The sequence below is a fragment of the Atractosteus spatula genome, chromosome 2 (assembly GCF_055471065.1).
Source record: "Atractosteus spatula isolate fAtrSpa1 chromosome 2, fAtrSpa1.hap1, whole genome shotgun sequence".
Taxonomy (NCBI): Eukaryota; Metazoa; Chordata; class Actinopteri; order Semionotiformes; family Lepisosteidae; genus Atractosteus; species Atractosteus spatula.
The window spans coordinates 14,115,155-14,187,243 of NC_142707.1; the positions used below are offsets into that span (position 1 = coordinate 14,115,155).

The 72,089-nt window shown below is 36.7% G+C and overlaps 1 protein-coding gene across 2 annotated transcripts; it reads right to left on the bottom strand.

The window, feature by feature from the left end:
* Nucleotides 1-456: 456 nt before the first annotated feature.
* LOC148839345 (leucine-rich repeat transmembrane neuronal protein 4-like) lies at nucleotides 457-39,370 on the bottom strand. 2 transcript variants are annotated; one of them, XM_088904730.1, is made up of 4 exons: nucleotides 39,148-39,370; nucleotides 24,373-25,955; nucleotides 3,782-3,964; nucleotides 457-3,474 (listed from the first exon to the last, which is right to left on the bottom strand). In XM_088904730.1, exons 1-3 carry the CDS (start codon nucleotides 39,149-39,151, stop codon nucleotides 3,899-3,901), a joined length of 1,653 nt encoding a protein of 550 aa, XP_088760856.1. In that variant the 5' UTR covers nucleotides 39,152-39,370; the 3' UTR covers nucleotides 457-3,474; nucleotides 3,782-3,898. The 2 variants fall into 2 exon arrangements, 1 of the variants encoding a protein (XP_088760856.1); XR_016086031.1 differs by lacking the exon at nucleotides 24,373-25,955.
* Nucleotides 39,371-72,089: the final 32,719 nt, after the last annotated feature.

Genomic DNA, 72,089 nt, shown 5'->3' on the forward strand with positions numbered 1-72,089 from the left:
AATTGAGTTTGGTATGTTTGGTTTACATTGCTACTCTGCAGAAAACAGTCTCACCACTTGGATGGAAATCTGCAAGATACGAAGAAATGGGTTGCAAACAAAATGTTCATCTTCCAACAGAGAGGAATGAGAAGAAATCACTACATGAGCTAACAATACATTTAAAATGAAGTCGAGTTTAATATTCCCATTCCATCAATTCCATGAATTAAATAATTCCATGATTCCATGAATTGGACAATCCGCATGATGCATAATCTAACACTTGAGATCAGGACTATAACATCTTGATGGTTTCAGTCTTACTGGTACCACAATGATTCTAGTGTTTTGCAGTGTAATCCTTTAGATAGCATCCTTGACATGTTAAATTATCTGCCACCATTTTGAAATTTAGTCAGTGTTATTCATATAATTCTGTAATGAAACATATACAGTATATGAACTGCAACGCAATTCAATAATTATCCATTTATTTGGCTGATATGTACCCAATGTGTTTTACATTTTGTACCCGTGTCTTACATTTTGTACCCATATATTTATAAACAGTTCTGTATTTTCATTAAGCAACATGAATAAATTACCATGCTATAGCACAGAACAGCAGTCCCACACCCAGAATTTGAATCCACAACCTTCCCGTTACAATGTCGCTGATCTAATCACTACTTCATATTCCAGACTAGCTTTCGTTGCATCCTCAGAAATATATATATATTCACAATTTGCACATCCCTAACCATTACTAGGATTAATATGTTTGCCAATGGAAATCAAAACCCAAGAGTTCACTCTTTGTACCTTACTATTGACATGTTTGGGGAGAACATAAACAAAGTCAGAAGTCTGCCAGCCCTTTGGTCAGCACAAATCAATTTCAGTCTCAGTCATATATTTCACAGAAGTTTCATGTTACCTGGCCTTTTCAAATCCTTCTCTGCTTGATATTTGCCAAACTACCAAAATACTTAGGAAAGCTCTGCATAGGTGACTGTTCTGGTGAACAACCAACATAGAACACTCTGTTGAGTGGGTATGTGGGCTCTGCTGTGGGAATTACCCACTATATTTGAATTATAGATCTTCCATCTTGCCTTTAAGCATGTTAAGCAAAAATATTTTAATATCACTTCCTTTTAAATAATGCATATGGAAAGAACAGACACATCACCATTTTCTGTAGAGGAATCTGAATCAAACAGGTGCATTATTAATTCAAATGATGCTTGTTCCACATGCCATCATTGCAAAAGGCTTTTACTCTGAATATAAATCATGTTCTATGGACTACAGATCACTAGTTGTAGCTGGGCTGTAACATTTGCTGACTGTGACTGGCATTCCGCAGGAGAACAAAATTAGTTGAGCTGAGACTGAAGCTGGCAAGGCTTTCCTTGTGACTGAAGGTTGACTGCAGTGTTAATAATAGAGAGCTTTGTCAGTGTTCCATCTGCTTGAGGTCATCAGTTGGTGCTATTGTTGCACATTGGAAGATGCATATAGGTTATCTATATTTCTTCTGGGGAGGCATGAGAGTTGTAACAATGGGCTATGTGTTAATACGCCATGAATTTAATTTGTTACAGAACTTACTGAACTAAAAAGGAGACATTTCTCTAGAACACAAAACCAACCATCAGGCGCAGGGTTTGTAATTTGTAATTAATAGATGGACTGTATGTGGCCTCCAGATAAAAAAATAATATTGTGTTAAATTACCTAAAAATATAAAAATGAAGGTCCTGGATTAATAGATGTTTATTGCTGTAATTTAATTATACAGTATGTACTGCATATAATATTATTTTAAATTCTGTATGTAGTACTCATTGATCTGTGAAGTGAGACAGCTCATGTTATGCATAATTTGGATGTATTCCTCATTGTTTCTGAAAAGAATGGTGGGAAAAAGTCAGAAAATGTAATCACATGCTTCAGAACGTTTTCATTCTGGAAGAATACCTTATTAAAAACAATAAATTATCAATTCATATTTTATATAATCATTTTGTATTTGCATCCATTGCTTTTTAGAATTTTTGTTCTACAAACACAACTGTTTTCATAACCATTGATACATTTTATTTAAAAATATCCACAACTTGATTAGGAGTATGAAAAACGGTCATTACCATTTAACGTTCTTAGTCTTGAAAGCAATATTTATGAGCAGGCTTGTAGCTCACAATACGTTTATGAAATGATGTAAGTGAGAATACCACCCCAGGCTGAGGCACTTTCTGACTTCACTTACAGAAAAATGGAAGGATAGTAAAACAGATTGCTTCTTTTAAATGTAGAGCTTTCCAGGGCTTGAGATCCATTAAAAATCATTCGCAGAGAAGATCAAGAGGTGAGTGTGGTCTTCCATCTTATAATAAACCCAACATTACAGTTTGACGTTAGTGCACAACACAAAACAACACCACACACCTTGGTGCATGTGAATATTGTACAAGCTCAACAAAAAGCTGGGTAAGGTGCCAAATATAATCTCTTTTGCACATGGTCTCTTCACGCACTTAAGCCCCTCTGACTCAACCACATTTTCATAAATTCTGAGAACCTTATAAAAATATAAAATCTCTGATGAAAGTAGCCTGTTCCCTGGCTAGTTAATGTTTCTGCATGGCTATTAAACTGATAATTACATTAAAGCAGCAGTAACCTTCCCCAATTTGCATCTTATCTTATCTAAGCCTAAAATATAAAATATGATTAAGTATAACCAAATACTCGTCTGATATTGACATTTTTTTATCCATATGTGAAATCTTTAATGCCAGTTGCAAAATGCTTTATTGGATACAGAAAAAAACAGTTCTGATGTTCTGCTCCTCTGGTGCCATTGTTCTGTCATCCTAATCACGGCAGTAGGAATCCATAGAGATCTGCAGAACAAATTCTAATATGTGAATGCAAAAATAAGCATAAGGAAGGCGGTTGGCATTTGGCGATGAGACAAAACCACAGCCATCAGTTCCTTAGTGGGTTGTCACTTTTTGGAGTCACTGTGATGGTTCCTTGCATCGTGGTGATCTATCTTGCTAATGAATCATCTAGAGGTGAAATTAAATAATCTTCGTCTTCCCTGTCTTCTGCTGCATCCACAAGTTGGAATCTCTCAGTGAAGGATGTCTACACGTCCAAAGCCTTTCAGCAAATCACTGTAGGTTCAGCATACAACATGATGTACTTGGAACTTCCTCCTGGACTTGTGGGAAATATTTAATGCACTTAAACCAGATGATGAACTACATCTAGGTGATTCATCCTGTATCTTGTATAATTAATTAAATTGAGATCCACTGCAAGCTTTGCATTTCTTGTGACAGCTGGTGCAAAATCTCAACATCCTATCACCTCCTGTGTTGGGATTCCTGTGACCAGTGCTCATGGTTCATTTAGTAAGCACCAGGTGAAAGAGGACTTGGAATTTTCATGGCTTTCCTGAGTCCTTAGGCGTGACACCTGGAACGCAAGGAAAAAATAGGTAGTTCACACCAACTTGAGCTAAAACCAAGGATTTATTGTACTTCAGCAGTCATGGGAAACCAGAGAACATGCGTCTGCATGAATGGAGGATACTAGAATTGATATTAAACTTTTTGAGCTGCCATTGTGTAAATAGTCTTTTGTTCTTTAATGAGTGGTTATCCTCAAACACGTGCACGGAAAATCAACATGACAACCTTTTGCCAATCAAGCAGGTAGACCAGAGCCTCAAATAAATGGTCCATGTTTGAATCTCTAGTCTTGAGTCTGTTGGCTTCCATACCTTCACCACAAAGAGCTCAGAGATCGGTGAGTGCCAGCACAGAAGGTAATGGGATACTGGAGGTGTATGTGTGAATCTTGGATTGCTGTCAACCTTGCTGGTAAACTGTCATCCCTCTCAATGTAATGTGGGTATGTCTCCAAACCAAGCTCCTGGTAGCGGCCTGGGATAAGAATATTCATTCTGAAGGAGGAAGAAAAAAAAGAAAAAATCATGGTGAGAATAACATTTATTTTGTTTAAGTTGATGGTCTGACAGTTATACCAACAATCATATATTGTTAACTGAGTTAATTGCAGCTACCTAACATTTGGCATTACTGCTATGTGTCTTGAAAACAAAGAAAACACTATGCATAAATATAAATATTACCTTGTGTGAACTTATATGCAGTTCACTGCAGTCTTATTTCACTGTAATTATCGTTAGATACAATTTATTAAGTACAATTGTCCTGAATGCACATTTTAGTCAAGATGTAAGGCAAAGGTTCTCCCATTAAAGTTAGAGGAGGCTGAATAAAAGGAAACAGAATAAGGACACTGTGATGTTTCAATGTGCATTTAGTTCATTTGTATGTTAATTAAATTTGGGCAGATGCAATTTCAAAAAAATGTTTCATTCTGTTAAAACCACCTTGGTCAGACAGTCACTTTGAAAAAAAAAACACAATTTTGCCATACAGGCTGTTTGTTGTTGTTCGACTCAAGCTCATTAGTACTCATAACTGTTTTTGTTCTTTTATCAATGTGTATTATCTTATCATCAGGGCAATTGGTCTTCAGCTCAGTCAGAAAGTAAATATAAGCCATGTAACGTCATACATCCCAAATATCATAAGTGATAGTCAGACTACCGAGTATATTCATGACCCTATAATGGATAAAATGGTTAGAAAATGGATGGGTGCATGGTATTTGAATGTTTTAAACACTGAAAATTGATAAAATGAGGTGAAGATGGTGAGTTCAACTCCACATACCATAACACGCAAAGGGTTAAAAGGATTACCTTGCTTACTGTGTACACTATGTTTCAAAACTTTGATTGTTTAAGATGTGTGCTCTTTCCATATAACCAAATACATGTAGATCTCTTAAGTTTAATAGTTCATATTTTGTATTTCCTTTACTGCATGGTTATAATGTATTTAGTGCATTAGAGTTCCAGTACCCACAGCAGGTCCAAACCTCAATTATGACAAGTTTAATCTGTTTGCCAGGATGTGAATGTTAAGTGCAATGGGAAATTTTTCAGTGTTTCCCACACATATTGTAGCCTAATATATAAATATCCATAAGACTCATCTGGAGTTCTTACTACAACATCAGCTTGCATTGTGTTTTGCCTTTTATAGAAAGCAAAAATGGATGGACTCCAAGTTTACATGTCTGTTTGGCTCCCTTTTAGATTATCTGCAGCTGGGAAGTAAAGTGCTCTGGAAAGACATGAATTTACTTTTTGCATACTGGACTCTTCCTGCACCAAAATGACAATGAAGTGAAAGCAGACTCAGGACATACCCTAGGAGACACTACTTAACAAAAATATATACAGTACATGGATAGAACAACCTAAAAAGTGGCCATTATACTTCTGTACATGTAACCTTCAAAAGAACAAAACAGCATAAATAGGTTCTGGTATCTATGATGCTATGGCATCCTCATGATCAAGATGGGCTCAATAATCTCCTCTTTGCTGTATGCATTTTTTGATGTTTAAAACAATTCAGAGGACTAGTCCCTTGATTCCTGAATTAAGAATTTAAAATCCTAAAAGGTGCGAACAAAGCCAACCTTGTGCACTTCTTCCGAATCAACAGTTAAATATGAACCAGAGGACACATGTGGGAACTACGACAAAGTCCATTTAACACTGAGCACAGAGTGCACTTTTTTACACAAGGGGTTGTGGGAGGGTGGGAGGAGCTATCCAGTGTTATGTTATCTAAGCTAATACCCTGACTTTTTTCAAGAAACATGTGGCTGACATTCTATGTTAGCTACTAATTATCAAATGGCCTAGAAGAACAAAATGGGTGTCGATGGTAAATTTTAGGTTTTAATGATGCAGGTTCACACGTCACTTTCACAGGAATTTAACATAAAGGTAAAAGTGAATGTCTAAGGGTTAATACATTTTATTAAATATATAAATACTGTATCTCATTGAAATGCTCAGCAACTAAATAGAGATTTGTGAGAAATTAAGAGTGTGCCAATTACTGTTAATTGTAATACATGCAAGATGTATGAAGATACTGTTTTCTTTTTTTCTGTTAGTTCTTCAGATTCCAATTAGTACCTCTGATATCTGTAAGATGCATACTTGTCTTCTCAGCTGTGGGTATTTTAAGCTCCTTAAATTAAACCCCTTACTGAGAGTGCTTTTGTTTTATTTCTTGCAGAAAGGTACTGGGATCTGTGTCTAAACTATAATTATTTCCAGCACTGCTGTCTGATTTGTATTTTTTAATGAAATATCTATAAGCTAGGGATCTATTTTACTAGAGGGTACAGTCACTGCTGGTGTGAGTTTCTGAATGGATGCACACTGAACAGAAGAGCTGACCTAGAAGGAAAAGGAAAGTTTTTTTACAGCAAACTCAATTTACTCTCCATTTCAGCTTCATTTTATTCATTTTTCTTTTTTCTTATTTTACAACTACAGAGGGCAGTGACATTTAAGCTCCATGATTCTTCAATATGGTGGAAAACTTAGAGCACCTGTCTCATATAAAACCTACTGCGCTGTGGTGATGTTTCCTAATCCGTTTCCTATAGTCCATTTGAATGACTGAAATCATAGGACTATTGTTGGATTTTTAATCGCATTAAAACAAGTCGCACATTAACCTTCACTGATTAAATTTCCATTTAAATTTCATTTATCATTTCAGAGTGCTTTTCTTGATTAATCCTAAAGTTTTTTCTTTCATTTACTTCATACAAATTTCAATGCGTTTCAAAAACTATATCACAAGCATTCAGTGTGTCCAGAGGTTCAGAAGCAAACATTGTGGTATTAATAATTGTACTGTCACAGGCTTACATTGATGAGCATTGGATAACTGCTAGCATGAACTGCAATATCACTCATCAGGTTTTTGTATAAAAAATATAAATACAATTAAATTTATTTTCTCCTAAACACATTGTACAGAATGTACATTAAAGTGTAGCGGTCACAGATTTTTGGTGGGTGAAGAATGAAAACAAAAATAGAATAACACATCATAATACTAATACAACCAAATAGTATATCAGATATATTTCAAATAAACACAGAAAATATATTATCTTGTGTGAGTAAATGGTGTTTTAATATTAAAAGGCCTTTTATAGTAGTCGAGATAAACACTACTCTAGGTAAGACTGGATGAGAGAGTTTATTTTAGGGCTAGCAATTTGTTGTGATTCCTAAAGGAATTTCTGCAGTACTTTAAAGCTCTCACTGTGATATTAGTACAAACCCCTTTTTAAAATAAATTCCCCCCTGGCAGCATTTTTTAATGACTTATTGAAATGGTCATTGCTAGAGTAGATTCAATTTCAGATAAATGTAGTGATTTTTTTCTTTTATTAGGAAAATAATCCGTTTGTGCATTGGCAACTGATTAAGTCAAGATGTAGATGAAGAACACTTTTTGGAAATGAATTTCAGGACTTCAAAACAAGCTTATACAGTATGTACAGTAAATGCTTTGTTATGTTATATTGTATAATTCAATGTTAATATTTATTATAAAGGTACAAAGTACTTACACTAAATGCCCTTCTTAATTTGTACACTTATGTTCTTATGTCTCAGTATGACAGGTTTTCAGGGCTCCTGGACTGACTTGCCCCCAATTCCGCATATAATGCATTCCTTTAAGAATTGTTGACCTGGCAATGTTGTATTTAAGCACAAGGCTCTCTCTCATATTGCCATGGGAGCTAGTTTCAGTACATTAAACACTAATTCTACTTTTGTGGAACCTGGTAATTTTATTCTCTCTGCTAAATCTGGCATGTTGCCTATAAGTACATGCAATGCACACTCTTTCAACTTCTGTATTACAGTATGCAGTATCATTTCCCCAAGACTAAAGAGCAAAACATTCTGCTTTGACAAAGAAAGACACTACTATGACATACTATACCAGGAGGACTCATCCATATGCCACTGCACCATGGATAAACAGTAATATCTTGCCTGTGGGCAAAAAATCTGAATGTACTGTATTTGTCTATATGACATTGTTTGTTCAGACAGTACTAGAATATACTGCGCCAATTCTGATATCTGTTGAATCATTCATTGTGAATATACATTAAAAAATAAAGGGTAACAGACAAGAGTTGAACTAATTTCCAAATTTTAAAACTCCTACTTTTACTATTGTACTTTTAGTGCTAAGATAGGTCCTAAACTACTGTTAATATGACTGTGGACACTACAGATGCTAATGAAAATGAGAAATTACCATTATTACATGTACTGTAGCTACCACAGGCACCTTCCTTCCATTTATCCTTCAGCATGAAAGAGGAGACTGGAAGTGTTTTCACATGAGAATTCACAGTATTTATTTACAATGATAGTTTGTTTACCTAAACAAGCCTGAAAAGTAATAAAATAAAAGTAACATAAGCACCCAACTCCCACTGGAGTTCCTAACATGCTCAACAAGTCCTACCTAACCAACCAGCATGCTTCCCATGCAGTTCATGGCAATGTTTTACTTTAACAGAGGGTTTGTTCCCTTTAGAATACAAACCTCACCTTCACAATTCACATTCCCACAGTACCAGTTCACTTCACCAACAAAAGACCTAGAGTGGCAGGTTCTGTAACCTTTTATACACAGGCCCACAGATGTAATGGAAATCAGCTGCATTCAATCAATCCTGTAAACTTATCAATTGGCCCTCAATAGCCCTATAGTGTCATGATCGTAAGTCCCTCCTCTTAAGGGCGCTCCGGCTCTTTCTTGTTTCTTTTTCATTCTTTGCACCTGCCTCCTGTTCCAGCCCCTTCCTATAAAAACCAGACACTCCTACCAATCTGGGCTCAGCTTTGGCCTGATGGGATAGGCGTCGCAACGGTGTCCTGACCATCTGGGTCCATGGCTTGGAGTGCCTGGCCCCATTACCCCTTTTTATTTCCCCGATCCTTCACCGGATCCCACTCCGGCTCTTAACTTTTGTCGTTTTTGTCATGGATGGATCACCCGGCTCTGGACTTTCGCCCACTCTGGATTTCCCTTCGGACTCCCTTTGGACTTGTTTGCCTTGGCCACGCCCCCCTGAGCACCAGTGCACCATGTACATGCCCCCCTGTTCGTCTACCCTTCCAGATTCTATCGTCTGCATAGGGTCCCGAAAAATGCTTTGTGACACATAGCTTCCTAGTACTTTAATTTTCAGCCAGGAAGCAACAGCCTGTTTACAAAGGGTATAACTTTTCTATACCCTCAGTCCACAGTATACGTCTGTTACCTTGAACCTCACATAATATAATAATAAGCAATACAAAATAAACCATATTCAAAACTTATCTGAATCTGTACAATAAAGACATTTTAAATTACTCATTCAGAGCATGTACTCTCTCATGTTAATAGAGATACTGTATTAAGGGGCTTGTGTGCTTCTTTCATATTTTACCTTTCAGCAGTTGAAGCTGCCATACATTACCATAACTATAAGAATGAAAACCTGGACATATGAAGGCAAATTTCAGCATACCTACTGAAGAAGTTTTTAAAAAGATTTGAAAATGTTCAGGTATACTGTATATTTTTAGCTTTTTGTTCAGTCCTTCCCTAATGAGTTTCTCTTGCCTTGAGACCAGATTCTGAGTCATTTTCAGACTTATTAGTAACACCATGCACAGTTCTGTTTAACATGAAGAAAGGCATGCAAATCCTATTTTATATTTTTATATGCTCAGCACACTTGGTTTTATAAGGAATAGTAAAAAAAATGAAATCTTCAGCTCAAACGAGGAACAGTCTAATGAAGACAAGCCACTTTTAATGGATATTTACAGTAGGTATTAAGTTGAAAGGATACTTAAGCTGTATAGATTTAGCAAGATATTTTATTGTTATATTCTAATTTTGAAAAAACTTTAATTTAGTCTTCTGGGATACACATAGTCACTCATGATTCAGACACCAGGAGTGAAGAAGCTTAAAGTGATGTAGAGCAATAAAACATCTGGGCACAGGGACAATATGAAGAAGATATTGTCTATGTAATTTATAATATTTGATCAAAAGTTATTATTAAATATGCAGTGCTTTTGAAACATATGGATGAAACAGAGATGATTACAGTAATTCCATTCAAGACACACACAATGGCTCACTGTGCCATTGCTTATCCCACATGACTCCCCCCGTCAAAGAGATAGTGGTTCATCATGAGGTTTAATCTGCTGGTTCCAACTTGCAGTATAGAGCTGGGTGAACTAGATTGGTATTAAGTACCTCACTCAAGGTACAACAACAGTGACAGCAGTGGGGACTCGACCCCCCAGCCCATGAGTTACAAATCTAAAGACTTACCCACCATGCTCTGCTAGCCCTTTATGCATGTTTTAAATAGCGATACTGTATTGCTGAACATAGACTCTAGAAATCTTTTTTTGTGGGGTATATTTTACTTTGTATGCAATATAAAGTCAGAGAGGGCATTTTATTGTGGTTTTCAGCACTTTAAGGGACACGGATTAGGTTTACTCTATGGTTCATTTCAAGTTAAGTTCACTGAATGTGAAGGCATAGCTGGAAATCTGTTAAATGTAATCAATGTAATGGAATAGATCAAAGAGCCACATTGTGGAGGTGATAATTGTACCTCTCTAAAAGAATCTCTTAATACTCATGAAAATGAAGAACTATGGTGAGTTAAAAGTCTAAGTTTTGTTGTTTTCTTATTTTTTTAACATATTTAATAACATGTGCCTCACATTATCAGTTTTAAAATAATTTCCCCATCATTTCCACTCTTTTGCTTTAGATTGTATTTACTGTTAAGCCAAATTCACTGGCTTGTTTTAGTCAGCATGATGGTGCGATAGCATTGCAGCCTCACAGCACTGGGGCTCTGGGTTCAATTCCTATCTCTGAAAATTTTGTTTGTTCTCCCCGTATTTACATAGGTTTCGTCCCATAGTACAAAGTCATACAGTACAGTACTGAGGCTAACTGGTTTCTGGGAACATTAGCCATGCTATTGTGTGTGTTTTCTGTCTGTATGTGCCCTGTGATAGACCAGTGTCCCTTCTACTCCTTTAACTACTGTATATACAGCAACATTTTGTTTACGTTTTGTGTCGATTTCCCACACTGTCCAGAGACTATCTTCTATCTTCTTTATACTTAGTGTTTCCTATTTCACTTACTGTATATCTCTGCTATTCATACATAAGAATGTGCACTTGTGTACAATATGTTATTTGTCAGGTGTCTTCATACTGTAGTTATGAATATTGTCTATACTGTAAGGCAATATAGAAAACACTGTAAGTTTTGTAGTAATAATTGAACCGTTGCCTGTTTTTTTACCTTCAGTAAAATTTATGATGACAACAGTGAGAAAGGTAAGGACTAAGACATATGACTTACGATCATTTAGATCACAGATTCATTTTTTAATTCTTGATGGCAGTTTTTGGAAAACAAGTATGCAAATGCTAAACATGCCTCCCAGGTGACGAAATAAATATGGGTCTCTTCAATTGTTTCCACATCTCACAGTTGTTACGACCCCAAGTGTCTAGGGGTAAAGGGGTGTAACATTTAGGATAATTCTTTTGGAAGCAGGTGGGTTTTGGTGAGGGACTAGGAAGCTTGATAACAAGGGTAAGGAACTAGAGTGGTGCCAAAGGAAAGAAAATAACAAACAAAACGGAGCTGGCTAGGACAGTGAGGGAAAGCTAATCTGACTACAAAAGAAAACCCAAAACACACGGTCTTCGGCGTCTTCAACACCCTAGCTAACCTGCACTGACTACCCAAAACCATACAAGACAAATGGCACTCACCCGTACTAAACTAGTGTTACTAATACAAAGTCAACTAAGTGTGTAAAGTGTACCCAACAACGTAAACTAACCTTATATACAAAAGTTCACACAAAAACACAAGTGAACCAGGAATACAAATAAGGGAGAACAAGAGTAATCAACAGGAACAGGGTACAAAAGAACACAAAAGTTGAACATAACACGTTATGGCAAGGTAATGACAAAACAAGGATAAACACACAAACAAACGAAAGTACAAAGAAACTAACAGAAAACCAACAAAACAACAAAGCCAAAGCAATAACCAGAAGCGACACGAAGCGAAGCAATAACCAAAACCAAACAGGACCGAAGTCAAATGAAAAGCCTCTCCCTTCCAAAAACCTCCATGTTATATCCTGAATAAGATGTGTTCTGATTGGCTGATAGCTAATTGATGATGACATCATACTGAAACAGTGGTGTGATGGTGGGCCAATGGGGGAGGGAGAACAATCAAGGGTCAGCAGTGTGGAACATTAAAAAAAACACACACAGACCACACACTGGGACGTAACAACAGTAAATAGACTTTAATTATTAAAACATTTGCTTGTAATGCGTTGTTAGTTGAGAGAAAAGAATGACTATAAATCCAACTTCAATACTAAGATAAATTATAAGCATTGAAATAATTGCAGAAAAATAGATTTATCTAAGTAATCTACTGACAATTGGAGGTTGGGAAACAATTGGCTAAATACATTTTAGAGATCTCTATCATCTTTGAACTGCCATGTACTAACCTATTAAATCTTATCAGTCTTTTCTACTTGTAATCTTCAGAATCAGTTTACATGTCTGGGATACTGGAGATTCCTGTTTTAAGTAAGAACTAGTGTTTTCCATCTTGTTTAATAGCCTAATGTAATGATGAATATTAAAATACTACAATTAACATGTTCTCCTTCCCAGTGCAGTGCAGTCACTAAAAGAAGCTACCATAAAAATACATAGAAAGGGGTTTGTTTGTCATTTTTCTCTCCACACCTTGTTTCTGAAAAAAATAACATGTCCCAAATTTAAATTCACAAATAAAAGTACCTGAGCGGTTAAAACCTGACAGAGAAGAAAGGTGTTTTGTAGGTTAAATTAAGGTGAATTTAAATTTAAAGTATTTAATATTTTGCAGTGAGCCAGTGTTTGTTGGATTCTTCTTTCACATTTTGCAGAAATCTTGCTTTCACCTAATTACAATACCATCTCTTATCCCATGTTTGGTCATTTAAGCCAATTCAGTGCTTTCTGGTACTGAACGATGAGTCATTCTGCTGTTTGATGGATTCTATCACTTTGTTCTGTCACATCAGTGGCACTTTGAGATTCCTTCTGTGCACTTTATAGTTAACAGTTTTCACTTTGCTTTTGATTTACACATTTGCAATTTATTCTTCATGACTTGATGAATAAATATTTTTTCTCCAATTAAAGTCAAATAATAGTTTTGAGGCATTATGATTGATCACAAATCAGTAATGAATGGGTTTCAACCAAAATACTGGTATTTTGATTGCCCCAAATATTTTTCATATTTTTTTTACATTATTTTTGTTTCATGTACAGTGCCCTTAAGACTTTTTCATACCCCATTAAGGTAGGATCAGAAAACATCATGTAACAGAAAGATTTACAAATTGGACAGTGTTTCTTGCTTGAAGAATTCCTAAAAAATCATACTGTGAAATAATTGAGATGAATGAGTATGAATACATCTAGGGAGCACTGTATTTTACCATTTGTTTTTTTATTATATAATGAAATATCTGTTTTATTTTTTATCTTTCAATAGAAAAAAACAAAATTAGAGACATCACTTTCCTTGTGTTTATTCTTTTAGTTTCTTTTAACTAACCAAATGCTTTACAATGTGACAGTTATCTCACTGGCTTTGCAAATTTGATTTTGGTATTTTGTTCAAAACATTTCACTTAATCAGATACACAGGGATCCAATATTTCCTACCCCTGGAGTAAAAAGTCCTCCACTGAGACTATCCCCTAAGGTATTCTAATCATGTTTCCCAGAGCACATTATCTCTTACTGGCACCTCTATTAAGTCCATTGGTTTTTAAACATTTTATATATACTTCATCTGATTATTATTGTGCATATGTATGTGAGATTATCATCAGTAAATTCTTTTTAATACTCTGCAATAATGGGCTGCTGTTGTAAGCTAATAATAGAATTGAGCTCTAGGCAAACAAGGGTCACTTTTGTTGATTGCAAATCAAATCAGATATATAACTCTGAGTTGCTTTGTGGGTTTAATTAAAGCAAAGGATTGTTTCCTCTTCTGCAAGGGTCATTCTTCATTTGTACCTTACTCTGATGAAATTGCACTTTACAGACAGCTTCATTTAATGTCTTATCTCTTCAGCCAAACGAGGTTTAACAGGATTTATCATTTCACTGCAAGCTTTGCATAACTTGATACCGAATGCATTAAAACAATATTGCTCGTTTTGAGGTTCATGTACTTAATTACTATTTTATTCCAGCTGTTTTGTAATTGTTTCACATTACTATTATTTTCTAAACCTTTCAAGTAGTAATAGTTGAAATAACTGTCTTAGTTAGCCACATTGATAAACAATTTGCAATTTTATGCAAAAGGAAATAAGTTAATATTATAATATCTATATTTGTCTCATTTTTAAAAAGACGTGAATTGGAATGGTGTCTTTGTGAGGCTTTCTATTTGGAATTTTAATAATTCCTGATGTGCACTTCAGTGCACTTTAATATCCTGTCTCCTCTCTCACTCTGCTTCAATCTCTAGAGCAAGAGAGAGGGGGGGAAAGGGAAGTGGGAACTGGCAGTGTGAGTTTTTCCAATAAAAGCAGTGGCCTGAGCTACTGAAGCCCCTGCCTGTGTGCAGCTGCTATTAACGGTATTTCAAGCCATAATACTGATTCCCTTATCTTCCTGTTCTGGAAAGCAAGCCCTGTCACCTAGATTGAGACAAACCAGCACAGTGAGGGGGATAACTATTATCTTCAGAGGCAGTGAAAATTGCTTAGCAGTGCAATGAGAGAAAACAAGAGGGAAGATTAAAGAATTTAATAAAGAAACAGCAGGGGAACAACAAGTGCAAGCTGCCATATAATCCTTGTAGCCCCTTCTGCCTCCTACCCGCCCCATCCCATCCTACACGGTGTCAGGTCACCAAATTTTTAGACCAAATAATTTTTCATGGATGAGCTCCTACAGTATTCTTAATCCACCACCTCAGAAATTGAGACTGCATTTTGTTTGCTTAGCTGTAGGCAAAACCCACACAACCTGTGCTATTAATAGGCTTTTCTATTTTCAGTTCCATATGCATTCGATTGGAGAAGTAATGAAGCCTTAACTAATTCCCACCACAAATTTCTCAAATACTGCAACAAATAGTGAATTGGTGTGATTCCTGGCGGGCTGTTTTTTTTCCAGAAACCAGAGGGAATTTAGGGTTCTAAAATGGTCACATTGCAAGATTAAGGCCTAAGGATAGTGAGAGATGTTGGTTGTAATGACTTATGGAGTGCAAAATCATCCCAGGACAAGATTGGAAATCTTTTATGGATTAACATAACCTTCAATGTACTTTCAAGATCATAGTTTTTGATGTTTAGAAAGCATGTATAGTCATAATGCACATGTATCTCCAAAAGAGATATCAGCATCATATTGGTTAAGGGATAAATAAATGAGTGTGGAAGTAACCCTATATTTAACCATTAGGATGTCATATTCTCTCCTTATATTATTCTCTTCATACAGTATATAGATATTCTCTCTGCTTGGATCCGATCTTTTCTCAATTTCCTAGAGTGAAGACATTTATCTCCTTTAAACTGTCCATACTGTATATGAAAAATCCCAGTATGTACCTTTTGTTCTTTAAAAATGTTCTAAGGCTAAAATATCCTTTTGTGGCATGGTGATCAAAACTAAAAATAATATTCTAAGTGTGGTCATACTAGAGTAGAGATGTAAAATGTCACAGTGCAGTTCAGGGCAGTTTTGAAATGCATTTATTATGGAGACTCCCTGAGACCTCAGCAGAGAGAAACCAATGTGTTTGTTCACTTAACTCTGAAGCACAGGTATTTCTGAGTGTCTTTTATAAATTATATGTAGCCATGAACATTTTGTAAAATATGAAAAAGAAAAAATAATTCAGAATGGATATCTTTGGACATTGCAAACCTCACAAATGTCCAGATGTCACACATACCTTAATGGTCTCAGTACGCTAAATAAAAATGTATATAGTCCGCCTTTAAAAATGATGGAATTAAGTCAAAAGTTAATACTACACTAGTACATTGTAAAGCCTAAGCATGATCCCTGGATTTAAATTCTTCACTTTTTGCTGTATGCTTAAATGTTCTATGTGCTTTTTATTATTTTCCCATATTTTCTTAATGAAGACATTGACGATTAACACCCCGATCTCTTTCATGTGTAGTTTCCCACAGCTCTGAATTACCCATGCTACTCATATAATGTATGTTTCTACTAAAAAGTATGTGGATCACTTTGCACTTATTGATGCCAACTTTATTCTGCCAGGCATCTCCATAATTTTCAAGTCTAGTTATTACCACACTGCTATTTCAATATAACCATTTCCTTGTAAACTATTTTGCAGTGAAAGTTGAATTAATTTTATTAATCTTGATGACGAAGAGTAATGGACCTAAAATGGATCCCTGTGGGACACCATATCTTACAACTAAGAAAGATATAACAGATGGTTATAGCCCAAAACCTACAACAGATATTGACTCACTCAATAAAAACATGTCTCCGTTTCTCTCCCTTAGAAATATGGTCAAAATATATTTCTTTCAATGTTGGATATTAATAAATTAATGCATGGCTTCATCCCATCAAAGATACATTTTTTAATTGTGTTTTAGTAATAGTCAATCCTAATTGTATTCTGTATAGACTTCAACTACTTCAGAAAGCAGCTGGAAGGTTCTTAACCAAAACTCAAAAACATGACCACGTCACTCCTATTCTAGTGTCTCTGTACTGTGTCACTGTAATATAAAGTATATGGACAATTTCAAAGTTGGTCGTGCTAATGTAGGAAGTATTAAAGGGGCTAGCTCCCTCCTATTTAAGCAAAGTTTTAACAATATAGTCCAGGTGTTTTTAACAACCTGGTTAAGTGCAGCAGTGGAGGACATTAGTAGGTTACAAGACTTTCCAAATTACCTGTAGGTGGTAGAGAGTTTAATTATGGGGCTCCTAACCTGTGGAATGAAATATTCACTTTTTGTACAATTATATTAGAGATGTTCTTATTATCTGAACCTTGAAATCAAAGCCTGAGACTATTTTTTTAGTCCATTTTAGTCTTTGTTACTCAAAGTAACTATAATCTGTTAAGGCTCCCAATGAGCAAAACATACCCTGTGACATTTTTTTCAAACCTGTTTCTTTTTTTAAATCTGGGAACTCTAACATTTAGTCTCATTCCTATTCTTCTCTTGCTTGGATTCCAGCCTTGTGGCTTACAAATAGCAATAAAAAATTTGTGTCTGGATGACTTGTGAGAATAGAACCAGGATGACAAACCCTTGATGACATTCTCAGTATTAAACAAGATGAATTATTATTTGATCCGTGGCACCCTCAATTAAATACTGAAAGACTAACTAAAATCAAGAACTTGCCTTTTATAAAACACAAGACTCATTGCCTGGGTGAATGACAACAATTAGTCTTTGCAATCCAGGAAATGTATTTTCTCTCTTACAAAGTTTTTGGTTTTCTCACTTTTGTGCTGAATGGTCTGTATATGCATATGTACTGTATATGCATATTTTAATCAGTAAAACTGATAAGACATTACTCAATTGATTTTAATTATTTATTTACCTTGAAGGGAATTAAACCCTTTACTATTTAAATATTAATATTAAATGCATTTAATACTGTGATGCAATATCTACATACAGATTTATCAATATTTGATTTAATTAATTTATGAAAACAATAAACAAACGGTACAAAACACTTCCTCAATGCTTATGAATCTGATTTTATGAGAAATATACAGTATTGCTTTGAAATAAGCAATTATTGTATGTTTTGGATTTTTTTAGTAATTAAAAAGACTATCATGTTGATTATAGGCTTATATTCATCTTACATATTTCACTGTATTTATTTAATTGTCTATAAAGAACCTTTTGCTTGCAAGTGGCTTATTTGTCTTCTTTACGAAAAGTCACACACAACATAAATGTTTTGGTTATGAAAAACTGGCTATAGAACAGCTACTGCAACAAGCAAATGGAAAAGGTTTCTCTGCCTGCCATTCTAAAGGCCGGCAGAAGTGAGCTCAAACATTATATCTCACTGAATCAAATATTCATTAAAAGGTCTCTGCAGTTAAACCCTTAATGTCTCATAAAATGGAAGAGAAGCTTAGGGAAAGGACAGCTATATTGTCAGGAAAATTGGATGGAATTTCACATTGCCTGAAGACAAACTTATGCCAGTCTGACTCTTAAGATCACGAAAGACTCTCAGTAAGTCCAGCCTCTAAAAAGACACTAAGAGACCCTATACTGCTGAAGTAATTTACATTACACAAGGAAACCAACAGCAGCTTTTTAAAATCGGTTGTGTTCAGATTGCTGAAACCAAAACATTAATGCCATCACTTTTGTTATGGGGCTCTGGAATCCCCAATGCTCCTTTGAAAATGGAACAGAGAGATTGGATGGAAGAGGGATGATGTGATTGCTGTCTTGAAGGGCTATGAAATATGTCCCAGCTGTTGTTGATCATTTTCAAGTTCTGTCTAGACTTTTTACTCATTGCTCTGTAAATTTTATTAAAATCATTTACTGTATATTTTACATGGTGACATTTGAAGTGCCAAAGACACCTACTGTATGGCTGAAAATAAGTTTATGAAAAAGTGGTGTCATAGACCCAGCAAAAATGTAAGTGAGGGTGTCTAGTCATATTAGAGTTTGACATAAAAAGGTGTAAGAATAACATCTTTTGCTTTACCAGAGTAGAGGCAGCCCCACATGCTGCCTTTCTTTTGGTGATGCTTGTAGAATTATACACTAAACAGGTGGCATCCAAGATGATAAGCATTGTTAAACCTTACATACAGTATAGACATTGCAATAGTTGTAGCCTGATAATTTATTTTGAATTTTTTTCTATTAATAGGAAGAAACAATGTCAAAATATAATGTCTGACCTACAAAAAATGAATATGTGATTAAAGTATGAGCCTGTCTTCCTATCTAACAACCAGCATCTACCACCATCTGGAAAATGTACAGTACTGTATGTCTTTAATCAAACCTGACCCATCTGTCAATCATAAATTATAAGCCCAATATTTAAAGTTGTATTTGTATGGCCAAACAAAAAAAGCTATCACCAATACTGAATTTGATTTTTTATGCTTGACAGAGATCAATCTTCTGATTTAATACAAGTCTTAGCATGTGTATATGAAATGCTATTGCCAAAGAATCAGCTATTGAATAGTGCTTGATTACCACTTATCTATATTTATACTGTATATTGGAAAAGCAATCTTACTTGCCCAAAACAGTTTGAAATCATTTATTTAATTCTACTTTGGGGGTTGATTCTATGCATTCCAAACAACTGATGACTCACAATTCCTTCCCAAAGAAACCTCAGCCTGTCATTTCAATTAATTGACACACAATATACCACTTTGACCTGAACTTTAACAGCCATTACTTATTTTATTAAGCCATCTGGAACTGTAACACTTGTTAACACTGAGCAAGGAGAATGGCTTTTCTGGTCTGAACTGTCGCTGTGGGCACCAAATCTGCTTTTAATAAAATTAACTACTCATCTAATTTAAAGAGTTTCCATAGCATTTACAACAATTTTTTAATGCTGAAAATTGAAGCTCAGTCTCTGCAGAGGTAAAATGGTGAGTCAAGGGAATGTTTTTAATGGTTGCAAACAAATCCACTGTTGTGAAAGAGGGAATGCATGCTGGAGGCACAGATTTATACAGAATTTCTTCTTTTCAGAAAAAACATTCATTAATTATTTAATGGTTTCATTATTTCCTTAAGACTCTTCACAAAATTCCAAGTATGCCGTCCACATAAACAAATCAGCAACATTCCTAGGAATATGGATTAGGAAAATTACAATTAGGAAAATACAGGACCTACAGTACATTATAGGATACTTGTAGAATCCAGAAGAATTCTGAACATTTTTGCTAATTGTGCACTGGATACTTATAATTATAACTCCAGTTTTCAATTGTGTGTTTGTATAGAACGTACTGTATGTGCAAATTCTAATGTTTGTCAAGTGAAACAGAAAAACCACAACAGGAAATCAGCAAAGATCGATCTAGAATTGTTGGACACTAGCAAATTATTTTAGGTGTTCTAAAGCTGAAAGAGAAATTATCTATGAGATCTACTTAGATGAAGAGCACAAAACAGATACGGCAGTGTTGTAGTGCATTAAATTATTCATACAGAAAATATTATAATTAAGAAAACAAAGAATGCCCCCAAGTGTTGGAATGACATGGTCAGTAAAAGCAAAAAAAAAAATTAAAAGCCAGGAGGGCAATAAGCTGCTATAACTCAGTTCAAAGACAGCTTATAAACACTGTATGTCACTTGGCCTTTCATCACCATTATGATTAAAAAAATCAACAAAAAAATGGACTTAAGTGCCTTACAAAAATATTTTCCATAACTTCCAATGATGCCCTATTTTTCTTAATTAAAAATTATGTAACACCTTTTTAAATTGAAAGTTCTTAGCAAAAATCTGAATGATCAAGTTTAACAGTTTTATAAGAGAAAGAAGTGAAATATCAGCAAAAACTGCAAGAAGAATACAAATCTGAATTGTACGAAGCCCGGGAGGGGCCATCAGTAGGAAAAAAAAATGTTATATCGAGGGAATGCTTTACAAGTCATGCCCACGAGATAACGAATTCGTTCCTATGATTTACAGTTCGTGAACATGAAATAACTAGATCGTTCCCTCGTTTTCTTTAATTTGTGCACACAAAATAACTCAATCGTTTCCCTGTTTTCTTTAATTCGTGCGCATTAAATTATTTTTCCTTAATTTTCTTTGTGTCACGGTAGTCGCATGCACATAGAAAGTTTCTAAAACACCAGTATTATCCCCGGCTCCGAGCAAACGCTATCAAACGCTAGTTTACACGTTATCGCGTCTTGATATACCTATAATAGCCTATAAAGACTCGACAACGTGTTAATTAGCGTTTGATAAAATTAAGATAATTTCAGGACAGTAATGTCTAGGTCTCAGAGCCGAAGATAACGCTGACGTTTTATGTGCATGCGACTACCGCGATACAAAGAAAACGAAGGAAAGAATTAGAAAACGTTATTTTGTGCGCACAAATGAAAAAAAAAACGAGGGAACGATTTAGTTATTTTATGCGCACGAACTGTAGATCATCGGATCGAATTAATTATCTGATGGGCATGAATTGTAAATCTTTCCTTAAATATAACTTTTTTTTCCTACTGATGGTCCCTCCTGGGCCAATAGAATTATGTTAATTGCACACAGTAAGTAGTTCACCCCCCAGAACTAATAATTGATGAGAATCACCTTTTTATGCAATTATAGCTGCACGTCTTATTTGCTAACTGTCCACACTGGGATGGTGAAGTTTTCACCCAAGTTTCTTTGACAGCTGTGTCACTTTGGTTAGAGATCATTGATGGACAACAGTTTTCAAGTTTTGTCAGTTTTCCTATCCCATTCAGGTCTGGATTTTGACTGAGCCAATGTACAGTATAAGACGTATATGATGCTGTGATAAGTGTAATAAGCCACTGTATAACAATTTTAGGTGTTAAGCAGGTGAATAAAAAACAAGCAAAAAAGTAACTAAAGAAGAGATATTGTACAATTGAGTGTGATGTGACTGAAACACAGAAAAACAATATTTTCATTGGCAAAACAAACATTTGAAGAAGGCATTGTTTGGCTAAGAGTTTTTAATCCTATTAACAAAATAAAGTTCTGCTCAAAATTGAACATATTGAACAGTCATATGAAGTGAATCCCACAGCTGACACCAGCTGTGAAAGGTGCTTCAGATTGCAGTTTGTAGGTTATCATTGCTAGAATTAATTTTATTACACCATAAGGTTTTGGGGTTATAAGGTCATTGCTTATAGTAGTTATATAAATCTTTTGGGATTTTTGTGCCTTTTTGCAAACCACAAGCTGCATCATCCAAACAGGCACCATGTGTTGTTATTATAAATACCATCAAGGCTAATTCTCTTTGATATTTTGCTAATTCATTATTCTACAACCAAACAGAATACCAATAACAGGGTAATTAAAAACTGTTAATATAAAGGTTTACCTTAAAGTTGCCTATGCACTATTATTATGAAAATAAATCATGACATATTGCTATCAATACCTTTTGAATTTGTCATTTGCATTTGTACAAGTATAGAAGGCACAGCCCAGCTAGTGGTGTTACTGTTGTAAATATGTTTGTTTCCTTTATATTACCATGAAACTAACAGAACAGAATAGCTATGACTGACAGATTGACAGCACCGGGACTGCTATTTCAAGTGACTTCCAATAGACCTTAGTTGCTGGGGAATTGTGTTAGCCCACAAAGTGCAATCATTTTCCACTATGCTCCATCGAAGTTCATTTGAATATACCCATTATTCGCTCTGCCTCCAAACTAGATATGACAGCTCAAATTTGGTAAATTTCTTTATGCATAGCAGAATGCATTTAAAAATAGAAATCACTGAAATTGTGCCTCTCATACATATATATAAATAAATGCCAAGGACCAGATTTCATTTTTCATCTAAATTAGTTTTCCCTCAAAAAAGGATGTTTTAAAAACGTATTCAAGTTATTTTTTTTTAGAAAAGTGAAACCCTTAATCATTCTCATTTGTTTTTCTTGCAGAATTTCCTGATTAAGAATGTTTTCTTATTCTACATATAAAGGTACTGTATATTTATTACATGTATTACTTATTGGAAAAAACAGCATGAGCAATGCATGAATGAACGATACTTGAATGTACATATACATCTTATTTATGAAGAAGCTGATGTGTATATGATTTACTTATTTTTCCCATATTGTATGCACTGTCGCATCGTACACTATACGGTATCATAATCTCCATTAGCACTCCATTAGTGTTGTAGCTTGTTAAAAAAAATTAACAAGTTAGTTAAGCAATACCTACAGTATATTTTCTTAATACACGTTGACTAATCCCTGGAACCCTATTGCCACATTTTTCTAATTATTTTTTCCTTTAGGGTACATTTAATTGAAAGCTTTACCTTTTCACGTGACTAAATTTTATAAATCTATGAACCATACATCTTATAAACCTATAAACCTTATTAGTTTTTCATCTATAATTACTCAAATGAGTTTTGTCACCATTTTATGAATGTGCATTAACTTTTCCAGTCAGGGGGTATCACCCCTGTCTATAGCGACTGATGGAAGAAAACATAATCAGTTAGTGACTAAAGAACCATAGAAAATACACAAAATGGTGGCTCTACAGTGCTATAGAAGACTTCTTTTGCCCTGGCCAATTAAAGATGTATTCAGAGACTGGCAGACACTTTTACAGAGATATTCAGAGCAGCAGCACATAAAGTCTTGTTTACATCATGTTTCTGTATGAGATTTTAATACAGTGCCACTTAGGCTGTATCCCCTCCAATCCACTCCACTGCAGAAATTTGACAAAAATAAAGCCAGGAACATAATTACTTAACTAGCTTGTTAATATACATATAAATAAGATTACAAAATACATGTTTTTGGTCTAACGTGGGCACTTCTCAGTCAATGACTGGGGGGAATGTGTCTAGCTAATTCCAAAGAGGGATTATCTAATATGCACAGTAACTTGTCATAATAAGTAACATCTATCTTAATTCCGGTCTATACTTTTTTCAAACATCAATAAATATTAGATATACAGTAATCCAACATTAAATAAAGGGTCATTAAAAGGAAAAGAATCTGAAAGCCTTAAGGCACAGCAATAGTTTAATGCAATATTATGCATTTCTTAGCAGGTATAAAAGAACAACTGACATAGACCATCATTTAATGTAAAACTTTTGAGTAAGAAAGTCTATGGTTGAATATATGTCCATTTAGACTCTGGCAGGGATTCCTACTGCTGTTCCTGTTAGTTTGTTTTAGCTGAGCTGAAAATTACTTGGCCGATCCCTTAATTGAAGGATTTGCTAATTAGAACTTTTTATAACTGTTATCTGCTGAAATTGCTGCTGATGACTAGTTAGAAAAGGATAGAAGCAATTAGCTAAGAGATCAGTTGACATGAAAACCACAAGACAATCATTTCTGGAGGATTCAATTTAGGAAAACCCTGCACTAAAGTTTTACATTCCTGCAAAAAAGATTTACCTCTCACTCCCAGCCGTGGAAAGCGTTTTTAGGAGGGTGGTGTATCATACCTCGCATTCCCTGGAGCCAGAGATAGTGCAGGTGCAGGGTCCTGTGCCATTGACTAGCACATCCATGGTATCAGAGTTTGTTGGATTGTAGTTCATGTAATACTCCTGCAACTGGGGAGTTAGGTTATGCTCTGTTTCCTGAGCCTTTTTCCTGCGCTTGCGGCCCATAGAGTGCTGCTGAAGCTGCCGCATGGTGTTAGGGTAGCGCTTCCATGAGACGTAGATGACCAACAGGATTAAAGATACAGATAAAAAGAGTGCCACACTACCTGCAATGATTTTGTGAAAAGACATGTGCTCGAACTCTGGCTCTTGTGTGAAGCCAAGGCCACTGGAGGATGGTGTACTTGGTGAAAAACCCCGAGATTCTGCCTCTCCTAAACTGGAAACGGTTGGTCGGGGGAGCAGCTTGGGTCTGGGGGGGATGTATGAATGAGGAGGCATTTTGATGCCTGGTGTTGGTGCTGGCGTTGGTGAAGGGGTTAACAATGGAACTGGTGCAGGGGTTGGGATCTCTTTACAGATGCTATAATTTCTGACCACTTCCATAATTTTTGCTCCTTGTAAAGGCCTGGGGCTAGTACAAATCATAGTGGTGTCTTTGGTGCCTTTGAAGTTCTTCAGCCAGCTCACTAGTGGACAGATGCTGAGGCTGCAGTCCCACACATTGCCTGCAAGGCTGATGGTGGTCAGGGAGATCCAGGCAGTGACCACCTCTTGGGAAATGTTGCTGAGCTTGTTAGACTCGAGATTAAGGATTTGGAGTTTGGGCAGGCACTGGAAGACTACCGCATCTAAAGCTTGGATTTCATTCCCTGAGAGGTCCAGCTTTTGCAGGGAGGTCCAGGTCCAGGAGAGGCCCTGGCTTACAGAGCGAATGCGGTTCCACTGCAGATAGAGTGCCCGCAGGTTAGCGAGGCGTGGAAAGAGAAAGAAATTGATCTTCGAGAACTGGTTGTGCTCCAGATGGAGTTCAGTGAGCTTCTGTAGCCCTATAAAGGTAGTACGAGTGAGGCTGCGCAGGCGGTTGTAGCCGAGATCTAGGAACTCCAAGCTGCGACACTCTTGAAATACACGAATGGGAATGCTCCTCAAAGAGTTGGAGCGCAGGTGCAGACTGAGTAGCTTGCGCAGGCCACGGAACTGTCCAAGCTGCAGAACCTGCAGCTTGTTGTAGGACAGATCTAGGTTGCGCAGATTGGGTACGGAATGAAAGCTGAAATTGTGGACCTGCGTGATCCTGTTGGAGCTCAGAATTAGCTCCTTGAGCCGGCGGATGCCATGGAAGGCATTGCTGTCTACAGTAGTAATATAGTTGTGATCCAGGTAGAGCCAGATGAGCTGGCTGAGTTGGGAGAACTGGAAGGAATGCAAATGCTCTATGTTGTTGTAGCGCAGAGACAGACCCTGGCAACCCACTGACACATTTTTTGGAACATCATGGAAACCACCCGACTCACAGTACACGATCTTCCCTTCACACCGACAGGTCAGGGGGCATGTCCTTTGACTTTGACAAAGAGACATGAGCAGGAAAGCTTGAAGGAAGAGGAAGACTAGTTGTGCATCAAAAGCAAGGGACCCTGCAGAGATGGAAAGCACAGATATCAGTGCACAGGGAATCACTGCACCAGACTTTCTGTACAAAAGCCACAGCTGACCACCCTAAAATCTGAATTTTTGATGCCTATAAAAAATCTTCACGTTTCTCTTTTGGGGAGTTTATTACTCTTTTCTAAATACGATAGTACAATTGACCTCTCCATCACCTTTGCAAAGAGGAAAACTTTACAAACTTGACAAAGATTTGCTTGTGCGTTCACTAGTATAAGTGGCAGACTTTGGATGGTTTTCAGTAAACAAATAAATTAGAGACAAAAATGAACCATAGTGCTAATGGCTGAATATAATACAAGAAGCAGACATGCAGCGTATTCAATTAATCTTTTGATCAATGTTTTTGGAGCAGAGTGATTTCCAACTCAAAATCAACTTAACTCAGTCATAGCATTATTTAACACAAAAGACAATCACTAATATGAGAAAACAAATTTTAATCAATACAATAAATAAATACAATAAATGTAAATAAAAGTTAATATTTAAAGTACATTTTAGTACCAGATCTTTATATATAGAGATGTCTTTGGAGAGATAACAGTTCATTGATGTAGTCAGGAGCCAAGCCATTCAATCTCTTAAAGATGAGCAGTGGTATTTTCAATTGTATTCTGAATTCCACAGGGAGCCAGTGCACAGCTGCACTTTAGTTTTAAAATCTGAGTCACCAAGTTCTGAAAATATTGCAACTTGTTAAGGGTTCTTGGGAAAATAAAGTACTCTTTATGATAGGAATTCAAATCTTCCATATATGAAAAATAAGGCAAGGTTCCTTCATAAAAAATTATTTTTGAGGCCCACTTTAATAACTGTCTTATTCAAGCACAATCCTCTTCTACCTCTTCTATGTATCGAGCATGTACAGTATAGCTGGCTTTTGGTTTACATTCACTTCTTTTCATTCACATGTTTACCAAATGTTATTGGACAATAGCAATTATTGATCTGGTTAAAGGGAAAATGGTTGACTTCAAATTACAAACCCATATCCCAAATAATGTATAACCTTTTAAGATAAAGACCCACCTTTCTAAACTAAGGGAATGTAGATGTTAGATCTCCTGTTTTTCTCAGAAAGGGAAGGGTATGAGTGGGAGATTGCGGGAGACATACATTAGAAACTGAGCACACAGCAATTTGCAGAGAGAGTCATCAATTCTGTAAATGTAATCCTACTGAAACAGTTAACACTTATTACAGTGTAGCTGAAAATCACTCCCCAGCTAATTCAGTTATAAATCAGCACAATTCCCATTTCTAACTGTCTAAAAACCCATGTACAGAGAGCATTAAAGTGGAGGTAATGGACAAAAATCCATACGTATTAGTGCCAAATTCTCTAGACATACATTAAAACTTATAAAGTGCATTTCATGCTTTCACCCAGAACTCCTCAACACCTGCATCTGGCACTATATCTAGCTAGTAATCAGGGCTTACTGGCTAACACTTCATCTAAACTATACCCCCAAAGAACAGTAATGCCACTCATTGGGACTATTAAAATGACCTATCAATTTCCTGGATTGCTTCTTTGCTTAAGCAAGTGATGTATTTGTATTGCAAGCAAAACCATCTGACAGCCCTTTCTGCATGCAGTGCTGTTAATATATGTTCAGATGTAATTACAAATGTTCTTGTTCCTATACCATTAATGCAGTAAGTCGTGCTATTCAGCTGAAACATGTATATACTGTATATATTATACATATTTATAATATGATCATAATCATCTCTTGATTAAAAATTTCTTCCATCATTTTTTTGCTGCAGTCTGGCTGTGTAGCCTCTATTGCCGGCTAGTATATGTAGTGTGGATCCAGAATATTATATACTGTACTTAGAGTATAGTTTGAAGGGTGTAAAATTATTATTTGAATACATTTTCCTGCAGTAAAAATAAAAAGGTGATTATGGGAGTTAATCTATTAATGATCCAATTTTAGGGTCATTCTAACTCCATCACAGAAAACTCATATTTCATAATAACACAATATTTATTTTATCCAAATCTCCTCACAGTGTATAGCAATATATATTTTCTGGGAAGAGGGAGTTCGAATTGCTAGACATTTAGTTCGGTGTTCAAGATTTCGTTGCCTCGGATGTATGTTTATAGGGAAGGGGTACTTTAGTAGAATCGTCTCAATATTAAATATCTTGCACAGTAAAAAAAGAAGGTAGCTCTGGAAGATAAAGCAGACTTTAAACAACTAAGTATCACAACATAACATGTTCCCAATCAAATGTAATAAGGTTTCATTATTATTCCACTGAATTATGCTAACCTTGTTCTAATATTCATGTGGACACATAATATTATAATATTTTTTAGGAAAGATCATTTAATATTATTCCTCAAAAGGTTAATGTATGTTAACTGTAATTAAAAAAACACCAAGTCAATGTGCCTTGTTTACTCTACTCTACTTAGATTGCTCACTGCTTAGCTCATATAAAACCAAATCAGCTATTTATTGTTCTAGGTTAATTTTAATGTTTTCCAAGTAATGATAAATTGTCTATTTATCTCAATTCCTTTCTCCTTTTGGAAAAAGAGTAAATACATTTTCCATAGACTCTTTTTAATATTTAGGCAATAATATAAATCCTGCTGGAACACGGCAAGTGTATAATGTGATGCACAATGAAAACACAACAGTGTAAGTTTTCCATTAATTGCTCAAAAGAAAGTCAAAGATATGATTGTTATCTGCTCAAAGAAATGAAGAACATCAGGTTCCTATCAACATGATTGAAGAGAGAAGTTTCCAAGTGAATGAGATGCTCTGCTTTGACCATCAGCAAACTAATCCAGAGAAACAAGAAAACTGACTCTGAGAGGGACAGACCATGCCCTGGGAGGAGGAGGAGGGTCAACACATCATTCTGATCCATCTGTTTAACTTTTTTTCAGACTTCAATGACCACAGCTGAAAACATTTCAAGAGCAAATAGCCCACTCATGAACAGAATGAGTATAGGTTGCCAGTTACATGAAAATGATCTGCAAGGTAGCACAGAGGTCATATGGTGAGTGAAAAAATCTTCCTTATCTGTAGGTCAAAGAACATCCAAGGTGGTAACAAAGAGAGTGGGTAGAGTTTCTTTTTTATTTCACTAATGAACCCTGTTTTGTCCTTCATGGTCCTCATGGATAACAATGTATCCATAATGTAGATGTCTGACTCCTGTTGACTGTAGAATTACCATCAGTACATCATAGAGTACTAGATGTAAGGGAATACATTTCTTTTGGTGCATAATGAGGGTGATCTTACCATTCAGCAATTTATTGATGGCATCTTTAAACCATCAGCCATATCACCCTGCAACTTACAACTGGGAATCCACTGAAGCTCAGCAGGTGTGAGCCTGGTCAGTACCTGGATGGGAGACCCCTTGGGATAAACTAAGGTTGCTGCTGGAAGTGGTGTTAGTGGGGCCAGCAGGGGTTACTTACCCTGCAGTCTGTGTGGGTCCTAATGCCACAAGTTAGTGCTGGGGACACCACACTGTAAAAAGGTGCCATCCTTCAGATGAGACGTAAAACCGCAGCCCTTTCTCTCTTTGGTCATTAAAAATCCCAGGGTGTTTCTCGAAAAGAGTAAGGGGTGTTACCCTGGCATCCTGGCCCAATTTCCCATTGACCTTTGCCAATCATGGCCTCCTAATAGTCCTCATCTATGAATTGGCTTCATCATTCTGTTCTCCTCCCCACTGATAGCTGATGTGTGGTGAGCGTTCTGGCGCACTATGGCTGCCGTTGCATCATCCAGCTGGATGCTGCACATTGGTGGTGGTGAAGGGGAGTCCCCATTACTGCAAAGTGCTTTGAGTGGAGTGTCCAGGAAAGCACTATATAAGTGTAAGCAAGTATTATAATTATTTAAACCAACAGTTTCAAATTTAGTAGAAACCAAACTGGAACTGTTGAATTTTCAGCAAGACCTCTCCATACTGAGATTACAAAGGCATTTCTTGAAGACAACTATGCTGAGGTCTTTGGCTGGCCATTTTGCTGTATCCATGTACAACACAGCATGTGTGGGGATAACTACTAATATCATCAAAAGTCACATACTTAACAGATCAATTTTCTCAAATGACAGAATATTCCACAGCTGCCGATCAAGAGTCTGACAAGTTCCACATGTCAATGCTAGTAGTGGCTCGTGGGATAGGCATAATACTACTTTAAAGGGATTTTTCTTTAAAGAAAATCCATCCTATGACCCCCTCTATGAACAACCAATAGATGATATCAACTTCTCAATGTTACATTTTGACAGTATGTCATCACATTTCATTTTGAAAACATAGCAGGATTCTTTTAACTACATTTGGTTAAATTGTTATATTGATGTTTTAATTTTCAATTAAATTCGGTAAATTTGAGTAGTGTATTTTACATGTATGCATGTATATATGTATCCCTGAAGAGAAAACGGTCTCTTTCATAATGCACTACAGATATTGATGTCTACATGTGTGGAATTCCAAGATGTCCTCCTTATTCTGGGAAAGCTGGAAAACTGGTAAGGTTGTGTGTGTTGTCTACTGTACCATGTTATGGATTTATATTTCTTTTAAGTTAGGTTAGTTCTCTAAGCATATACTGTACTTAATTCATTTTATTGTACTGTGTAGTACATTTTAAAGAAAAGGCAGTTACCTAGGGATGAATGTATATTAATGATTTTGGGAGTGGCAGTTAGAAATGCACAATATCGTAGCAGGCCCTTTGTACATACTGTATGATCCTGATGTATAATAAACTCTCTTCTTTCCTTGTCTAGGCAGATGTTTAATTTGAAATGAATAGTTAAATTATTGTTAAATGATTTTTAACAACAACAGTGTTAAGATTACTGTTGAAAACAAAGCAGAATATATTCATGTTCATTTGTTTCTTCTCTTGTAGACTATACTGTATATATATAAAATATATTTTCCACATTCTTGATTCCTTTCAGGATAGAAATCTAATTATCTTTTGATTCATGGCAAGGAACTCATCCACAGTAAATTACTGGAGTCACACACATACTATATGCAGACACACATGCATGTTCATCAAGCCATGCGTGAATGTGTTTGATTTGGCTTTTTTCTTTCCACTTACAAGTATGCCAATACAAAGGATGAAAGCAGTTTGAAGAACATGAGCTGGAGGCAAGCCGATTTATTTTTTCTTCCTAGTATAGTTAAGGATAGGAAAAATCAGACCTTTGCTGACTGTGTCAACCATGACTTTTCTAATATTCATTGTGAATATTAAATTGGGAAATTATATTAGGCCATGACAGGAACCTTATTCAGGCTTAAGTTATCAATTAAACAAGAGGGTTTAAATAATTAAAACATCAATCCAAATTGACATTGAAGGGTATACGAATTCTGGTATTTGCTTCCTCCTTGGAAAATTTTATCTCAGTGGATTTCAGTTCCAGTCCTGGGGGACCCGTGTGTCTTCTGGTGATTGCTCTAGCCGAGTTCTCAATAGCAGGCAAATTGATTTTGATTTTGTTTTTGAGACATCTTTTTCATTTGCTTTCAGCTCGTAAAATGTATGGAGTTTGTAACTGGTGTCAATCTTGTGCCAAATCCTGAGTTTCAGAGCTTCTCTCATTCAGGTGCATCAGCTGAAATGCATCCAATTGCATTTAAACAGTAGGGAAAAAAACAAACACTCACCATGGGGGTGTTTGACACATTATCATTTCCACCTGTGTCTGTACATCATAACATGATTGCCTTATTTCTTTTAGCCAGAAATAAAGGCACAGATTCTTAATTAGCAAGGCCAGGAGAGAGAGCATACATTCCTGTATGCTGAAGTTGTTAGACACGTATTTTTGCTATGGTATTTTGGAAACCAAGAGGGTATGAAAAATCTGAATCTAAATCTAAACAGGTGAACAGGTTAGTTATACAAACTAATTAGCACCAGTGAGTTAGGGCCCAGTGGAAACAAAAACCAGCTGACACAGTGTCACCAAGGACCAAAATTATTTTATTTTATTTATTGGACGAATCAGACAAACAATGGGGAAATAGTCTCAGCTGGTTAGTCATTTGCTGTGCCCATAGACAGTGGAAAAGGGTAAGATCACAAGTTGATTCAAGCTTCCCTGCAGTGAAGTGAGTGGTAATTTTGTTTATTTGCAGCACTTAGTCAATAGATGCATGCCAAAGGCTGACAACTTCAGGTTTACTGACAGCTCTGATTGCTCTAATAGTGCCATCATGTATCTGTCGTTCTTCATCATTCTGCTATTGAGTAGTGTTACTCACTCAACAGAACCCTGAGTGCTCTATTTGTTTCATAATGCCTTTCATAGTATTTGTTGACTTTATTGTGTTTAATTAGTGAATCATTTTGTAAGCCGTCAACAAGAAGTTGTTGAACAGAGAGTTTTTAAAATATCACTTTTCTGGGCTTTTTATTATTAATATCTTAGATATCGCTATACAGAAAAATAAATTGATAGGTAAAACATACATAGAAATCAATTGATTTCACATGACTGCTGCGTCTGCAACTGTAGATATAAAGAAAAAGACCTACAGGCCCACTTACAATGAAAGTGTATAGTTGCTTTATTTGGGTACATAAATTTTACATTATCATGTAACACAAAATAATTAGCTTTAGAATTAGGGGATTTTAAGAAATACGCACTTAATTTCCTTAAAGCAACACTCATGCAACCTTAAAAAGAGGCTGCTTTTTAATGTTACAGTATGTTAATATTACGTAATGGAGTTGAAAATTTGTAAAATGACCTTATGTAATAGAGCATGCTGTGATTCCCATCTTCTCTCCCATAAAACCAAAAAAATAAAATGCAGGTGCAGAGTGAGAATGTAACATGTAACATGTTGCTGCAAATCAGTGCCCTGATATGATGCATTCAGACTTCTATGAATTCAGAACTGAACTACTGTAAATTGGAATATGAAGCAAAAAAGCTTATGCATGCACAAAGATGTTTTGTCCTATAGATGTCATGCATTGTAGACAGCTGCAGAATAATGGATTGTTGTGCTGTTGATTATGACTAGGAGTTGAGTAGATGAACTTTTTGCTTAAAAACAAGCAGTGAGCATCCATGCTCACAAGGGGGAGTAGCATCCTGTTTATTCAAGAGAATTGAGGTGTCAGGAGCCGGCTGTACTCCTTGAACTCATTCACACAAGCATTCAAAATGTCTATCCACTCATTGCCATAACTTTCTAAGTTATGCGGACCAGATCGAAGGTAACCCACACTCCGTCTCACAATCAGTGGAATGTTAAAAATTTGTGTGTGGGGGAAAGGGATTTAGTAACCTGTACGAGAACAAAGCACTATGATCACAGCATAGGAACCTGAAGCAAGGAGTGGGGCTGCATAATCTCAGTCCAATTACTCCTGATTTGTTCTATGACCATATGTGTTCCAAAGACCTCTGAGTAATACAATACATATCTTGTGGGCACTGGATTATCCACCATGTACAGTTGAAGCCATTTAATGAGGTGTAATGTGTAATTCAGCCCCCAAAGTACACACTTTAGGCCTTGGAAAGAGTGGCTAGCTATGCCACAGTCTCCACATTTTACGGTTACTCTTAAATCATCAGTTTGTAATGACTTGGAATGCATGTGAGCTTTGACAACTTTAGTAAGCTCATTGGTTTAATTAAGTCAGGAATGACCTATTGTGATCTTTGAGAGCTGCAGGGTGTTGGGATTTGTATTCCAAATGATCTCTAAATTGGCTAATTGAACAAATCAGATTGTTCCAAATGAGTTTGTCCCAAGTGTTTAGAGACTAATGATTTAAATTTGGCCTATAAAACATGCTGGACAGTGGCTCTACCGGACCAGGTCTTATGAAAGCAAATTATGATTTTTGATTTTAATTATACAAAAAAATATATACTTTTGTACATTAAGCTGATACGAGAGATCCAAATAGAAATGTTTCAATTATTTGCAGTTAATAATTCACATTTGATTTCTAAATGTCATTACATAAACTAATTAAGATTTTCACTACTTTTGTAGGCAATTATTTTAAATGTAAAAAAATTAAAAAAATTAATATCATTATATTATAGAGGCACAAATTATATAAGTTGAATATGTTTATAAATATCCTAAATAATATATGTAACATTTTTCTTTTACAGTGAATGCTGCCTATTATGTTTATTTCCTTCATTTTAAAGTCTGAATTCTACTTCTACTGTATATACCTTAAGTATGAAACTGTGACTTTGCATTCCAGCAGTGTGTGCTATGTACAACAAGTGCTTATGATCCAAGTGTGTTTGTATTTTGTGCAATACAGTTTTATAAACAATAGCAAAGCATTTATGGTCAAACAGTATTAGTTACTGAGTTAAATAAAGGTACAGTATAATGTATATTAAGTGTTAGATCTATGGCTGTAGTTATCCTATACTCTGTTTCACATACAAAGACAAACTGGTGTTTCTGCATTTTACCATTCACTGAAGTACAGGTAGTAACAGATTGAGGGTATAAAGATCTGCCCAAGGGTAAGAGGGAGAAACAAATTGGTTTACAGTGCATTAAGATTTTAATTACAAATACTTAAATAATGATCTTGCAAAAATGAACAGCAGGGCTCTGTCATCACAATCAGTTATTTATACTGGAAATAAAACATTGTTTCATCATGTAAAAGTAATATCTAACTGTATTGTTAGCATTTTTACTTTATTTTCCACATTATAAAAAACTATTAAAGCATACATGATTTGAGTTTGAGCCATATGTGCAAATATTGCTTTGTTAAAGCAAAAGGTCTCAAAATGCATATACTCTATCTTGCTAATAAAAATGTAATTTAATTAACCCAGAAGCCAAAATGCCTTTGTCAGCTCGTGCTTAATCATGCCTTGTTTTGCAGGCAGCTGTAGGTATTTACCGGCTGATTATAAAGATTGCATGGAATCTTTTTACTGAAAACAGTGGACGTGACATAATTCTATATCACATTCAGTGGCATTAGCATACAGCTATTCATTATATATGTACTATGCATCAAAACTATTTATCTATTTATGCATTATGCTTTTTGAAAAATAAAGTATATGAATTTTGGAATACTGATTATATGTTTCTGGCATCATTAGATCATTCATGACTGCACTATAGAAGGGACTTTGACTATTGAATAAACTTTAAGTCACCTCATTAGGTAGATATGATTGGCACAGGTGATGAGGTGATTTAACCTAATGAATGTCAATCAAGAAAGAAAAACAGGAATTTAACCAATATCCCCAGCTTATCAAGAGAACAACATACTTGTGCCATTGGTACTTAGAAAGCTGGATAAATCAGTGCACTGTCACTCTCATTCTGAGTTGTCAGAAATTATTAACCTGGGAAGGCATCACAGCCAAGCAAAGTCCATCAATGACAAGCCATGATCTGGAAGGCCAAAAATAACAGCACTGTGCCAAGATCAATGGGAAGGTCCACATCTAATGATCTGGGCAGGAGTGTCTAATCGCCACAGAGCTCTACTTGTAGTGATTGATAGAAAACCTTACAGAATGGTGTTATACTGATGGAAGTCCTGGGACCTTATTTGCCACCCTTCCTATAGGCTCATCATGATATGACAACATTCCAGCAGCTCAACGCATTTCCCTTGCAATGAGAGATGAGACGTTGTGAGGGAGAGAGGTGAGAAATGTTTTGCTGTGGATGCCCCACATGCCAGTTTTCAGCCCTATTAATCATTTGTAGGATGAACTTAGATGATGTGTGGCATGTAGGGCTCAGAGACCAGTGAACAAGCACATGCATGTGCAGGCTTTGTGAGGGGAATCCCACAAGACAGCATCTTCAACCTGATGGTACAGCTTGTATTGTTGTCAGTAGTGGCCATACATGCTAAAAGCCTGTGATTTTCACACAAGATCCTCTGTTGATCAGCACTGTTAATGATGTTAAGTAACAGAAGGAATTTGAATTTATTAATGTTTAACACAATTCCAGTGAATGTGTATGAAAATATATTATTTTTAGTTATTTCTTGACAATGCTTTCTGACTTTGTTGCAGTTAAATAAAGTTTATTTCTGTGTTGTGTAGATATATTATACAGAGATAGATACCTAACTGAGATACTGTACTGTATATAAACCAAACATGAGAATAAGAGGCAATATTGACTTTTCTTTTTGTCAGCCTCAAAATTTCACTTGAAATTATTTCTCAAAAGAAAAGCAAAAAATCTATCTAGAAGATTTCAATAATGGCCTGCAGCAAATATGCAATCAATAGTTTACTTGTATACTTCAGGAATTAAGAGGGAGAAAATGAGGAAAATAAATTAGAATATAACCATTTTTCACATCAACAGAGATAAACAAGCTCCTAGAATATCTATTTAAAACCTATTCCTGCAATATATTTGACTTTACATACTAAACACTTCAGAAAAAAAGTTCACAAAACTTAATGAAGGAGAAGGAATTTATATACTTCTCTTCTTGGCTTCAAGGCTGATCTTATGCAGTTTTTCTAAAGTGAACAAGACAGGTACAAGACCACCCAGGGTCCAAATAAAGAAAAAAGCTGAAACAGCTGAAAGCTGTGTTTCACCTTTCTATTTTTCAGTGTAGAATTAATCTTTACGTGTTACTTTGCAGCCAACACACAGTGATGCAGCTCCCTACTCATACATTTGTTTATTTCATTGCTGATTTTAGCAAAGATCAGGAAAGCAAACTGCAATTCAAAACAACAGTTTCTTTAATAAGCCTTGTACTTAATATTCATAAATCCTAACATCTAAAGTCATATCCTAAAAATATGTAGTCATACAAGTTTTAAGGGTTTGTGTTGGGAAGCTGATAACTGGCTACAGATAGGATAGGAATAGAGGAAAATATGTAGTACTGTGATTGCTATTGTATGGCATACAAGTGACAGGATTATGCCTTGGGTATCCATGGCAGCTAGCTGCTGTGGTTAATTACTGGAAGCAAAGCATAATATAAAGTGGTAAGAATCCAATTGAGCACAAGGCCAAGGCCCTCAGTGTATGTCTTGAAAAACTGTTGTCTCAGCTCAACGTGTACCCCTAATGTCAGACAGCCAAAGACCACACAAAGAATGTGTAACAAAACAATTCCTATTCTATATGAATTATGACATTTACTGTGATATGTCATTCCTCTCATCCATTGGAATTATTGTTAATTTAGAAAAAAAATAGGTACCATAGATCAGGATAGAGAAACCACTGTTCATGAATATATGTCATAACAGGGTGCATAGAGAATAAGGTCACGCTATAGTGACATCTGTTTCTCAGGTTCTCAAGGAAAATTAACCTCTCCAGTTCTAGTCAGTATTGATCTTTCAGCTTAGTGAGTTTAGCATTCTTTAGGACCGTGGAGATCGGCTGCCTGAGATGGCAGATTGACTGGTTTATGCCATGTTGATGGCATGATTCAAAGATTGATACCTGTCATTGTTGTGATAAATTTTAGAGGGGACAGAATTTTAAAGCTCCATAATGTAGAATGCTGTGGTGACACGAAGCTTTGGGTTCTCAAGTCTACAAATCACAGTGCAGTGGACCCAACATTTCCCACAGAATGATGCTCCTTTGGACTACAAGAGTCTGGTATCCAGGATGTGCTTCAGGTAGTACAGTAAAAACAAAGAACTAAAGAAGCATACCACAAAAAAGAGATAAGGCACAGAAGCTGGGTACTTTGTTGCAAAATTAAAGATTAAGAGGCTTCAGTGGACATTTTACACAAAGACCATGTAATGATCTTTAATAAGAGTCTATATTATTAAAGCCATGTTGTATGTCATGCTTGGTTCCCTGGCAAAACATTGCAATTTTTTTCTATCCTTGAGATAATAAAATCACTACTCGGAAACAATGTACAAGTCAGTAACCATACTCAAAAGTGACAACCAAGCTTGTTCATTCCATTTCTAATCGTTTAGGAGCTGTCAAGAAAGCTTACTTAAAGCTGTGCCTGTAACAAAAAAAACTCTTAACATAAACCTATCTCCTGTCAGGGTGGCCAGTGGGATGTGTCAATATCTTTTTTCTCTGTACATATTATACCAGACAAGGGCATATAGACCTGGAAGACCATTTAAAAGCCATGCACAATTATATGTTTCACAGATGCCAATAACAGAAACAAGACCCTCTTTGAAAGGGCTCATTCTGCTGCTAAGAGTCAATAATAAACAGTTCACGGATCAGGTCTCTATTTAAGATGTCTAATCTTTAGTCATAAACATGTCAATAGCCAGTAAGTTCTCCAGCTTGGAGGATAAATGAATTTTTAAGAATACAGTGCTGCTGTGTTGGGATGGAGAAACTGCAAAGTGCTCTGTGATGAGATGATAATATTCCTTAGAAAACCTAGTACGAGCCTCTGGTACCCTGATCCCCCAGACAATTGAGTTTTGGCTCTTGTTTTTGGTTAAGAGAAACAAAGCAGATATACATTTCTTTCTCTCCTACATCCAGTGAAGAGTTTTATGCAAAGCTAAATAAAGTCTGTCACTGCATAATATAACCTGTTACTCAGTTTCATATTAAGGCTTTGTTTATTTGTACAGTACTGTAGATATACAGTAATTGTAGTCTAAAAATGGGTTGGATACAACAAAATTTGTATCCCTAGACAAGTGTTTGTTAAACTCATCAACGATATTTCTAAAATATTTCTCAGAGGAGGCGTTAATATTCATTACTTCCATTCGTTTTGAACAAACTGATTTCTTTTAAGCATAGGTTTATATTAAAGCGTGCAATATCCTTGTTACTGTATCTTGTTCTACACTAAAAATATTTCATGCTGTTCACTTTGTACACGCCACAAAGCACTTTAAATCTGTAAATCTGTTTGATAAAAACAATTTAGTCTTCCGGTGACGTTGATACTTTGAGCTCCCTGAAAAACATTTTATTGATCCATGGCTGCTTTGAAAAACACGATGTACAGTAAAATAAAGCAGGGCAGGTAAAATAAGCAGGTGCACCGACAATTTCATTAACATTGCGCACTCTGCTTTTACCAGATTTGCTGCTGTTAGTCTGTTCCAATAGCATCTTAAAAATAACTTTTTTCCAAAAGTAGCTTACCCATTTTTGGCAATCTGATATCCGCTCTTTTCTCAGCCAGCTAGGACTCGTGAATCCGCTGCTTCTTTGCTAGTCCACTTCTATTATCGGTTCAAGCCGACCAAACAGATAAAGCCCCCGCAGCCTGCAAGCACACACAGGGGACACCTGCTCGGCGCTGTGCTACGTACAGTAGTTGGGCGAGATTTCGAAGCAACGTTTCTGAAATCTCAAAATTCTTTCTCGAAACCATTTGCTCTTAAGTTTTCCATGATCTGATCAAGATGAATCAAAAGCGGCGGTTGTTAACGTACCTAGTAATAATAATAATAATAATAAAGTCGGGTTTTGTATTCTACAAATAATTATCTATATATATAGAAAAAATTAAAGTTTGACAAATAGGAAAATAGTAGTCATTATCTTTGTTCCCTTACAATCCATTCATTCATCTTCCGAGTCGACGTGACAATCTGAACTAAAAGCATCCTTGATTAGATAGAATAGCTCTCCGGATGGCTGTGGTTACTATGGTGTGGCTACACTGCGTGCTCCCTGCGTCCAAGTTGCTCTGTGTGAAAAGTATTTGCAGAGAAGCAGCGGTGTGGTGGAATGATTCTCTCTCTTTTTCAAAAGTACGGGCCCACAGTTGTACATTGTTCTCAGTGCCCTCCTCCTACTTCATGTTCAGTCTCCCACACGCGCAGATGTACCATAGAGGGACGCTGTTGGTGCAGTAAATTACCTTTATTTAGAGAGATGCATTATGTACAGTGTGTGCACTAATTTCTTTCTTTTAACTACTGTAATTCTTATCATTCCAAATTGATGCATTCATTATTTCTTAAATGATACATAAAAAGACAAACGGTTTAAAAAATAACATGCAGAACATTTTATTTTTTATTTTTGTAAATCTTTGAGAAATATAATTTTATATCTAAGTGAATTTCACACAGTAAAGCTACAGTGTATATTCTTTTTCAACAGAGCCTACTTTGTTCAGTAAATTTCTCATTATCTATATCTCATTATCACTTTTCTAACAGGTCTTCATGCTATGTGTCTCAAGGCTATAACATTAGACATTATGAAACTGTAAAGAAACTATTTTCTGGAAGTTTTAGGTGTATGTTCCACTTGAAATATGAAGCTGGGTCAATAAGATCATAAAACAAAATAGTAAATTGAATTTATCACTGCAATTTTGCTCAAAGTTCATTTGAAGTATTTATAATTTTTCCAAAATCCAACAACAAATTGTAGGGTGGCTTTGGTGATACAGACCCCAAGTACCTGACAGTACCAATGTAGTCAGTTGAGTTTAGAACCACTGCTGAGTGGAGGGTAGGTGAATCCCTTAAAGGTGACCTGAGGGACACCGTTCTGTTTTTGCTAACTAGAATTCACATGACCAGACCAATTGAAGATATCCACGCAGATGACAAGGTCATCTGGAGCAAGACCTTAAAAATAAAGGATACAGTTGCAGTGTGAAAGGTGCAGTAGGAGCTAAGGCTGATATTTCCATAAAGGTGTTTAGATTGTCTAGAAGTATTTGGACATGTCTCTGGATGATGGATGCATCTGGATGCTGGTGATGAGATATACTGTAGATTCACCATTAAGACTTTGAGATCAAACAAGAGGCCATCATGCTTTGCAGGAGCCAAACATGTTCACCATCAGAGGACACATTATTGTACCCATTTCTTGTGGAGCAAAAGGAGGACATGTCTTATAATCAATACCAGGGGTGCCCAACCTTTTTTAATGTAAGATCTACTTTTTCATTTGCCAGTGCAGAACGATCTATCAGTGTGAATTTGAAGCTCCAATATAAGAAAAACAGACTGTGGGTACAATAATGATACCCATCACTAAAATGACAGCAAATAAAAGCAAGTGACTCATGCTACAGTGAGCAAGTAATGTTCTCCATTTTAGAAAAAAAGAATATCCTGTCTTAATGTGAAGCTTACAAGACACTTTTATTTTGTCTCCACAGCTCGACATTCAGCTCATTCAGGAGTTCAGTCAAATCTGTGAGAAATGCTAAATCCAGAAGCCACTGGTCATCCTCTAATTGGGCATATTCACCAAGTTTAGATGACTTGAGAAACTCTTTGATTTCAGGCAACAGCTGTCGGAACCTCACCAAAAATGTTTGTTTTTGAAATCTCCAAACAGCAAGTCAGCAGCCTTAGAAAACGCTTTCTTTATTACTTCTCGATCCCTGAATTACTTTTTGTGTTCAGCCAGGATGTGGCTCACATGCAACGATGCAATGATTGCCGCTTTCCCTCCCATATTAAGCCTCCTGAAAACTGACTGCTGCTAGTTAAGATTTTAATTTTTCCACTTTTCTTTTCCGTAACTCACTTTTAGTGGGAGAATCCACATCATACATTTTGTGTGCAGTCTTGAAATGTTGTTCTATGTTTCACTTTTTCGCGTAGATGCTAGCATTGCAGATTTAATTGTGAAAGTACAAAAAAATAATCATGCTCCCATTCCTTGTGGTAACGGTAAGTTTTGGTCTCTTTGCTTCATCATTTTCGCTCAAACACTACAACTATGAAATAGGCAAATAAATTTATCAAACTGTTGTCGAATGTGTCACGGCCAGTCTGTTTCGCTCCACTATGCACTGTAGCTGTAACGCTGCTCTGAAGAGGTGAAAAGGATCCAATGCAGATGCAGGAGTCGTAGGGAGGTAAGTAAGTGAACAAACCGAAACTAGGAGCTGAATCGTAGTCAGAAGGAGTAAGGTAGGTCAAAATCCGGTAAAGACACTGGTGGCGAACAATCCAAAACGTGAGACAGAATCGAGGTCGAAAAGAGAGCGGTAGTAATTCCGGTATAGACACTGATAGCAAACAATCCAAGGGGCAAGGCGAGATCCGTAGTCCGAAGGCAAAAAGGTGTAGTCCAAAATTCCAGGAAGGCAAAAAGGTAGAGAAACTCTAGGTAGAGCTTACGAGAAGTTAACTCAATACTGAGCAACGGGAAGCAGGTTAGAATGGTATAAATAACCCGGCGTGCCGCACGGTAAAGCAATTGCAGGTGTGTTAACTCGTGCGGCGGCGCTTGTTAATAATAACCCGCTGCTGGTGCTGATTAGCTTGCTTACGAGTTGATCTCTGCTGGCTGGTGGTCGTGACAGTAGCGAATGTGGGGTTAATGTGGCAATAACAAAGAGAACGTTTTTGGGCAGCACATGCAACACTCTTTATTTACGGAGCTCCTGTAGCTTTTTTTTCAGTGTCAGCCAGCACTCAGTGAAGAGTCTTTTATAACCCATTTGACAAGGGTTAAACACACACAAGGGCAGTAAAATGTATGACATTACATGCACAGATCTGAATGAATTTTTAGGCTATTGAAAAAAGTAAATAGTCAAATAGCCCATTAATTTTTTGCCCAATCATTCTTGCGATTGATCTATTGGCAAGCAATCCACTATCAACTGGTCGATCGCGATCGACCGGTTGGGCACCCCTGGTCAATACTGATGATCGACCATAGGCCATGCTATACAGTATTTAAAAAAATACTATTACTACAAAGTTACTGTACTTTTATTACCATCAGGAATATTAGATTTCATAACTAGAAAAAAAAGCAGAAGGGAGGTTTATTATTTTTTTATTAGAATTCTAAAGATGCAATTTGTCCCCTGATTCTAAGGTCCAAACATGGGCTGGATTGATTACTATGCAGTAAAGGCAACGAAGCTACGAGTGATATATAGTCTTTGTAGCCTGAACCATTTTAAGAACCCAGTGCTTAATTTGAAGCTAAAAAACAAACACTTGTTTGTGTATCTAAGATGTGAACAAACTCTTGAATTTGTGAAAAAAATAAGTCTGAAGGCCAACACATATCACATACTGTAGATCTAATAAAAAGTGACAGCTTAATCTTTTGTAAGTTAAGTAATTGAATACAAGACACTCTGATAAATTTGGTTTAAGGTTTGACAAAACAATAAAAAACTGATCCACAGCATAAGGCAAAAAGAATTAATGTACAAGGAATATACAGAATGCAGGACTTTCTGAACACCTGTGCCCTGTACATTTCTTAAGCTAAATACTAAAGATGGACAAAACACATTCACTTAGCCCCATTCTGTCACTGCTTTAATATGGCTGGTGGACACACAGTGCCTTTCTCTGAGTAGCTTTTGTAACTTGGCTCTGAAAGTAATGCTGTCAGACTGTTGGTACATAAGCTTTATACAAACTGAAGCTGGTGGTGACCTTGAGAGCAGGTCAGCACATTTATGTTGATCTGAGATCTTCAAGGGGACAGCACCTGACCATATATTAAAACGTTACAGTAAAGTCTTTCTTACAGACCATCGATTACAAACGACATGACAAAGCACTCAAAAACAAAAAGATTCCAGGGGCTTCACATTCCTTTTTTCTTTCCTATCAAACCCTAGAAATGCAGTATATTTAAGACGGAAAACAAGTCTGAATTGTGTTAGTAAAACACTCAGGGGGTTATGCATAAATCCTTGTCTGTTTTGCCATGGGGGTGAAAGCTGTTGTCATTTCATCATGTTCTTTTCTGATTTGTAAATAGGTTTTATTGGCATGACAGTGGCTTTACTCTGACAAAAAGAACTGAATACCATCAAAAAGCCTCTTTTTGGTGATTTGCATACACTAAAAGTGATCCTTAAAGAAATGATTACAGTAAATGGCTTTTATTGCATGCAAAATTTCACATATAGAGCTACTGCTAGGTATGGAAAACAGTACATATGTAAATGGCAAAAATGTAATGTTGGTTTATTCCATTTCTACAGGATTGGTGTGTCAGTGCTAATATTTTAATCAAGGCTAATCTAATGTGCATATATGTAGTGCTGTCGTGAAATCTTTAAGCAATTTCTATTCATTTCGATTGGAAACATAGGTACAAATCACCTTGGCCTTGTGATAGTTAAGTTTGTTGGCAGAAGGGAGGTTTATCAAATCATTCAGTTCAATCTCATTGGCCTGTACCTCTAAACTAGAGTTTCTTATCCTGACACAAGATAAAGTCTTTAGCTCAAAAGACAATGCATCTTTAGAACTTTCTCAGGATCTGGACAGGGAAACAGAAATGGAGCTGTGCAATTCCTGTGCCTGCAGCATTGCCCTGTACTTTATTGCTACAGAATCATTGCAGTAATTTGTGTGCTTATATTCTGAGATACATGTATATCCAATGTACTGTATATACAGTATACAATGGTAAATTTCCTTGATTACAGTGAGAGCATTTGCTACTGTATCTATCCATCTATTACTGATTTGGCAATCAGCTTCATTTGACCCTTTTACATATTATTGATCAGTTTTGTAATATTGACTATAATTGTAATTTGAGAATACTGTCATTTTGTAACCTTTCATAAAGAATATCATGTTTTGTTTTCAAAAAGCACATAGTTTACTTTTGCAATTGCGTACGCAATTTGCTGCCTAGATCATTACGTAATTTTCATTTTAGTTGCGGAGGTGGGCCTTCAGGTGTATGGCTGAACCCTGCCCAGTGCCTTTGTTCATTTGCATATGAACAAAGGCACAGTACTATATATGCCTCTTATACTGTATGGTACTGAAATGCTTCCTAATACCGGACCACTATATGTTAACAAAGAATAACAACACCCAAGAAATAAATCTTTTTGAGAATGTATATTGAGTGATAGATATGGCCAGATCTGACCTAACCCACTTGGCTGATAGCCAACCTGTTAGCTGTAGGATGAGGAAGCTAAGACATCCATGCGAAGTAAGAAGTTAACCAAGGGGTAGCTGGAGAGGTAGAGATGGGGTAGATGAGGGATGCCTAAGACAACCACAAGGATGAAAAGTTTATCAATGGTATTTATAACTCTTGGGAAATTATGTCAGGCATGATTACAAGTTCTTTTTTTAAAAAGTATAGTAGTCTTTTCGGCAGTAGTATCTACTACCTTGTCACACTGGCATGGTACAAAGTTTGCCCATTCTTGTTGGCAGATTTGCTTAAGTTCTCTCAAGTTGCTTGGGGATCACTTTTGGTCTTTTCAGGTCTTTCAGGTGAATTTTTGTCCTGAATTTTGTCTTTTGGTCTGAAGCTGGATATCCTCTAAAATTTGCCAGTACTTTGTTCCATCTATGCTCCAATCCTTGCTTTTCCATGCTCATTTTACCACCACCATGCTTGACTGTATCAAGGGTGATAATTGGGTGATGTGTCTGTGCCCAACTAACACTTAGCATACAGATCAAAACATTACAATTTAGTGTCTTTTGACCACAACATCTTTTACTTGACAATAAATGACATTTTTTTACAACAAAAATGTTAGAATTTGGAAATACGTGTTTCACTAACCATTTTCAATTCATGTCAGTATGGCCAGTTGTCTCATTGATAATAGTGCAAAACTTATATTTGAGCTTTTATTGATGCCTCAGTCTTTTTCACAAGCTCTGCTTTTAGAATTTTACATTTTTATTGGGGGTGCTGTCATATTATTTGAATTCTACAAACCAATACCACAACATATGATCTCCAAAAGATTTTAAGACCATGATGTTCAATGGAGAATATATGCCTTATCTGATTGGCTTTCTATCAGAGAAAGAAATACATTAGAAAAGACAGTACAAAGCCTTTATAGCAGATTTCTATTATATATTAGGAGACAAAAGAGCAACAGTTATCAAAATACTATATCTAAAACTAAGTCTGTATAAATGTTGAAGCTAAAATTTACTTTTACGTCCAAGACAATATTTGAACACAATAGTTAGGATCACATCTTTATTGCTACACACTTGCTGAATGGGAGAATATCTGTATTTTAAAAAAAAGTACAATCTGTTTATATCCTCGTCAGTGTCACAATTGTAATCCCTCCCCCTTAAGGGCGCTCTGGCTAGTTCACATTTTAGTTGATTTTGTGCACCTGCTCCCTGTTCCAGCCTTTCTACAAAAGCCAGATGCTCACTCTGTTCTGGGCTCTGCCATGGAACACGAGCGCCCAGAGGCCCACCTACCACCGAGTCGCCCCACGTCCGTGGCTTGAGGGCATTGGCCTCCTATCGGCATCCTGAACCAGCCGAGTCCGGGATTTGGAGCGCTTGGTCCCATTCCCCCTTTTTCTCCCTGACCCCTCGCCGGATCCCACTTGGGGTTATAACTTTGTCTTGTCTGTCTCGGATTGGATCACCCGGCTGTGGACTTTTGCCTGTACTGGATTTCCCTTCGGACTCCCTTTGAACTGTTTGCCTGGACCACGCCCCCCGAGCACCTGCGCATCTTCGTCACGCCCCCCTGTTCGTCTACCAGCCCAGTTCCTCGTCTCCTCCCCATGTCTGTTCACTCCCTTCCGGATTGTGCTGTCTGCATAGGGTCCTGAAAGACAATTCGTAACAGTCAGGCAGTGGTATATAGTTAGCTGTACCATCAAAGATATTTATTGTACGAGACCTACTGTAGTCAGCATGGTCCTTATACATGCATGATTTTTTAAATTCCTTCCATTACGCATTGACCATATTAGGACATAACCATGTTTAACACAAAGTTCCTTTTCCCTCTTTCAAAATGCCCTGATCTGTGTTCAAACCCTTTCTAGTAATTTTTAAAATGACAATGCAACAATACACATTAGAAATGTAATGATGAGAAAACTATGTTTTATCAGGACAGTAACGAGATAGAATCTGTTTGTGTATGAAATGTCTTGTATTAATAACTGTATTACAGTTACAATGTAAAATATGCAAGAATTAATTGGAGTCACTGTCCCATACCCAAGTCACTCTCAAATGTTTTTGATTTTTGGACCTTTTTTCCAGAAGAAAACACCAGAATTTTTTTACTAGAAAAAATGAAAAACTGTTTACAACTGTTTGTGTTGTCCTTGCACTTTAGAACATAAAAGTAAGATAGACAGTTTCCCTCAAAGAACTTGATTTTAGACAAGAATAAGAAATATATTTGACCCAGTCAAAAGATAACACAACTACATTTTGTAGTTTTGAACTTTGTCTGTGGAAGACATTATCTGGATGTAGTACATTTGCTTTTATGGTCTAAGGTGTATAAAATGACATTCCAGCTGCAGCCCACATGCTGTTTGACAGGCATTGAATCTTCAAATAGTCAAACCTGCTGTGATTATTAAGTGTTTAGTACAGAACCACAGCCTAAAAAAATACTAAAAAAATAAAGATTAATTCACAATAAAAGAGTACTTTCTCTTCCATCTGTCAAATAATTTTAAAAGCTATTGCATTGTGATTGCAAGGTCTTTCATCAAATTAGATTTTTAGACTACAATGCCCTGCCTTGTAACTACAGTTGACTCGATAAGCCTCATCTTTTAATATACTCATCTGCATACTGAGATTACTGAGCTTTGCAAATTTATTTTAGGATAAATTAATTTTAGTTGTTTTAGGATAGGCTAGTTCCCAGTTACAATCACAGCAAGGTAGGGATTTGTAAATTTCTTAGTTACAAACTAGGAAACTTACTGCTGGTGAAAACATACTGCAAATGGAAACTGAAGTAAAATTGGACAGGTTTCATCCAGGCATAGCATCAGGAAGCATCAAGAGAGTCATAACTCTGTCATTATGTTCAAGATAACATCTTTAAAATATTCAGTAAATGTATGAAAAAAACTTTAAGTGAGGGAAAATAAATGCTCTCTGCTGGACGTACTCCAGTCATACTGAATCATGCTATTGGCTGCCATCACTCTAATGCCCACACTAATGCTGTTTGTTCTGGTACACTGATGTTTTAAAACATTCCTAATGGGCATATTCATAAAATATTTACCATCTTGTGAATTCACTTGGATAACTAAATACTTACTGATCTGGGTATAATGTGTCCTATGTCCTACCTTAACATCATACTTACCAAAACAGCAAAGCTTTAAAATTTAGATAAATAATAATTTGTTTAATTAACAAATTTAAAAAAATGAAGTACCTTAGGCTACTAAGGAAATCCAAACACCTAGCACAAGTATTTAGAAATAAATAAATAACATCCTTAAAAACAGAACTAGTAAGTACAGTACATTACATAATAATTACAATCCAATTCAGAAGCAGGGCATTGAAGACTGAGTAATAAAAACATTACCATAAATAACATTACAGGGACAAGGAATACACAAACACAGGAAAACTTAATTATTGTCACTGAATTGTGACTGACAGCTTGGCTATACAATGACTAAAAGGAGTAACACAAATTATGTAAGGTACATTTTGACAGTGTGTCTAATTATATGTTTCAGTATATTTAATATAATTCGAAAATCATTAATCATTTTATTTGTATTAACCCCAAATTTAAAAACACACATTGTTTATCAATTTGAATCACTGATAAGACCCCTTTACATACAAGTGATGCATAAGGATTAAGTATACTGTACATTCCTCTAAAAAAGTACTGTATAGTGATTCACTATTTCTCAATCTGTGAGTCTTACAGTGCCTACTGGAGTTTTAGCACTGATTGGTGGTGATACAGCTCTCTGAAAACATTACAAACTTACAGGCTCCTGGCATATTTCAGGGGGTAATTTTAAATGAAAAACATTTAAAACATAATAGCTGCTGAGCAAGTTGTTCACTGCTGCATGTGGAATCCAAATCACAGGGAGTTACCAAATAGCTCCAAATACAATGAGAATGACAAGAACAAGAGTACTGGTGGAGTGATGCTATTGTAACATTTGTTTTCTATCAGATAAGATTTAAATCACAACAAAGCAGCTTCGGTTTTACCAACATCCATCACTAATCTATTCAGTAGATTGTTATGATCAACAGTTTCAAAGTTAGCAATGAGGTCCAGTAGCACATGAAGAGAGAGAGAAAAAGCAGACTCAGCAGTCATCAGCAGGTTATTATTAACTCTAACAAGAGCTGTTTCAGTACTATGTGTTGAGCAAGATTGAGGCAGCTCATACAGCTAAAAAACTGAACAGCAACAGCTCATTCCTAAACTTTTGCCAAAAAGTACTGTATATGTTAGATACTGGAAGATAATGACTCAGCAGGCTGGAGTGTAGGTCTTTAAACAGAGGGATAATAACTGTGTGTTTAAGAGCCGAGAGGAACAATTTCAGATTTTAGTGATTCATTGATGAAATCCATGACAAAAGGCTAGAGAACAACAAAATGTAATACTGCAAACCAGTGGGAATAGAATCTAAAAAAAGAATGTAGTACGTTTAATCTTGATCATTTCAGGTACCTGCCAGGGAGAGACATCTGTAAGGTGAAATGCACTAAGCTTGAGAGTATGTAAATTGTTCTAGGATGTGGAATTAAAAGATAGACTTCAATTACACAATATGCACTAACAGATAATAAATTGTATTTTATGGACTTGGATGTGTTACCTTCAGGATGTGTTTTACATTTTAATAGTTCAAAATATACTAGCATGTATTAATCTTAACTGTGATTTTAATATTTACTGTAGATCAAGCCATAAGCTATTAAGGTCGATAGTATAGCTGTATAATACCTCTGACAGGATCTGAGAATGTGTCATTATTTCTAATTTGAGATTGTGCAAATCATTTAATAATATTATGATGTCATCTTTGTGACAATTATTTTTTTAAGCAAGTAAATGGAAATTTACTTCCAATTTTGCATTTATGTCAAAAGTAATTAGTTTGTGCCACTCTTATCAGTCTCTGAAACATAACAACATAAGAGCTATTCTTCCTCTTGTCTAATAGTAACTAAGTGGCTTTGTTGGCCTTAGATCTTTCACACTCTAATGCCAGTCAAACATCAAAAGGTCTCATTTTCATAATTAACTCTGGATGCCCACTCTCATTCCTTATTATTCTTTTATTGACTTTAGCCTTGGGATCTCAGGAATGTAACATTTTGTGATGTGCTTGTTTGTATAAGCTTGGGTGTTAAATTGTGTTCATTGAGTTCAAGGGATTTTTTGAGCTTATGAAGTCGGGAACACAGGAAACTAAATGTTAAGCTGTTTTTGTAGCTATTAAAATCTGCCAGATGTGGTCACATTTCGCACACATTGTATAACAACAGAGGTCTGTATCTTTGATTAGAAATCATATTTATGCTGCCAAAAAGTGATTATCCAGCTTCATTTATGTGCAGGTAATTGCCTGGATCAGAGATAATGCAGACAATCTTTATTTGAACAACCCTGTATTTTGTAAAACAAATTGGAATCTTGCTTTGAAAGTGAAAGGATCTGTTTTAACTGCAGGGAGTACATCTGTCATTACTCCTTACATTTCAAGACCTGCATGTAGTAAGCATATTTGTATATTATTTTTGGCTAATGATTCAAGTAAGTGCTTTACTCAGTCTTTTCACGAACTATAAACTGTTCATTTTGTTGTTGTTATTGTTGTGTGAAATCAATGGAACCAATCCTAAATTCTTTTTTCCTTGGGGGTTATGTGAACATGTGGTAGTGGTGTATTTATGAATAAAGAGGAATCTAAGAATGTTAATGAATGAGAAATGGCATTGTCCCAGTATTCTTATTTTCTAAAAAGCTCCAAGCATCAAATCTATCACAGAGTCAGAGAGAGGGAGAAAACACAGTATGGTCAAGATTATATTCAATGAGAAATGTATTTGCTTATAAGTTATTGATTTTGTAACACATCAAACCCTTTCTTAAAGGAGCTCAGTGAATAATAGCTTAGCATGTACCGTAGTTCCATTCATCCATTGTTTTAAGGAGATAGAAGATATATCTTTAATCTCATATACTCTTCCAATTCATTTTCAGGAAGACTTTGTGGTGCAGTGGCAATTGGCTGAAAGCTCAAAGTTACATTTTCTTTTGCCTTAAGTGCTCTTTGAATTTACATTTGCAGCATATCAATGGAGCATAAGACCATCAATATTCTTGTTTACAAAACTGATATCCATCAGCAGTTATACTGTAAAACTTTATGGCTGTATGATAATGGATTGAGAGAAAACACAATGTGACAAAAACGTGACAAAAAGAGAACATTTTAATATTAAAATATGCAATTAAAGTGCATATTAAGGTAAGATATAACCTGTAAAATAACATTAAAGTGCATTATGAAGAGATAAACTAGCAGAAATGTGCATAGTTTTGTAAGTTAGAGATTTAGACTTGAATAACTAGTATCTCTGAAGGTAAGAGGACATAAATCTACTATATCCTAAGGGACTGAAATTACACTTTAAAAGCACATGAGGGAAAGAAATTAGGATGAACCAGGGGCACAACCAGCAGACATTTGTGTGTGTATACAGTAAATAAGGAGTCAGGAAACAAAGAAATTACAACTCTGGCCTTGGAAATTAAATTCTGCCACCTTACTTTAAGGTTAGGTGAGGTTGCACACAGAGAAAACATCTTATTATCTTCTTTAGGAGTTATTAATCCCTCTCCTGCAAGGATCACAACATCAAACTCATGTGAGGTACTGTATGGGTACAGAGGGTGTTTATGATGCTGACTATAGGACTGTGGATTACTGTACATCAATCTGAGCAGTTTTACTGTAACTGACTAACATTTGCCTCAGTAGGCAGCTCTATGACACTCAAGATATAAAAGCAACAAGACAGTGGAATGTTTCTGTGTATTTATGGGGCCAATATTCCAATTAGCCTCCATGCCTTGTGTATTTCTGGGAAGAGCACCCTTTCTTTAATGGTGAAAATTCAACAAATTTACATATTTTAAAGATTATATGTACTGTACTTGTTATATGTTCTAAATCACCAAAATGTGTTTTGTGAAAACATTCTCCATTGCATGTGTTTCAAAGTGCATGCTGTTTTGAGATTTGTTACGTTCATTGCTTTTAGTCTCAAATGAAATGGGAGAAAGAAACTCTTGCCTTTCAAAAATCACTTTTCTTGTTGACAGAGAAAACATGATTGTGATATATGTGAAAGCAATTTCAAACTTGATTTTAGAAATGATTGTGGTAGCTTCTGTTTTTCTGCTGTTTTTTAATAACTACAGCAGAGTAACTCAAGCTATAGTCTTTCCAGAACACTGCAGAAATAATCTACTACCAGGTTCTTCATTTTTAACTGATAAAGAGCAGGAACAGTATAAAAATAATATTAAGAAGCTGGCTATATAAAAGTCAATACATTATAAGTCAATTATTGATTGGAAGGGTTACATATTGAAAGCTCTGTACTATAGCGTGAATCTTCTTGTTCCTGAATTATGAATAGACTGCTGTACCTGGTGAATTTCAGAACAATTTATCTACTTGTTGTCTAATATGGAAGTATGAGTCCCTGCTAGAGTGATACTGTGTGGAAATATCATGCAATACCTACACTCATAGAGCTTTCTAAGCCTTAGTATTGTCCTTGTGAAATTTGAAGATCTGAAATGGGTGTTTTAAAGGTACTAAAAATCTAAGAGAAGTTTATAACCCTAATCTATTGGACAGATAAATATAACCAAATTGTATTGAAACTAGATCCTTCTATTTTTTTCCTGTGGATGAGTCTGTAAAGGGGTTGGTAGTGGGGAGTATTGGTGCTGTTCAGCATGGGAGACCTGGTAGTCTAGGAATGCAGTCTTGCCACTCCTGCTTAGGAGAGAGAGCATGTAATGGGAGCACACTTTCTCTGTGAGTTGATGTAACAATTGTCACGTTCGTAAACCCCTCCTCTTAAGGACGCTCCAGCCCTTCCTTGTTTTCTACTCATCCACCGCACCTGCTCCCTGTTCCAACCCCCTTTTCAGTTCTCCTTAAAAGCCAGATGCTGACTCTGTTCCGGGCTCTGCTCTGGTTTCCGTACCAGGAGAGTCCGGGACCTGGAAGTGCCTGGTCCCGTTAAGGTTTTAGTTTCTGTTCCTGTTCCCATGCCGGTCCCAACCCAGTTCCTGTTTTTAACCCCGTTTGTCTTGGATGGACCGCCCGACTTTGGACTATTTCCTCCTATTGGATTCTCCCTTGGACTTCTTCCTGGATTGTTAGCCTCCGCCACACCTCCCCCGAACACCAGCACACCATGGACACGCCCCCTGTTTTCATTCCTGACTCCCACATGCTTTTTCCCTGTGTTTTCCCCGCTCTACCCCGGATCTTGTCGTCTGCATAGGGTCCTGAAAGAACGCTTTCGTTACCACAATAGCAATTGGGATTTCTCTCATGCCAGGAAACCTCTGTTCTTGTCCCCTGTAGGGGGAAAATAGGGTCAGATTTCCTGCTTTTGAAAATATGAGGGGTAAATTCTGGCCTTGTTTGTGCTTCAAACCTTCAAATCCTGTGCTGTGTACTGGACTCTGCAGTTTTGTTTCTGTACAATATTGCTCTCCTTTATGCAAAAAAAAAATTATTATTGCTATACAGTAGAATTATAGAAGACCAATCAGATTCATTTGCAAGCATAAAAAATCTACACTGACAAACTAAAAGAACTTTATCTTTTAGTCTTCAACAAAGAAGACTAAAATGACCCTGATTCATGTACTCAAAATCCTCAAAGGCATAGACACTGAAACATTGAGAAACAACTGGAAACTATGGAGAAGCAAATGTAAAACTAAGAAAATGTAGCAATTCTTTAAACAACAGATTGAGGAAGTCAATTGGTTGATATCCTAGCTTTCAAGAAATAGCTGGATGACATCTTTCAGTCAATTTGCTACTAGAAACCAAATAACCTAGCTACTTCTTGTTTGTAATGGCTTTTTTTTTGTTGTATCCAAAGCATGCAAGTCAGATTTTGTTACAGTCATATTAGAAATGCGGCAGATGTGGAGCCTAAGGGAAGTTGGAAAATGAGGACAAAATGAGGACAAAATGAGGAAAAGCAGAGGAGCATCAAAATACTGAGAAAGTCAGCTGTCTGAGACCAAACTCACAGAAGAAAAAGCTAGTGTGGTGATTTGATACAAGGAACCCAGGCATTCTATGGACTAGCCAACAAGTGCTGCCGTATGAGAGGCACAAAGGGTGAGGAAGGCAAGGTCACAGGATCTGCAGCAGGCCAATCAAGGAAAACAATCAATCCCATGTTTTCTGGGACAATACAGGGAAATACCATGGCCAGCCAACATCATTGTCAAATCTGGGAGGGACCTGAAGACACAGGCAGCACTACAACCTAAGGCAGCATACAGGCTGGGGCTATCAGCAAATGTTTATCAGGAGGACCCACAGCCAGTGTCACAGCTTGTGCTTTTTGAGAACAAGCAGCTCCATCTGAAGGGGAAAGCAGCCCACACTGTCTGAAGGAAAGCCACAAGATGAAGAGCAGCCTGTACATCGGAAGGAGAAAAAAAGTCTGTGCCACCCAAGAGGGAGCTGCCAGCACGGCCAGATGGGTAGTAGCAGCTTGACTGGTCGGATTTTGTTGTGTGTTATAAGTATGAATAATGGGAATTCACATTTTTTGTGCATATAAAGTCAATGTTAGCAGCTATGCACAATGGTTTCTGTCTAATCAGGGCTCATCAGCATTATTAGTTAACTTAGGTCACTGAAACAGATGCATATATTGTAATGAGCAACTTTGTGCTCTTAACATGTGTTCCTTGCAAAATACACATGTACAATAAATGTATGTTTAAAGTTAACTATGGCACACTGAGAAACCCTAATAAAATTTAAACAGATGCTAATTTCGACTTTAGGCAAAAATAAGAATTCAAACTCTATTTAGATGATTCCATCCCCCTCGTCAATTTCAAAAGGCAAGAGTTAATTAATATTTATTCTAATAATTCATAAGTCAATGGGGCTGCCTATGCACTGTAGTAGGTTGCCCTGTGAAAGGGCAGAGTGACTAAAGGACCAGACACTGTTCAGTCTCTGACTGAAGTGAAGTTCATGTGTGAGTTCTGAGCCTGGGATGAGCTCATACAGTACATTATGTGATTTGTGTAGGTTTTAAAAATAACATAAAAAGTCAAACCTAAAAAAACCCCAAAAACTTCATGGTTAAAAACTCGCCCTTCAATTATACCTGATATATGCCACTTGCCACTGTGTCCAATAAAGGTCCCAAAGCATTGTATTTCAAGTCCTTCATTCAGATAATTAGGGAGCCAAGGAGGAAGGAGGAAGAAAAAAGCTTTTAGTCTTTGGCAGCCAAATGACCAAGCTACAGCTTCTGAGGAAAATCACATCTGAAGGAAGAAGATAATTCAGAAGGATCAATAACTGGCATTTAAATCATTGCAATACTGTATACCTCTGGCAACCTTTTCTCTGGTGTCTGAGAGGCTGAAGCGCACTTTTGTCATGGAAGATATTGTTTTACAGATGAACAATGTGTTGTGAAAGGAAACATTTCCTGCTGCAGCACATAGAATTTCCCATTCCCATTCAGAAAGCCATTTGGCCATCGATTGTGGCTTGTCATCTCTGAAGCCAAACATAATCAAGCCAACAGTGGTTTCACCTAAGCGTGTTCTCTCCTGTGATTTCTCACTTTCACCAGACTCTCTTAGGAGAACATTTGCCACTTTGGACGTTGAGTAAAAACATCCATCCAACCATTTTCTATACCTACTTAGTATAATACAGAGAACTGGAACATTGTCTGGTAGACAATGGGCACACAGCAAGGCAAGATATGCCCTGGACAGGGATGCCAGTCCAATTCAGCTGAGTAAAAGAGATCTGACTATAAATAATACGAAACCAGTGGGTTTTTAATAAAACTCTTTGTTAAGGCATACTTAGGTATTTAGTGGTATTAAGGGCATAAATAGAAACAGGATATTCTGGTTGAACTGTATTCTGGAAGTAGACCCATATTTAACATCTAAGGTATTTTAAAAATTCAAGAATAAAACAAAATTAAAAATCAACATGAATGTAATTCCAGAGTTAAATTATTAATTGTTATCTCACAAAAGAAAACAAAGAAGTAGATGATCTAACTACAGTAAACATTTTTGGAGACAGGAGAATGCACCTGACCATGCTGTTTTTGTACTAGCAAGTTGTAATCAGGTTGTATAACACAAATTATTTCTGCAAATTAATACAAACAAATACAATTTAAAAGTATTTCAGTTTTTACCAAACCTTGTAAAATACAAGGTTGCAGTTCATGCTAGGAACAAAAGGAGCTGTGGCTGAAGATTATTATTAGCTTGAGAATCATCAGTGAGAAGGAATAATTGTAGTCTCAGAAGCACAGTCGCACCAGTCAACTCCAGAATCACATTAGTCACATTGTCCATGGGACCATGTAGGAGTGAATATCTCAGTGTTTTCTGAAATACTGTATAAAACATTATATTGAAACATTATAATAATAATAATAATTGCTTACACTTATATAGCGCTTTTTCTGGACACTCCACTGAAAGCGCTTTACAGGTAATGGGGACTCCCCTCCACCACAACCAATGTGCAACATCCACCTGGATGATGCGACGGCAGCCATAGCGCACCAGAACGCTCACCACACATCATCTATAAGTGGGGAGGAGCGCAGAGTAATGAAGCCAATTCATAGATGGGGATTATTAGGAGGCCATGACTGGTAAGGGCCAATGGGAAATTTGGCCAGGATGCTGGGGTTACACTCCTACTCTTTACGAGAAACACCCTGGGATTTTTAACGACCACAGAGAGTCAGGACCTCTGTTTTACGTCTCATCCGAAGGACGGCGCCTGTTTACAGTATAGTGTCCCAGTCACTATACTGGGGCATTAGGACCCACATGGACCACAGGGTGAGCGCCCACTGCTGGCCCCACTAACAAAATTAATATAAATTATATTTATATTCTGTATTTTTATATTATTTATAACATGATATTAAAATAAAAATGTAGAGTTTACAATAAACCCATTCAAAGAAGACAGTCTTGCCCTTGAAAATTGTGAATAAAAAATCACAATCCATATTGGTTTAACTACAGTAAGTGTACTCTCCAGCATACAGCAACATAAAAGACTTAAATATGTAGCCAGCCCAGACATACAGTATACAGCTTTAAACCCTTTAACATACTCTGACAAGATCATCAGAGTTAAAGCTCTTGGTGCCAGCATCATTTCCTGAGGGATGTTCTTTCAGTCATAGTCCTCTTAAATTTAGTCTACCAAGAAATCTGCATAGTAAATCTTTGTTCCCCCTACTTCACCCATGGTGCTTCTTTCAAACATTTGTTGTGCTTTTGCCAGGTCTCCTTGAATTCTGCCATGTTTTCATCATAACTAAATTGTCTTTACCATGTGTCACGATCGTCATTCCTCCTCTTGAGGGCACTCCCACCCTTTTGTATTTTAGTTTCATTATTACGTTCACCTGTCCCTTGTTCCCTGTGTATTATTTAAACCCCGTGCCTCCGAAGCTCTGCACTCAGCATTGGAAGATGGACAACCAGAAACCAACCTACCAGCGGGTCCAGGAGAGACCTGACGGCATAGGCTTCACCCCGGCATCCTGACCATCTGAGTCCGGGGCTCGGAGCGCCTGGCTCCGTTATGATTTTAACTTCTGTGTTCCTGGTTCCAAGTTCCCTGTTCCTCATCTTTGTCTTGGATGGACCTCCTGGCTATTGGACTTTGGACTGCACCCTGATTTCCCCTTTGGACTGTTTTGGACACGTACACCTTGGCCATGCCCCCCGAGCACCAGATCACTGCTGTCACCACCCCCCTTGTCTATTATCCCATCCAGATCCAGCTGTGTTTTCCCTGTTGTCCTTCTCCAGTCACTTCCGGATTAGGGTATAGGGTCCTAAACAACGTGTGACCGTCGTTGTTCTGCACGAGCTCGTGCCCTCGCCGCCCCACCCCGCCAGTTCATCCCGCAACACCTGGGCGCGAACAAGGGTCTCCGGTGTAACGCAACAGGGAACCAGTGAAATTAGCTAAAGGAAAACCTCCCCCAATCCAGGCGGCTGAGGTCCCTGCTACGCGCAGGGAGGGCGATGATGTCACCGTACCCAGACTAGCTCCGCTACAAACGCACTTTTTCGGGAATCAGTACCGGCTCTCGTGACACCATGCTTGTACTGTGCTTTTCTGCACTATACAACATTACTACCACAACTGATATTTTAGTTTTAATCGAAAATGTGTAGTAGGACTTCCAAACATAAGGACACCTAGAGCTTTCTGCTTTTATTTAAGAAATAGATTATTTTTCTTTTTTTAATTTCAGTTTTGCTTTTTCTGAATTTCCTTGAGTTTGGCAACTGTATAGTTCAAAACTTAACTTATCTTTCTGTTGTTGATTTCCACTTGATGAGATGATGTTAGGATGGCACAGTGGCTCAGTGATTAGCATTGCTGCATCATAGCATTGGGGCCCAAGATTCAACTCCTTGGGTGTTTTCTGTCTGGAGTTGGTACAGTATACTCTCCCCATGTTCGTGTGGGTTTCCTCCAGCTGTTCCAATTTCCTCCTGGACTCCAAAAGTAATATTAGGTATTTCTGGGAAAAATCGCCCTGGTGTGAGTGCATTCGTGTTCTGTGTCTGTACTGTATGTGCGCTGCAATGGATTGGTACAGTATATCCTGCCTTGTTCCCATTGTTCGCTGAGATAGGTTCTGGTTCCTCTATGACTCTATTTTGTATAAAGAGGCTAAAAAAAGGATGTAGTAGATGTTATTTCTTTTGTACTGAAAAAGGAATAAAATCATCATTCATTGGAATGGAAACGATAGAAAATAACAACAACAAACATGAGTTGGTTTGATTTCCTTTTATTTTGAATAGTACCTACCAGCCAATGGACTGAGGTCAATCAGTCGGGGCCCCTAGGAGTAAACTGATCATATATATCAACATATAAGAATTATCAAGAATGTGATGTCCTATGTCCACACCCTCTTCTGACAGGATATAGGGATGGCATGCATCCTGGTCTTTGTGTTTCCTGTCACACAATAGCTAATTAACCAAGCATATTTCAGTCCTTCTATGTAAAGTATTGATGTGTGCGTGTCCGACTGAAACCAAATAGCCAATTCCTACATTTGTAACCTCTTGTTCTGGTGGGAGTTAGTTTTCCATTACCTATTACTGTATATAAAATACTTCTATTTTATTACCAGGGTCTTAAGAGACTTTACCTTTGTTAATTGTAGCATTTTATAAACTGGTTAGGATCCAAAAATGTCTTCCATCACTGTGTCTCTCTGTGTTTCATGCAACCCTTCACTCCCTATACCACTTGCCTTTTTGTACTTCTATGTATTGTGTAACTCTATTATCTCACATACTCCTGGTTGTTTTATACTGCCAATAATAAAATGGAGAAAGGAGAAAGGAATTACACCTTGAATGCTCCATACCTAGGACCTCACTGATTCCAGAAAAGAGGTGCCCATCCCTACTAAAAAGAAAAGGGTTTAATGTCTTACCTTGTGCACTGTTTGAGGTTAATTCTGTCCCTACTGTTGATTGGACTGTATTTGTTTTCCATGTGTACAAAACATTTGGGTTTCAGCTGCCAAACTGCTAATTCACAATTGTAACACTTGTAGGAAGAAGCATCCCCCAGCTGATGGCCAAGACTCCTGTGTCATGTCCCTGGGCCTGGATCATGCCACTTGAGGACCAATTGAAAATTCCCGTGGGTGACCTTTAATCACAAAGTCTGCATGTGATGGACGCATCATGAGATAGGCATCGGTGTCGCCCTATGAGAGTAAGAAGCTAAATTAGGCTGAGAAAGAGCATAGGGACTCTCTACTCCATTTGTACTTTTCTTGGAATCCTGAATATGCACTTGCCCAAACTAAGATGCCTAATTTAGTTACTGTACTCACTACTCATCAGCTTATTTGTTGTGGGACTGCGCTCTTCCAGGGTCATGCACCAGATGCTGCTCTTTACATAGACGCATAGGGAATGTCTGTCTGATGCTATACAGTATATACTATAGCTCTTCAGATGACAAAGTTTGCTAGAAGCCTCTGCTGTCCCTGTTATAACAGCAAATCCAGTGGCCATCTCCTGGGTTCCCTGTTGTTACTTTCGAACTGGATCCTGTTCCCTCAATCAGAGGAAGATTTTGACAATGTGGATGCACTCTTCATAAAGGTTTAGGCTGGGGGGAAGAGTGATTCTCTTGGTGGGCAGGCATCCATCACAACCGAATGTATTGAGCTGCGCTCTCTCTAAAGACTTCTTCTGGGTCTCTGACCCACATTAGCATCTATGATAAGCTTGGTGCCCCTGGTCCTAAATACAGTAAATCTCAATTTCCCAAGAACATGTTAGCACTCCAGAAGAGTATATACAGTAGGAGTAATCTAATATTCTCTGAGATCCCTTGTATGAAGGCACTGTAGAAATTCAATTTGTACTTTTATTGAATTGTATCATGCCTGTTGAAATACTTTTATACTCTACAGATCATAATGATAAAATTACTGAATTTGGTATTATAATTATGAAGTGAACATCTATTACTGTTAATTTACAAACTTTAAATCGACTGAAAAGGACTATAAGGTAATCCAATTTCCTGATATGTTAAAATAACAATGCAAGATTTTCTGTGGCTTATATGACTCTAATGAATAGAATGACTCTTTTGAACTGTGTACTTAATTAGATACTGTATATTTGACCTACTTAAAATATAAAATGTACAACCTTTTGCTAGGAAGATATTACAGAGATTATTGCAATCTGTGAATATGTTTATTGGTTACAAAAGATGACAGGGTATTTTAGAAAATAATTGAAAGAAAAGTTCTCTTTATTCCTTTGTCTTTGACTATTGCATTGGTCCCCACAATGTACTGCAGTGCTAACCCTTTTAAGCACAAGATCAGTTTTTGAATTAAGTCCAACACAAGACCTACCCCCAATAAACTCAATTATCTTCTGCCTCACAGAAGTGACTTTCATCTAAGTGTCACTTTGCATTGTCATTTTATCCATATCAGTTCAACTACTTTGAATCAAACACCTCATAGAATTATGAATCCGGTTCATCAATGTATATTTTAAGGAATGGATCTGAGAAATAAATGACTTTTTTATTTTCTTAAGTTGTTCTCTTAAAAACCTTGTTAACAAAAACAATGAATTGAACTGTGTTGGTCTTATTGGCAGATGAACTGCAGAAAAGAAGATTTCTCAGTTTTGGTGTACTGTCATACTGTATGGTGATATTTTTTTAAATTATGAAACACTTTTTTTCTACACAAGCAGCTAAAATGTTTCTGTAGACGTCAGTGTTTGTTATACTACTGCCATCATTAATTACATCATTAATAAAGGTGAGTAAGCCTGTTTCAGAAGTGGCAATGTAACATTGATGAGGTGGTGTTCCTGTGTATTTCCTTTCTTTCTGCACACTTTAACCTTTAAAAAACTTTTTTAAAGGTTTATTTTGATCTCATGTTTCCATAAAACTTTGTTCACACATTCTACTGCCTCACTTTTGAGTAATGCTTCAAAGCAAATTCTGAAGCACTGCAGAGGTTATGTCTTGACATAACCAGTAAAAGAACAGTAAAGGATGATATAAGGTGTGTCAGGGATAGTATTAGGAAACTTCTAGGCTGTGAAAGGGAAGATAATATTTTCTTAAATTAATATTTTACTCAGGCGTTTTGAAAGGAAGAAAACAACAACATGCCGTAGGCTGAAGAAAAAACAAAAATATACATTAAATAATAGCATGGAAGAGATATTATGGGTACCAGATAAACTTAAACAATTTTCTAGGGCTTGATAGTATTCTAGCATTCTATGATTCTAATGATTCTAGCATTTGTACATGTACATTTGTCATGAAAAGTTATCATCCTGGAATAATGGCAATTGAATGGAAAATTGCTAATATAGTGCCCAACATCATAAGGTTGAAATTATATTGTGGGTCAATTTATCTTACTTCAGCTGCATGCAAACATCAATTTTCTAACCATTTTTTTCAAATTCAACATTACAGAGGAGCTAGATCCTATCCTTGCAAGCAATGGGCACAAGACAGGGTACACCCTGGGCAGTAAACCAGTCCTTTGCAGGGCAGACACACCGATACGACCACAGCCTTCCACACACCTAGGGTCAATTTTCCAAGAAGGCAATTAACCTGCCAGTATACAGTATTTTTAGACCGTGGGAGTAAACTGGAGCACCAGGAGGAAGCCTTCAGGAACATGGGGAGAACATAGAAACTCAATGCAGGCAGCAACTTGTTGGAACTCTTAGAAAAAGCTAAAGTATGAAAAAGGTATAAACAGATCACATGAAGTGCTCTAATTAGATACAGTTTATCATAAAAGATTACATTTAAAATTGTAGAAGGCATGCTTTCTGGTTATCAGGAAATAAAAAATAAAGATAATGGGTGAATAACCATGTTTGGTTGATATCATCAGTGAAGTACAGATGGGGATCTGTAAGAGGACCAATGCTCTTCCCAACTAATATCAATTATCTAATTTTTAGTGTCATTAATAAACTGGTTTGTAGATGATACCAGAAATTGAAGTTCACAAACCATGGCACTAATATTAAAATGAAAATTGTTTAAATCCATCTCATGGTTGAGAAACTTTTTATTATTGCTTTCTATTGTTTAGATCAATTACAGAAGAATTACAATTGCAGTAATCATTTTACTGTGGTACTATTGTTTTAGCAGATCAGATGTGAACATGTTTCATGGATGGCTTTTCATAAAATATTGCTGCTGGGAATGTATTAGGATAACTCTTGAATGTTAATCATCATAATTAATTTTCCATAAGTTTCCATTGCAAGCAATGCGTATAATGTATGTTTGGTAATGACCCTGTTTTATGTACAGGTTGTAAATCAAAAATGATCTTATAAAATGCCAGAGAATAAATGATAATAAACTAGAAAACATGACAAAAAGGTTCATGCCAAGTTTAAGTCACATTCCTCCATGTTCTCCCTAGTAACGGTGCTATTCTCGGAGAAGGATAGCACTGTGGGCTTTCATATGTATCATAAGCTTCTGTTATCTGTCTGCTAATTTTTTCATTAGATAATGGAACAAAAATAAACAAGATAAAGCCCAGCTTACAAGCACTGAGGCATATGCTGATGTAAAGCTGCCACAGGGTTTTGTAATTAATTGAACTGAAAAGGCAAGTCTATGTGGGCCCTAATCTGTTCATGATGCCACTGCTTCACCACAGCTGTTGAGAGACACCTTTCACATACTACTCAAAACTAGGTAAGCTGTATTTTAATGCTGATTAGTCACATCATTACCGTTTCTTTCACTGAATAGTGAACAGTGGCTATAGCTAAGCAGAACTGAATTCTGTGTTTAGATTTTTCTAAAATTAGATTTTTTAGTATAATTAATATCTTAGTCCCTAACTGTAAAACATGCCTCTGTATGGATCATTATTGGTTTTTTTTTATTTGCTTAGCTCATTTTTTTCTCCCATTCTGTTTGTGGGGAATACCTTATTCCTGTATACTGCAATCACATGTACGTGCAATGGAATACCGGTATTACAAAAGTTCCACTCCTACCTTTGGAATGTGAGAAATTGATGGTGATACATGTCAGCACCTTTCAAAACTCTTGCAAACTTTTGCAAACACTGCTATCCGCATCATCACAAGACACAAATACTTCTAATGAGTAGGTAGCCTTGTGTTTATCCCAGTCTCTGACAGAGAAGAGTAGCCAGGATTTTTTTATTGGAAAGAATATGTCACATTCTGTTCGACCAAAAGTCTAAATTTGATTCCGCAGATGAGATAACAATCATATGCTCTCTGAGTGTGTAGGCGCAATGTGACATAGAGGCAGGTTGAGGGAGAGACTCAGACTGTTTGTTCGTATTCATTTCAGATCCATTCTCAGTGGGGAAGAAAAGACAGGAAGTCTGAAGCAGAGTCAGTGCTTTAGAAATGACCAACAGACAGCTGTATAGGGAGGATAGCTCTAACCTCCCACACACCGACAAACTCCAAGAAAGACATTTTTTAAATTGATTTGTGAAAGGTTGTGAAACTGATTTTCTCGAAAAACAAAAGCTTTGGACAGTTTAGCGTGGTGTGTGATTAAGAAATAATTATAATAATAATTATAATGATGATGAAGAGAAGTGCTTCAATTCTCTATTGTTCACTGTTTTAATGAAAAATGACAACACAAAAATAATTCACCAGTGCCCATTTCATGCTGCTTAATTGTTGCTGCTGTCTCCTGATTTGAAAAGGTGCTGGAGGCAGAGCAGCTGATAATGAAGAAGAGTTGGAAAGATGTCACAGGTGAAAATATATTCTGGGCATGAACCCTGCTGTGCAAAAATCTTAGATATTTTCTATTTTCACTCAAGTTTTCTGTTTTTATCCAAAAACAGAGTTCTGCATATCTTCTTCAATCTTCTATGGGTGATTTATACTCCATAAATCCTGATAGATCTTTATTTTGTAAAGTAGCCTTTTAGGTTTATGGATGTGTAGAGTGAAACAAATGGTTAATGATGAGGAACACCTGACATGAACAATTAGATTTGATGAATGGGAAGGATAAGCTACTAAAACACCTCATATTGGCTGCTCTATAGGTTACCTTGAGTTATGTGGTTGAAGTTTTTTAAAGATTCTGATAAATGTGATTCAGATATTACCAAATGATGAGCATGGTTTCTCTCTAAAACCAAGCTGTGTCAATACTGGTCAAAGTTGCAATAATATTGGGAGGTTTAGTGGAGGTTTTAAAAATGTCTGATGCCCATAACATGAATATATTGTAATTCCTTTTTGTGTCTAACATGTCAAAGACTTTGCACAGCCATGTATTAGTTGAAAGAAGAAAAAAAACTTGATGCCTTCTGAAAAACATTACTGATTATTGATTACACCCCAGAAGTTTAATTAATTATAAATGCAAACCACTTGCATGAATGACTTGAACTGTCAGTACTGTATAATGTGCATACATTTATTTACAAAGGTTATCTTTGATTCTTTTTCTTTTTTAAAAAAGTTCTATTTTTTAACACATTTACATTACTGTATTTGTGTAGACAAGTGATATCTAAAAGATATAAAAAGATAATTAAAGATATGGAAACAGTTCTGATTTAATTTAATTGTTTTAAATATAATGAATGAACAGGTGCAACACAAACAGTGTGGATGTTTTATCTCTCCAGAAGCAGGAATGGTTCTAACACATGGACATGTTTTCTGTTTTTGCTTTTGTAGAAGTCTCAGTTTTTCTCCACATCACACCTTGCACTTTGCAAAGTGTCCTTTAAACAATGCAGTAAAAAAACCCAAATGTCTCTTAAATGAAAACATTCTTACAAATTTGCAAATATGAATCAAATTTGAAACGTGAAAATTTGATTTGTTTTAAAGCTACCATGGAGAAATCTCGAGTTTGCATTGATTCATCAATTGTGTACATATAAGTAGCTGAATGTCAAGCAATGAATTTCTCCCTGTGAGGTTCGCTTCACCATGAAACTTTTTGTTATGGTTAAATGAATACAAAACAAGTAAATCAATACATAACATGACATAAAAAACCTTTCACAGTAAGTGCTGCTGGTGTCATTTGTTAAGTTGTTTTGTTTTTTTTCATTTGCAGCATACTGCTTTCAGAGGACTGCAATGAATTTGGCTTAATTTTTCAAGAGAAAGATTACTGAAACAAAGTAAAGAACAATATGTACAAGGGAACATGTATAGGTGTTTATCAGTTTATTGGTACATTACCAAGACAGGAACTTCACTGAACACATCACGTCAGTACTGTTTACTTAATTTAAAACAATTCCTAATGAAAATCTGCTTCCCACTCACTGTAAACTCAGGATGTTGCTCTTTTATTTTATAGAGTGTACTGTTTCATTCTTCTATTCTTTTTACAAAATGGTAACTAAAGCAAAATCTAAGTTTCTAAGATCAATGAATTGCTAAATTGAATATCTGTACTTTAGACAAACCTTTATAATAAGGTATTATAGAAGCAATTAAAATTGATATTATTGTTGCCATACCCTGCATGGTTGTGGAATCAACAGCTGAGCTGTAAGGATAAGCCTATTAAAACCTCTACTAGGTTGGTTGAATGAGATGAAAATCACCTCGTGATGGTTTGTAGAGAGGGACATTGTCACTATGGCAGTAGGACCCACCCAGACTGCAGGGCAAGTGTCCCCTACCGACACCACTAACACCACTTCTAGCACCAACCTTAGTTTACCCCAGGAGGTCTCACATCCAGGTACTGACCAGACTCACACCCACTCAGCTTCAGTGGGTTGCCAATTGTGAGTTGCAGAGGGATATGGCTGCTGGCTAATACATACTGTAGGCCTCTGACAGTTTAACTAATGAGTATGGAGTTGTTTTTAAGGGAAAAATTACTTACTTAAAAACATAAGTAATTTTAAGGGAATATTTGTTAATGAAAGTGAAATGGAAGCTATGTTAGGTTGATACTGGTGCCAAATTTCTGTATTTTATTAAATTCACAGTGAAAGTGCTGGGCTGGTGTGTTAGAAATCTGGCACTTTTGTTTAGGAGAGTTGCAGAGGGTGAAGCTGGTGCCATCTAGAGCCGTGTAGCTCCCATACGATTTATTCCCTTTGAACGAAACATTTCAGTGAATCAAATGAATCAAATCACTTTTCTGTAGATGATTTGTTCATTCAATTCACTGAGGCTTCCAGCTTGGTGAAACGAATGGAGCACTGATTCGGCTCCAGTAAAGCGAGCCGACACAGGAAATAAATCAGTTCGCTTCTCAGAGTTCAGAGAATAAAGAGAGAAGCTTGGAAAGTCCAGTCTAGTGAAATATAATAAACATTAAGCAATTGTTCATCATAAAACTCAAGAAAAACATACATTGCCCTTATATTAATGGGGTGTGTGGATTTGGAGGCAGTGCGTGAAGAATAGATGTTAGTGGTTATTTTATACACCTGTATTAAGTAAACTTTTCAAAAATTCACAAACAACACATTTTACTCTAATAATAATTTTGAACACTTAATATATCTACTATAAAATAGTAGTGTCTTGTCTGTGTTTTAAAGTTTCAATAATACATGCATTGTCTTCAGCTACAGTATGAATGTCCTTTTCTAGGTAAATAAAATGTACTGTTGTAATAGTTTTCCATTATCATCCCATTGCTGCAGATTGAGTTCATAACCTGGATTTGTATTCAGAAATAAAAATGGTTTGTTTTATTCTTTCCTAGGTTTTTCATTAATAATTTCACCTTTGTTTATAAAAAATCCCAAACATTTTGAACTTCCAAAAGGTTTGGAACATGCAGGTACCATGTGTTGTCTTAAAAGTTATTACAAGGAAAACATCCAACATGTAGTGCTAGACTGACCAATCTGAGACCAGCCCTTGGTCTTGCCGTTGCACAAAATTGAATTTAAACCACTTCTCTCAGTCTCTGCTGGTGACTTAAATTATGTGATTGATCCATCCCTACTTGTAAAAAGTCCCTTGTGTAAGCAAACGGTACCCTGTTTAATGTGTATTCCAAGGGGAAGAGGAGTACCACAAGGATTAAGTGTGAGCTATTACCTTGCAATTTGTTGTTTCTAATGGAACAAAGGTAAGGATAGCATGTGCCATGAAAGAAGCTGTGCAGATATTGTTGAGCATGAAATAACTACAGATAATGAAGCTTGTTTGGAGAGCAAGGTTTTTATTTAGTGACTGATTGCATTCCTCCCCTCTCCCATTGTGCATTTCTCTCCTGTCCTGTTTTGTATGTTGGTTATTGTACAACTGAGATATTATTCATAATAACAAGACAGTTTTAAACAAAGGTTTTTGCAAGCTTGCATTTTGTAAGAAGAAAACTTCAGATATATTTTATAGCTCTTAGTTTTCTATCTGTTAGAAAGAGACTGTGTTTTTAGCCCTAAAGGCAACTTCTGTGTGTCACGCCTGACATCCCTCCCTAGAGGGCGCTCCACTACTCCCATTATTGTTCCTGTGATTGTTGCTAAGCTCCCCAGGTGTACCCCCTTATGTGTAGTATTTAAAGACTAGCTTCTCCAGTCCTTGGGGCTCATCATTAGGGTAAGGATGTCACGAGGCCCGCCCGGCACCAGGAAACCCTACGTCCGTCTCCTGAGGGCATAGGCCTCATTCACGACACCTCCTGCTTCCTGAGCCCGGGGTCTGGAGAATCTCGTCCCATCACCCTTGGATCTCCATGTTTTGTCTGTTTGTGTGTTCCCCTTTCCCGGGGATTTTAACCTTGTCGCATCCCAGGATGGATTACTCGTTGATGGACTCTCGGACTGTGCCCTGACCTGCCTTTAGACCTGTTTGGATTTGGATGCTATTCTTTGTCTCCCCCGCTCACTGTCTCACAGACTGTCACTATTATTTTGTGCACTATTAAACCCATGTGTGTTTCCTTTTACCACGCCTCTTTTTTTTCTCCAGCTCTTACCGAATCACATAGGGTCTACTACAAGACCTGACACGAATCTCAGTCCGTGTCCATAACACTGTGGTCCTGGATCCCCCAAACAATGTGGTTCCCTCATGTCCTCCACCCCCCACCTTGATTTCTCTGAGTCCAGTGTCAGGAGGGAAGGAGGAAGATGATGCCGGAGCCTTCTTCAGCTGTTCCCAGGAGAATCCCAGGAGTCTGGGTCCTCTCCTCTCCCACAAACCTTCCGAAACGTTCCCTGGTCTCTGCTAATTGGGGCTTTTGAAGCCTTATTGACAACTCGGTTCCCCCAGGGGATGGAGGTGTCCCTGCAGTGTTTTAGGCATGGGCAGGAAATGCCTGTATGCAGGTGGCCAGGTGTAATGATTCATTTTTCAATTGCACCCTGTCCTCCTTCAACCCCCACCCCCCCTCCTTGTTCCCTTGCAGGTTCTGTTTTCAATGCCACAAGTTACCCCAGAATGGTGTGGTAATATCTCAGTGTCTGTGTTAAAGGGCCTTTGATCAGGGAAGGAAATGCCGAGGTTAAGGCATAAAACTGCGTCAACATTAGGAGGTCACTGGCCCATCAATGCAACTTAACATACAGTACATACAGCCCTCGACATCAGGTTCTCTAACACCCGCTCTTTACATTCTGTAACACTTGCCTTTTCTTTATTTAGCAAGGTGGCATTATAGCTGCTTTTTTGTCAATTCTGTGTAATCCTACTCCATGCCTGTTTTACATACAGTACACAGCAATCTACAATAAACTCAGACTACAGAATTTCTTGAAAAAAATGACAATTAAATACTTATGCACCTTCTTATGCTACTTTTAATGTCAGCAATCTCAAGACAAAAAATGGCAAATGAGCAATGCCACTTCAGTTTTATTGAAAGCTGTGTCCTCCGCAGTGGAATACTGTAACAATGTGGAATTATCATGTACCTTTACCAAACATAATATAGCAATTGTGTGTCTGTGGAATATTGAAGTTCATCTGCATGTGCTTAAAATAGCAACTAAACTCAAAAACAGTAAATAGTTCCTCCTCTGTGTAATGTAAAAACATGCATTGGTCTGAATTTTCACATTTCTGTTTATGTGCAAGTATAAAATCCATGCTTTCTCTACTACACCCACACAGATCAGAGGGAAGCTGGAAAATGATTGCATGTCCCTTTCTTTAGCTTTCCTGCCAGCGCAGAATGAAACAAACACCAGTACGTAGGCAGACACTCTCCTCCATTTCTGTGCTCCGGCCTACACAGTTCAGGGGGCGATTGTTGGGAGGGAACAAGAGTCTTTTTATCTTTTTTATCCCCGATCCCTCTGTATAGCTTGAGCTAGCGATCCTGTGGTAAACAGAGCATACTGCAGCTGTGTCACTCCTGCACACTGCCAAACAAGGAGGACTTGCGCTTCTGACTCGTAATAAAGCTGTCACTCGTTCTCCTGCACACCATATGGGAGACCAACTGAGTGTTTAAGGCAATAAATGGTTACTGGAGTTGTGAACGTTTATTTAAGAAACCATGAATACAAAAAGCCATTAGCTGTTGTGGCAGAAAATATTGGCATCAGCATTAAACACAGAGGGAGGACATGGGCTAAGCCATAGCTACAGATCTGCTGGGAACAAAACTCAATTTTAAGGTACAGATGATAACAATATACACATTCAGTTAAACATTTTTTTATTGATTGAGTACTGTGTAGAAACAAGAGATATAAAATGCAATAAACTGCTTTGTTATTTCTTATGTTCTGCAAGGTTTAGTAGCTCTGCAGAACATTTGAGAATGTGAATACTGTATGAAACCGGGATTGTGCAATCTCCCTTAAAGCCTGGGAAGCAGAACTTCTCAGATAAGAAATAAAAGCAAGACAAAAGCTCTCCAGCTTCAACACAGAGATAAATCTGATATTCCGATTTTTAATTTAACAGCAGACTTTAAGAGTCTGCCACTTACCATGGTTTGCTTAAAATATGCTACTGTACATCACTATACAGATGTTAAGAAACTACGCTCACAAAATACAAACATATTAAGAAAAGCAGTTCTATATTTCTATATCTATAAGGTGTTCCAGGATCAAACATCAAAGCTGAATGAAGAACAGAAAATGAAGTTTAAAATGTATAACAATAAACACTAAGCTATTTCAACTTTTTCTTAAAATACAGGTATGAGAAATTCATGATGAGGAATATACTGTAGATTCTCATTTGTATTAGCTTTCATATACAGTGCTTATAGAAAGTCTACACTTTCCAAAGTGGCATATTTTCACAGCCTGAAATCATGATACATTAACTAATAATTTATTTTTACTTTCTTTACTCATTGTAACACACAACCCCCAGGTAAAATAAAAACATGTGCAATTATTCTAAAAACTAATTAAAAATCAAATTAAGAAAAATGGTTTGGATAGGGTACATACCCTTAGTAATAGCAATTTGAAAATTAACTCTGGTGTAACCAATTGGTTTCCATATCACACAGCTTGCTAATTAGCCTCCACCTGTGTTCAATGAGCACTTGGTTTATTTCTGTTTTGATTTAAGTTTAATCCACCCATCAATTTTCTAACCACTTCTTCCAATTCAGGGTCCCTGAGGAGCTGGGATCTATCCCATCAAGCAACGGGCACAAGGCAGGATACTCCTTGGATGGAATGCCAGTCCATTGCAGGGCAGGCACACAGGCACGCATACACTCAGACCAAGGCCATTTTCCCAGAAGCCAGTTAACTTACCAGTATGTTTTCAGATTGTGGGAGGAAACTGGAGCACACCCATAGGAACACAAACTCCAAGCAGACAGTACTCCAAGTCCAGAATTAAACCCAAGTCCCCAGAGCTGTGAGGCCACAATGCTAACCCCTGCACCACCACGCTGATCTTGATTTAAGCATAATAAAGATTAAAACCCAAAAAACAAACACGTCACCAACCTGTTTTATCATAACACCATAATTATACCATCTGACTTTATTCTTTAAATTAGATCTTGAAATATAAAATGTCTAAATGACTAAAGACTTTTGTGATTATTTAGTCACACTACCATTTAATGTATAACTAAAATGCAGCTCTTCATTTTCATCAGAAAATGTAAAAGCATTAAACTGTCGATGATTAAACACATTAAACAACATTCCCTGTTGCTTAAGTGGTATTATATTGCTCATGATAGGAATGTTTGAAAACATTAAAATGGCTAAAATTTAATTCACTAAAATGTTGTGGTTTACAAAATAAATCCAGATACCTCACTATTGAATACATACATAGTGGTAAGCTTATTTAAGATACAATATTAAACATTCATGTGATTTTGTTTGTGGTAAATGTGGTTTGCATTGCGCATTGCTTCCCTACCAGTTTGAGGACTTATATCCCACTGTGTGTTGCCAAGTACTCTGATGTGCATTATGCTTTGTACATTGGGTCAAGAGTTCAAGTTTTATGAACTGTGAAAAAAAGAATAAAAACCTCTACATTAAATTTCCCAGTCATGACATTGTAGAAAATCTGAA

Excerpts from the sequence above, each read along its gene's own strand:
- LOC148839345 (XM_088904730.1), bottom strand. Across the intron at positions 3,965-24,372 it reads CTGGCTCCAGGGAATGCGAG|AATGAATATTCTTATCCCAG; the intron begins GTATGATACACC and ends TTCCTCCTTCAG.